At 41.0% G+C, this 72,089-nt stretch overlaps 1 protein-coding gene and 1 pseudogene across 3 annotated transcripts; one reads left to right on the top strand and one right to left on the bottom strand.

Annotated features, from left to right (window-relative positions):
- Nucleotides 1-23,444: 23,444 nt before the first annotated feature.
- LOC111153537 (zinc finger AN1-type containing 5) lies at nucleotides 23,445-35,163 on the top strand. 2 transcript variants are annotated; one of them, XM_022512601.1, is made up of 6 exons: nucleotides 23,445-24,543; nucleotides 28,811-28,970; nucleotides 29,379-29,490; nucleotides 30,126-30,229; nucleotides 32,673-32,798; nucleotides 33,518-35,163. In XM_022512601.1, the coding sequence occupies exons 2-6, from the start codon at nucleotides 28,820-28,822 to the stop codon at nucleotides 33,664-33,666; spliced, it is 642 nt and encodes a 213-aa protein (XP_022368309.1). In that variant the 5' UTR covers nucleotides 23,445-24,543; nucleotides 28,811-28,819; the 3' UTR covers nucleotides 33,667-35,163. The 2 variants fall into 2 exon arrangements, with proteins under 2 accessions (XP_022368309.1, XP_022368310.1); XM_022512602.1 differs by lacking the exon at nucleotides 23,445-24,543 and having other exon boundaries at nucleotides 27,060-28,970; nucleotides 33,518-33,747.
- Nucleotides 35,164-66,450: 31,287 nt separating this feature from the next.
- Nucleotides 66,451-68,210, bottom strand: LOC111153658 (annotated as a pseudogene). Its single transcript, XR_002641024.1, has one exon. The product of XR_002641024.1 is annotated as a thiamine transporter 2 pseudogene (transcript).
- Between the last annotated feature and the right edge of the window lie 3,879 nt (nucleotides 68,211-72,089).

Below are 72,089 nucleotides of genomic sequence, written 5' to 3'. Positions count from 1 at the left end.
GACGATTATCAAGGTGCTAGCTGGGCTCGAAAAAAGCATGGAAGATACTAGACAATCCCTTTCTGGAGAAATAAAATCCCTTTTTGTAGAAATAAAAGAAGTAAAATCTAACCAAATTGAAATTAAAAAAGCTATTAATGAGGTACAATTAAAAATGGAGGCTCCTACTGCTAGGATACATGAGACAGAAGAGAGAATTAGTGATATAGAAGACCAAATAATTGTGAACAAAGAAGCTGAAAAAAAAAAAAGATACTGGACCACGAGGGGAGAATTCAAAAGATAAGTAATACCATAAGATGAAACAATATTAGAATAAGTGGGATTCTAGAAGAATAGGAGGGGGGGGGGGGCAGAAGGTATATTGGAGCAAATTATACCAGGAGATTTCCTTAATTTGGCAAAGGGAACACGCAACAAAATCCAGGAGGCACAGAGAACCCCCCTCAAAATCAATAAAAATAGGGCACCTGGGTGGCTCAGTGGGTTAAAGCCTCTGCCTTCGGCTCAGGTCATGATCCCAGGGTCCTGGGATCGAGCCCCACATCGGGCTCTCTGCTCAGTGGGGGCCTGCTTCCTCCTCTCTCTCTCTCTCTCTGCCTGCCTCTCTGCCTACTTGTGATCTCTGTCTGTAAAATAAATAAATAAAATCTTTAAAAAAAATCAATAAAAATAGGTCTACACACCATCACCTAATAGTAATACTTACGAGTCTTAATGACAAAGAGAAAATCCTGAAAGCAGCTTGGGACAAGAGGTCTGTAACATACAACAGCAGAAATATTAGATTGGCAGCACTCCTATCCACAGAGACCTGGCAGGCCAGAAAGGACTATCATGATATATTCAGAGCACTAAGTGAGAAAATTATGCAGCCAAGAATATTATATCCAGCTAGGCTGCCATTGAAAATAGAAGGAGAGATAAAAAGCTTCCAGGACAAAAACTAAAAGAATTTGCAAACACCAAACCATCCCTACAGGAAGTATCAAAAGGGGTCCTCTAAGCAAAGAGAGAGCCTAAAAGTAACAGACCAGAAAGGAACAGAGACAACATACAGTAACAGTTCCCTTAAAGGCAATACAATGGCATTAAATTCCCCTTAAAGGCAATACAACAGGGTAATACATTCAGTAGTTACCCTGAATGTAAATGGGCTAAATGCCCCCAAACAAAAGACACACAGTGTCAGAATGGATTTTTAAAAAACAAGACCCATTGATATGCTGTCTGCAAGAAACTCACTTTAGACCCAAAGATACCTCCAGACTTAAAGTGAGGTGGTGGAAAACAATTTACCATGCTAATGGACATCAAAAGAAAGCTGGGGTGGCAATCCTTATATCAGATAAATTAGATTTTATGCCAAAGACTATAATATGAGATGAGGAAGGATGCTATATCATATTTAAAGGGTCTGTCCAACAAGAAAATCTAACAATTTTAAATATCTATGCCCCTAACATGGGAGCAGCCAATTATATAAACCAATTAATAACAAAATCAAAGAAACATATCGACAATAATACAATAATTGTAGAGGACTTTAAACACCCTCCTCACTGAAATGGACAGATCATTTTAGCAAAAGATCAACAAGGAAATAAAGACTTTAAATGACACACTGGATCAGACAGACATCACAGATATATTCAGAACATTCCATCCCAAAGCAACATTCTTCTCTAGTGCACATGGAACATTCTCTCTGGAGAATAGATCACATCCTGGGTCACAAATCAGGTCTCAACTGGTACCAAAACACATGGATCATTCCCTGCATATTTTCAGACCACAATGCTTTGAAACTAGAACTCAATCACAAGAGGAAAGATGGAAAGAGCTCAGACATATGGAGGCTAAAGAGCATCCTACTAAAGAATGAATGGGTCAACCAGGAAATTAAAGAAGAATTGAAGAAATTCATGGAAACAAATGAAAATGAAAACACAACTCTTCAAAATCTCTGGGACACAATAAAGGCAGTCCCTAGAGGTAAGTATATAGCAATTCAAGCTTTTCTCAAGAAACAAGAAAGGTCTCAAGTATACAACCTAACACTACACCTAAAGGAGCTAGAGAAAGAATAGCAAAGAAAGCCAAACCCTAGCCGGAGAAGAGAAATAATAAAGATTAGTGCAGAAATCAATGAGATAGAAACCAAAAGAACAGTAGAACAAATCAACGAAACTAGGAGCTGGTTCTTTGAAAGAATTAGTAAGATTGATAAACCCCTGGCCAGACTTATCAAAAAGAAAAGAGAAAGGACCTAAATTAATAATCATGAAGGAAAGAGGAGAGATCACAACCAATACCAAAGAAATACAAACAATTATAAGAACATAATTATGAGCAATTCTACACCAGCAAATTTGATAATCTGGAAGAAATGGATGCATTCCTAGAGACAAAAACCTACCAAAACTGAACAGAACCATAACCAGTAAGGAGACTGAAACAGTAATCAAAAATCTCCCAACAAACAAGAGCCCAGGGCTAGACAGCTTCCCAGGCGAATTCTACCAAACATTTAAAGAAGAATTAATACCTACTGTCTTGAAGCTGTTCCAAAAAATAGAAATGGAAGGGAAACTTCCAAACTCATTTTAGGAGGCCAGCATCACCTTGATCCCAAAACCAGATGAAGACCCCATCAAAAAGGAGAATTACAGACCAATATCCTTGATGAACACAGATGCAAAAATTCTCACCAAAATACTAGCCAATAGGATCCAACAGTACATTAAAAGGATTATTCAGCACGGCCAAGTGGGATTTATTCCTGGGCTGCAAGTTTGGTTTAACATCCGCAAATCAATCAATGTGATATAATACATTAATAAACGAAAGAACAAGAACCATATGATACTCTCAATAGATGCTGAAAAAGCATTTGACAAAGTACAGCATCCTTTCTTGATCAAAACTCTTCACAGTGTAGGCATAGAGGGTACATTCCTCAATATCATAAAAGTCACCTGTGAAAAACCCACAGCGAGTATCGTCCTCAATGAGGAAAAACGGTAAGCTTTTCCCCTAAGGTCAGGAACATGGCAGGGCTGTCTACTATCACCACTGCTATTCAACATAGCACTAGAAGTCCTAGCCTCAGCAATCAGACAACAAAAAGATATAAAAGGCATCCAAATCAGCAAAGTAGTCAAACTCTTGCTGTTTGCAGGTGATATGATACTTTAAGTGGAAAACCGAAAAGACTGTACTCCAAAACTGCTAGCTCTCACAGAGGAATTCACTAAATGTCAGGATATAAAAATCAATGCACAGAAATCAGTTGCATTTCTATACACCAACAACAAGACAGAAGAAAGAAAAATCAAGGAGTCAATCCCATTTACAACTGCACCCAAAACCGTAAGATACCTAGGAATAAATATAACCAAAGAGGCAAAGAATCTGTACTCAGAACACTATGAAGTATTCATGAAAGAAATTGAGGAAGACACAAAGAAATGGAAAAACGTTCCATGCTCATGGATTGGAAGAACAAATATTGTGAAAAAGTCTATGCTACCTAAAGCAATCTACACATTTTACGCAACCTCTATCAAAATACCATCAATTTTTTTCAAAGAAATGGAACAAATAATCATAAAATTTATATGGAACCAGAAAAGACCCCAAATAGTCAGAGGAATGTTGACAAAGAAAATCAAAGTTGGTGGCATCACAATTCCAGACTTTAAGCTCTATTACAAAGCTATAATCATCAAGACAGTATGGTACTGGCACAAAAATGGACACATAGATCAATGGAATAGAACAGAGAGCCCAGAAATGGACACTCAATTCTATGGTCAACTAATCTTCGACAAAGCAGGAAAGAATGTCCAATGGAAAAAAGACAGTCTCTTCAACAAATGGTGTTGGGAAAATTGGACAGCCACATGCAGAAGAACTGGACCATTTCCTTACACCACGCACAAAAATAGACTCAAAATGGATGAAAGAAATGACTCAATATGAAAGAAAAATCTATCAAAATCCTTGAGAAGAACACAGGCAGCAACCTCTTCAACCTCAGCTGCAGCAACTTCTTCCTAGAAACATCACCAAAAGCAAGGGAAGCAAGGGCAAAAATAAACTATTGGGACTTCATCAAGATAAAAAGCTTTTGTGGGTACCTGGGTGGCTCAGTGGGTTAAGGCCTCTGCCTTTGGCTCAGGTCATGATCCCAGGGTCCTGGGATCGAGCCCTACATTGGGCTCTCTGCTTGGCAGGGAGCCTGCTTCCCCCTCTCTCTCTCTGCCTGCCTCTCTGCTTACTTGTGCTCTCTGTCAAATAAATAAATAAAATCTTAAAAAAAAAAGATAAAAACTTGTGCACAGGAAACAGTCAACAAATCAACAAAACCAAAGACAACTGACAGAATGGGAAAAAATATTTGCAAATGACATATCAGATAAAGGGAAAAGTATCCAAAAATCTACAAAGAACTTATCAAACTCAACACCCAAAGAACAAATAGTACAATCAAGAAATGGGCAGAAGACATGAACAGACATTTCTGCAAAGAAGACATCCAGATGGCCAACAGACACATGAAAAAGTGCTCCACATCACTCACCATCAGGGAAATACAAATCGAAACCACAGTGAGATACCACCTCGCACCAGTCAGAATGGCTAAAAATAGCAAGTCAAGAAACGACAGATGTTGGTGAGGATGAGGAGAAAGGGGAACCCTCAAACACTGTTGGTGGGAATGCAAGTTGGTGCAGCCACCCTGGAAAACAGTATGGGCGTTTCTCAAAAAGTTGAAAATAGAGCTACCCTGTGACCTAGCAATTGCACTACTGGTTATTCACCCTAAAGATACAAATGTAGTGATCCAAAGGGGCATGTGCACCCGAATGTTTATAGCAGCAATGTCCACAACAGCCAAACTATGGAAAGAACCTAGATGTCCATCAACAGATGAATGGATAAAGAAGATGTGGTATATATACGTAATGGAATACTATGCAGCCATCAAAAATGAAATCTTGCCATATGCAATGTGTTGGATAGAAGCAAAGGGTATTATGCTGAGCAAAATAAGTCAATCAGAGAACGACAATTATCATATGATCTCTCTGATATGAGGAATTTAAGAGGCAGGGCAGAGGGTCGTCGGGGGAAGGGAGGGGAAAATGAAATAAGATGGGTCTGGGGATGGAGACAAACCATAAGGGACTCTCAATATCAGGAAACAAACTGAGGGTTGCTGGGTGTTGAGGGGAGGAATAGAGTGACTGGGAGACGGACATTGAGGAAGATACGTGCTATGGTAGGCACTGCGAATTGTGTAACTCTGATGATTGACAGACCTGTACCCCTGAAACAAATAATACATTATATGTTAATAAAAGAAAAACCTTTTTTAAAAAGCTTCATAATGCTGGGTTTTTGTAGGGGGTCAGATATTTTCCTTTGGTTGGTTTTCTGGGGGGTGATGGTGGTGGTCGCTATGTATGAGCATTGCTATTTCTTTTTTTTTTTTTTTAAGATTTTATTTATGTATTTGACACAGAGAGAGAGATCACGAGTAGGCAGAGAGAGGGGGAAGCAGGCTCCCTGCTGAGCAGGGAGCCCGATGCGGGACTGGATCCCAAGACCCTGAGATCATGACCTGAGCCGAAGGCAGAGTCTTAACTCACTGAGCCACCCAGGTGCCACGAGCATTGCTATTTTTTAATACAAAAACCTTTAAAATGCAATGAAGTCAGGAAAGATAAAAGGCCAACTTACGACTACAAACTTTCCTTGTGGTCACAGTCCTCAATAACTGTAAAAAAAGATGTTGTTACTGAAACAAAAAACCCTTTACTCTTTATTTCTATCCTATTCAAAGTTCTCAAAAGTTGCCTGGAAAGTTACACAGAAAAAAGAAAGGATTTTGACATTATTATTGAATGCATAAAAGAATTTTCATAAATATATAGGGTAATGCAAAATGACTCATTCCAAAATTAGAACTCTTCAAACTAAGTTCATTCAGCCAACAAATTTATTTGTTTATAATCTGGGTATCCACTCATATAGATGTTTTGAAATACAAAAATGTAAATACAGTGTGATGGTTTTTCTTGGTTATGAAATGAATAAGTATGCATTATTTAACCAAGAAAAATACAATACTTTCACAGTTTACTTTGTTTGGTTCTTATTTCTAAATAATATGTTTATCATTTGGAGATTTTCTTATTGACTCCCTGTGACTGCAGAAGTTATCTAGAATTAGTGCATAAAATACATCACATGTCAGAAAGGACATAAAGCATAGATATCTGAAACAAACATCCCTGGATAGGCGACTCAGAGCAAATAGATCAGTGCCAGCCCGCAGAAGTTCCCTACAGCCTTTCTGAGTCAAATCACATCCTTTCCTTAACTGTAACTCTTGGCTTTTCTTTATACTTTTTGCCATCCAAGAATGCATCACTCAACCTTACAGTTTTGCCTGTTTTTGAATTTTATGTAAATGGAATCATGCAGTATATAGTCTTCTGTATCAGCTTTTTCTAGCTCAATATTATATTTATAAGATTCATTCATATTATAGCATTCGGTTGTAGCTCATATCCATAGCTACGCAGTATTCCACAGTGTAACTATACCTACATTTACTAATCCATTCTCCTGTAGATGGACATTTAGATTATTGCTATGCTTAGACTTATAAATAAAGCATACTCTATAAGCTTTCTTATACATGTCTCCTGTTACACATGGGCACAGATTTCCGTTGGATATATGCCTAAGAGAGAAATTGCTAGGTCATGAGGTACAGTATCTTTAATTTTAGTAAATAAAGCCAACTGCTTTCCAAATTGGTTTGAAACTAGTTTCCATTCCCACCAGCAGTTGGATGAGAGTTCCAGGTGCTCCATATCCCTGGAAATCCTTGCTATTTTGTCTAAAGTTTTAATTTCAGCCATTTGGATGGATGTATAGCAGCATCTCCTTAAACTTTTAATTTGCATTTCTCTGAGGACCAATGAGATTGAACACCTTCTGTTATATGTATTGACCAATTACCTATATCCTGTTTTAAAGTGGCTTTTCAGTCTATTTGCCCACTGTTCTGTTCAATTAGACTGCATTTTCTTATTGAGTCATAGTTCTTCACATATTCTGGATATAGACACTTTGGTAATTATGTGTGCTCCTAATAGCTCTGTATCTGCGACCTGCCTTTTTGCTATTTTAATTATTTTTAATATTCTTAATTTTACTGTGGTCAAGTTCATCAATTCTTACCTCGAACATTGGTGCATCTTCATGTTCAATATGTTTAAAAATCATTCCTTCCTATTGAGATCATGAATTTTTTCTCCTATATTATCTTCTACAGCCTTATTGTTTAGCCTTTCATAGTAAAGCATCTACAATTTACCTAGAATTGGTATTTTTGTTGATGATGTGAGTGGGTTGAGTTGTTGAACTTTTCCAGGTAGCACATTCTCTAACCCAATGCTCTGCTCTGTCACTTTTGTCATCGCTGTCATTTTTCATTAATTTTCAGCAGATTCTCTTGATGCCTCACTTTGTAAAATGAGGGTGTTTGTACCCTTACCACTGCCTCCTCCTCTCCTGCCCACCTTTCATCTCCCAACATCTGTCACCTAGAGCTCTACTTGAACATCATCAAAGCGAGAGGGTTCCTGTCTGTTCTTAATCATGATTAATTCGTCTATGCTTTGTGCACAGGTTTATTTTAAAAGCTGGTAACTGGGGTGCCTGGGTGGCTCAGTGAGTTAAGACTCTGCCTTTGGCTTAGGTCATGATCTCAGGGTCCTGGGATCAGCCCTGCATTTGGCTCTCTGCTCAGCAGGGAGCCTGCTTCCCCCCTCTCTCTGCCTGCTGCTCTGCCTACTTGTGATCTCTCTCTGTCAAATAAATAAATAAAATCTTTAAAAAACTAAATAAAATAAAATAAAAGCTGATAACCAATAAGCAAATTTTACACTACTATGACTATTCATCACATTATTCGTCAAAATCAGAAAATGTTAATAATTACATTTCTTGCACACATTTCTGATGTCACAGTCCTTTCACCACTCAGAGAAAAATGTACTAGCACCAAGGTGAAATGTAGTCTCCTCCTGTACATCTTACCAATCACTGAAAAATAACTACGTGTTAAATTGTTTTGTATTTGGAACATGACATCCTGGTAAAGTGTTTCAATCTACTGAGATTTTTCTGGTTATTCTTTTTTACCTTGTTAAGATAAGATTCACAGATTTTCCCACCGTGCAATTCTTTGAAACTTCTTATTAACAGCAGCTATTACCTGAAATAAATTTCATTCTTTTCCTTGGAACTATTTTTCTACAAGCCTGCCTATCTCTGTTGTAAATTACATTGATTTCCTCCTTTGGCCTACTTCATAACTGGCATCCTTGGATCTGTTTCATTATTCCCCTAAACAAGTCCTGTTTGTGTACCCCTGGGAAGAGGCAGAACAGCTGCAAGGATAGAGGGAACACAGCCCAACTAAGTCCACCATCACTTGTGACATCAATTGCAAGTTTGAGGGGTTCTACATACCAGGCCCAGGTTTGATAATTCACTAGAAGACCTCACAGAACTCAACTGAAAGCTATTATACTCATGGTTAAGAGTTAGGGCTAAGAAAGAATAGAGATCACAGCCAGCCAAGGGAAGAAGTATGTGGGGCAGAGACTAGGGAAGTACCCAATGCAGAACTTCTTTGGCCTCTTCTATAGAGTCAGAACACATTACTTTTCTAACACTGACTAGCCATAATAAGCAGAGACAGATCAGGGAAGCCCAGCAGAGCCTTGATACTCAGAATTTTTATGGAGGCTCCATTACATAGATATGACTGATTGTCCCCATGCTTAATTTTAGTTTCCAGTCTCTAGTGACCCAAAGCCCCTCAGGCAAAGACACTCCTAAGAGGTATGATACTGCAGAAGCTTATAGCTCATCTCCCAGAAACTAAAGGCCAATGTCAGAACTCTTGTGGGGCAAGGTTAAATTCTTTACCACACAATCCCACATCTTCCTTTTTCTTGATTTTTACCCTCTTTTTACTGGAGACATCCTCAAGATGTGTGGGTGTAAATTCCCACTTTAAATCTTAGTGATCTGATATTTCACGAAACCCATAAATATGGGCCTTTTTTCATTTACCTGACTTGGTTCTAATGGACCCTTTGAATTGGAAAATCTCCCTTTAGCTCTGGAGATGTTATTTCTTTAACAATGTCTTTCCCTCTACTGTGACTGCTTTGTCTTTCTAGAACACCTACTCCTTGGCTGTTGGACATCTTGGACTAATGCTCCAGTTCTGAGTCCAAAGCTTCTCAAGGCAACTTGGTGACGTCTATCCTTCCAGTTCCCTTCTCTGATAGTCTAGAATGCAGTTTCCTCCTCTTTGCTCCACTTATAAACCTCTTAGAGCATCTGTTTCCCCTCTTCTCATCTGCTCATGACTACCTACAATTCTCTCCATTTGTGGACTCTGCATATTTTTTATTCTTCTAATATTATTTTAAGTTAGTCCTATGAAGGAGAAAGAAATAAGTGGGGTTGCCTTGATATCTTGAACTTGAAGCTACCTTTATGAATTTGAAAGGTTTAAAGGCAGGTGGCTTTATTGTCACAGTATGTTTCCCATCACTACATCAGTGGCACGAGAAACAGCAATACATGCATTTCCTGACCCTCGATTACATAAATTGGGACAAGAGCATCTTAGGAGAATTACAGACATAGAGCCTTCTATGACACTCCTTCCTTTGCCAAATGACATACACAAGGTATCAAGTTATGACATAGTAAAAACAAAAAAAATTACTTCAGTGACTTTATTTTTAAAATGTATTTTCAAAGCTCTTCTTTTCAGAAGAGAAACAATAGAAATAAAGTACAAACTCTTGCCAGATTCCAGATGGCAGCGGTGGTATAGAAGAAAGAACACTGGCTTTGGCACCAGAAGACCTGGGTTTGATGCTGGCTCTGCTTTTGTTGTCCCCCTAACTTGACTGAGTTACTAAACTTGTCTGAGTCATAAGTCTCTCATCTATAAGCAGAAAGAAAACACGTGTCTCACCACTGTCATGAGACTGAAAAGAAAGAACAGTCATGAAAGAATATTCTAGATTGCAAAGTAAATAGAAAATAAAATACTTTCTCCAAATGATGACATTCTCCAGGAGAGGCTTGTGAATTCTTGAGGGGGGGTTGGGGGGAAGCTTACATCTCGTGACCATCTTTTTTTCAGACAAGGATAAGGGGAAAAAAAAAAAAAATCACACGAAATCACCTGAATTTCCCAAGGCTTCCACCAGGTAGAGAAACATAATCATGAAACTTCAAAAAAGGTAGGTAAGACAAGTTCCTAATTCTGAGTTTATTCACTTATCCTCACCTTCAGCAAATACACATTCAATGCTGATGATATTCAAAGCACCTTAAAGGATTAAAAAACATCAATTAGATCTAGTCCTTTCACTCGGAAGGCACCTGTTTGGAGATCATACAGCTACCCATATAACCACAATATGCTATTGGCTATAACCAGGGACAAGCCTGATGCCAACTAATGAGAAACAGTACTCAGTTGAGTCTTGAAAAATGAGTAGGGTTTCAGCGGCCTAAGATAAGTGGAAGGGCATTCCTAGAAAAGGCAACTGCCTTCAAGAAGGTTACAGATATGCAAATTAAGGCTTTGTTCCAGGAATTGTGAATAGGCTGGGTTGCCTGAAAAGAGGTTCTACATGGCAGACATGGGGAAAGGCCACATAAGAGATGGCCTCTTACAAGAGACTGAATGCTGTGGGCTTTATTCCATAGGCAAGAGGTAGTCTTTAAAGGTTTTCATTATTGAAAACCTATTTAATTATTGAGAGGGGTGCATAATAAAATAGGTAAAATAAGAAAATTTGATCCCCACCACAATTCTATGGCAGAAGCGTTAGCATTATTTGTCAGTAGAATAAACTCTAAACCAGACCTCAAGTCCAGTCCAGTCAGCTGGAAATCTATTTCTATTGTAGGAAGAGTAGGTTGATGGTGTGCACAAAATACACTAAAGAGAGGGGCACCTGGGTGGCTCAGTCGGTTAAGCGACTGATTTCAACTCAGGTCATCATCTCAGGGTTGTGAGACTGAGCTCTGCCCTTAGCAGGGAGTCTGCATGAGATTCTCTCTCTCCCCGTCTCTCTTCCCTCCTTCCCATCTCAAATAAATGAATCAAAATAAAAATCATAAAAAAAAAAAATACACTAAAGGAATGCCTGGGTGGCTCATAGGCATCTGCCTTTGGCTCAGGTCATGATCCTGGGGTCCTGGGATTGAGCCCTGTATCAGGCTCCCTGCTCAGTGGAGAGTCTGCTTCTCCCTCTCCCTTTGCCCCTCCCCCTGCTAGTGCGCGCTCTCTCTCTCTCTCTCTCTCTCTCTCTTATAAATAAAAAAAAACTTTTAAAAATACACTAAAAAGAGATTCTGAAGGAGTAGAGCAGCTCCTAGAGAAAACCGATCTACTGAGACAGAGTTGGAGTTCAGGAGTCAGTGTTTAGCAAAGTAATTAAAAACAAATGAACAGGCCTCTCTTCTAACAAGTTTGATTCTGCCATGAAGGCAACAGCTACAGGATTCTTCAAAGTCCCCCCAGAGTACTGAGCCCACAGTGCTAGGCACACGGTGTTGCCAAATAGGTGGTGGAGACATTCACTCCCCTTCAGCCAGTTATGGACACTACTTGCCAAAGACAGTGAGAATCTCCATCCCTCAGTGTCTGAACTGTATTAAGTACTCCCAATGGCCTAGCACAAACCCAAGATCACATCACTCCAACAGAATGAAATTAGATCCCTCTCTCAACACGACAAAGATATGTTTGTTTAAATGACAACTGTAGAAATCCCCCCAAGGACCTGTAAGCCATGTGAAAACTCTGAGCACGGAGCTCACAGCTGTCCATTTCAACAGTCAACAGTGGACAACTGGTAAGAATCCAAACAATTTTTTATTGTTTACTGTTGTTTTTCTAACAGCTTCCCTGAGAACGATGCAAATCCTTCTCTCAAAATAGGGATTCTTCAGGAAAGACCTTGCCTGTGTTAACAAAGACTTGCATTTGATTTAACTTCTCTAACCCTGAAATATAAAGTGATGAAGAGAAAAAATTACCTAACATCATACTGCCTTTCAAGGTTATTTTCTAAAATAGTTAAAACATGAAACTCCATCTTTCTTTTAGGGCCTTCTCCAGGTTGTCTTGGGGTAAGTGGAACCTCCGTAAGACTCCAGCTGACTCACTCACCAAGATCCTAGACCCTTCTTCCGGGTTCCCAAGGAATACAGACAGAAGTATAGAGGCAGAGAATGAACATCCCCCACCCTAATTCCCTCAAGTGGCCGTTTTCTTTTTTGTTGCTGTTGTTTTCTGGTGTTTGCTATTTTTTCACTTAGGAGACCCTATTTTTACAAGAAAAATTTGTGAAAGCTCACTATCTAAAACTGCTCAATGCAGGTTCGTAATTGAAGGAGACAGGAGAAGGGGTGGGGGAGACACAGAGGCCTCATCATTTGCCCTCCCTCCTGCACTCAGTCTTTTGCTGGACACGGAATAAAACTATTGACCTTGAAGATTTCTGAGGTAACTTAGAATGTGATTCATGATCTTCAGGATATCAAAGCATAAGAAAACCACTGAGTTAGACCAGGCTCCTGGGTGTGAATAATAGAGCAGCCTATTTGACTACCTCACTCAATCATCAGTCCACAATTATTCACTGCATATCTAGGAGATGCCAGATGCTGGGGGAAGTGCCAGGGCTATAGGAGTAAACAAAAGAGACTAATTTCTGCTTTCACAGAGCTTCTCTGATAACAAGAGAAGACACTTAATAAAGACATAAAGAAACAAAAATATGTATAGTTTTGATAGGAAAAGAAAAGGGTCTGAGGAAAAATAAGATACGATAAGGAAATAGTAAAAGGGTATACATATATGTGTGTGTGTGCACACATGCTCTCTCATGTGCTGGGTCACAGAGAGCCTCCCTCATGAGGATGACTTTTTTTTTTTTTTTTTTTTTTTTTATTTATTTGACACAGAGAGATCACAAGTAGACAGAGAGGCAGGCAGAGAGAGAGAGAGAGGGAAGCAGGCTCCCTGCTGAGCAGAGAGCCCGACGCGGGACTCGATCCCAGGACCCCGAGATCATGACCTGAGCCGAAGGCAGCGGCTTAACCCACTGAGCCACCCAGGCGCCCCCATGAGGATGACTTTTAATCAGGGAGTAAATAAAGCGAGATGTCTGGGACAAGAGCTGTTCAGACAGAAGAAGCCGTAGGTAGGAAGGTGCTGAGGCAAGTGAGTGCTCAGCATGCTTGAGGAAGCGCAAGGAAGCCAGAGTAGCAGGAACAGTAATGAGAGCGAGAGCAGGAGAAGACGAGGCCAGGGAGATGCCCACTCCTCTGGGGACAAGACCAGCTCACCTTTCACTTTGTTCCGTGGGGGCCAGCTGCCTGTTGGGGATGAGATAGAGGTTCAATAAATATATGTGGGAGAGGATCAGAAAGTCCATTGTTTTAGTAAAAAGAATATATTAAAGGGTCCGATTTCTTCGTTCTCCCATCAGAAATTCTGAGGTGGCAAATTTTGTAATGTTTTTGTTTGATAAGAGTTCAGAACATCCTGCCTTTATGCAGAGCATCGTTTCCCACCCTAGTGACCCTGGCCTTGGGGACAAAGTGTCCCCAGTGTTTTCAGGGCCACATCTCTCACCACATCCCCCAAAGTCTGTTTCTGATGTTCTCGTAACTCAGATTACATAGTTTGGCATTTTCAAAGGAAAGTGGTGACTGGCAAAGGAGAAATGTTGTTAATAGGTTAGGATCCTTGATGCATAAAAACCACTTTTTGTTTTAAATCAGGAAAGAAACAAATTGTTGCAAAATTGATGGCCTCCCACCGTACCTGTGAGTTTGTGTCAGGTACAGTTTTTTGGTCAATGATGTCACTTACCCAGTCACTTGGTGCTGTGTTAAGCACAATTCCAGAGCTAAACTGGTGTTAAGAGGGTGAAAATTGGCTGACTCTTTTATTTGTATTCTGTTTGTATCTCATTTTTAGCATAATTTCTTAGGTAAAGCAATTTTTAAATGAGGTGGTTTTTATGGCAGACTTTATAAAATCTTACCAAATAGGCCTATGTCTTGTGTTTCTTTTTGTAAGAATGGCCAGAGTCCCATCATTCCTTCTCTTGGCACCCACCATCTGCCAAGAAACATGACTGATTCCTGGTTTTCTGATCCCCTTTGCAATTTGTGACTGAGTTAACAACAAAAAAAGTCATTCTGTTTGCAACTCTAAATATATCAAGATTGTCAGACTGTTCAAGGGGGAAAATGCAATCTTTGCTTTGAAAATTTTTTCTTAAAGGGATATTTAATCTTTGTTATGATGAGGTTAATTCCAGGTCTCACACACACACACACGCGCGCCCTAAATCTTTGCAACATAGGTAATGCCATAGCTAAGACTGCTGATTGCAGTTGAAACAAGGAAGAATAAGATATTGTAGGCCTAGTCTGGGTAGAGACAGGATATTGCATTTATATCACCTGTTATTAAAAGTCAAAAAGAGGGGCACCTGGGTGGCTCAGTGGGTTGGGCCTCTGCCTTCGGCTCAGGTCGTGATCTCCAGGTCCTGGGATCAAGTCCTGCATTGGGCTCTCTTCTGGGCAGGGAGCCTGCTTCCCTCCTCTCTCTCTGCCTACCTCTCCACCTACTTGTGATCTCTGTCTGTCAAATAAATAAATAAAATCTTTAAAAAGAAAAGAAAGTCAAAAAGAGGAGGGAGTTCTGCTAGTTGTTACTTTGTTTTTGTTTTTGTTTTGCTCTTGGGGAGTTTGTGTAGTTTGGTCCCTCTTCAGCATCCTTTGTGCTCTCATATATTAGAATGCAACACAGGTAGTAAGCCTCTTCCTTTTTTTTTTTATCCTTTTGTTTGAGACCCAGGAGGGACCATATGGAGAGAGAAACTTAGCAAGCTTCTTGACTCTTCCATTTACACACCTGGGTTTATAAAAAGATGTTCGCTGTCCGTGGTTTACAGTAGAAGTCCTGTCACACTCCTTGATGACGAAGAGACTAGGCTATTCCAGTACTGGCTACTCTACCTGCTCCAGGTATACTCTCTTCAGCTTTTCCTCAAAACAGACACTACTCAGACTAGGGTGACTAAACCATCTAGGTTTGCCCAGGGCACTGAGGGGTTGACTGGGACATAGAACTTTCATGCTAAAATGGGGAAAGTGTCAGGCAAAGTAGAAGAATGGATCACCCTAACTTGGACCCCCAGAGAGTATGGAGCAGCTCTTGACTGTGGGCTGTGGTCACTGGGCCTACAGGAACTGCACCGCTGTCTTTTATCACCAGGGATAAGATCTCCCTGTCCAGGCCTTGGAAGTGACCATGTGGATGTTCTCTCATTTGTCTGGTACCAGGATAACCTCTGACAGTGTCCACATTAGCAAAACAGGCATAATTGTGCCTACTTCTTACTTCCTCTACGAGAACCAGATAAGTTAATATTAATGTGTATAAAGTGCCTACAACAAAACCTGGTACTTTATCAGTGCCTAAGAAATGTTACCTATTATCATTATGATAGTTAGCTAATGCTTGAGGGGAAATGATGCAGAACTTCACATCATAGTTGCTCTCCCGGTGAATCTTAACACCTTACACATATCTTTCCCAAAGTTAGAAAAAAAGGAAAGAGAAAGGGAGGGAGGGTGGGAGGGAGGGAGAAAAAGAGAAAGAAAGGACACATGATCATCAGTTAATAAGACTTATCTACTTTCTTAAAAATTAATTCTACCCACAAGAACTGACATTTGAGCATAGTCAAAGTTCATATAAAAATGTTTTCAAAATGCAAGTAATTAGTATTAATACACTGCATTTGCAGAATAAGTTACTGCTCTTACATTATTTATCGTAGTTAAGAAATGAGATAATGATTAACATACTTGTGTTACACTCCTACTCAGCAATTTGTTAAAATGAATAAGGTAGATTCTTATGCACTGACATGAAAAGATCACCAAGGCATACTATAAATATATATAGCATAATTCCATGTATGTAAACAAATCACAGATATGTCTCTATATAGGCATAAGGACATACATGCATTAAAAACAAGGTTTTTAGGGGTAAATGCATAAGTACCCAAGGATTATCTCTGGAAAGCAGAGAACAGTTTTGGGTGGCTTGAATAGGAGACTCACTTTTAGATTAAAATCATATGTTTCTTAAACTTTATACAAAGAGAATATATCTATATATTATTAATACTTATAAATTTTTTTAAATAGCATAATGAACAACTGTAGGAAAAAACTCCACCCCCAAATTATTTTGCTACTGTTTTGTCGCTCCTCCTCCTCCCTCATCAACAACATCCTTCCAAAACAGGAAAACAAATTTGTTGCATATGGCAAAGTACCCAGATTACTGTACGTGAGGTGTATGGCAATAATTCAATAGCTGATAATGAGAGTTGACTGTAGTAAAGAGTCCACAGGGTTGCACCCAAGGACAAATGAAAGAAATCGTCATACTGTTGAACATGATTTGTCAATAAGTTCTTAAAAAAAAAAAGTTGTTAGCTGTTTTTAACCACTTGGTCTTTAGCCACGTCATCTTAATAATCAGGGATTTTTTTTTTTTTTTTAGGGAATATGTTTTAATAGAACACTAAAGTTACATTTTTTTGAGGTCTTTGCAAACTAGATAATGGTAATAATCTGGATTAAATCCTGTATCAAGGTTCTAGGGAGGTTGGAATGGGTTACCTTGTTAGCACATATATAGAGACTTTTCTATTGTCAATATGATCACAGAACCTGAATGGTGAAAATGCTGTCTAGAATATGCTGGGTAGAGAGCTCAACAGGACCCTCTAGGTTTCATTCCAAGTAACTATGACTAGTTTAGGAAAGGCACTTGTGCACTGGAAAGAACTCAAGTTTTGGAATCAGACTGAGCAGACTTGACTTCACTCCTCAATAAAACATGTGATTTTAGATATATTACTTCCTTATTCCCCACTCTCTGTCCAAGAACATAATCATCACTACTTCAAAGGATTATCACAAGGATTAAATATAAGTTATAGAAACACATGACGTAAGTACAAAATAAATATTAAGTATTACCTGCCTGCAACTTATACAGTTCCTTTAAACCTTATGCAGTTACCTTGCTGTATTGGTTTTCATTTTTCTTTTAATTAATTTATTTTGAATTTCTGGCTTTTTACTCTCTTTAAAAATCCTACTTTAACTGTAAGGTCAAGTAATTACAAAAGAATAGAACTTTTAAAAACATTTAATGAACAGAAACCTATTCATTCAAATATGTACTCAGAGAAATCATGGGGTCTTTTCATTGCCAGGGGCTGTAGAAGTCATCTGGTTGAATCTAAACCCCTACTGTAGGAACTCATTTCATCTTCTCCTTCTGAAGACTGCTAAAAATGGAGCACGGTTCTTAACCTCTGAGCTAGAAAAGGACAAGGGCAGAGAAGTCTTTTTTGTTTAAGACTGATTAATTTATTTGGCGGGGAGGGGCAGAGGGAGAAGGAGAGAGAATCTCAGGCAGACTTCATACTAAGCAAGGAGCCTGATCAAAGACTCAAGATCATGACCTGAGCTGGAAGAAGAGTTGGACACTTCTGTGCCACCCAGGTGCCCCCAGAGAAGACTTTTAGAGAGGAAGGAACTGGACAAGAGGAGAAGCCACAAGTGCCCCTAGAGTAGGAGTACCTCTTCCCACCAGAACCATTGCCCCAGGCGATCTTTAGCTCTCTGCAGGCAGCTGCTTACAAAGCAATCTACTCCTTGATCTTCAGAAAGCTTAGGGAGACAGATCTAGGACATCGTTCTACAGTCAATGAAATGTGCAAGAAAGCACTGGATTTTAGGGGAATTGTTTTCCTGAGAGCTCAACCTCCTTAAAAAATGACAATAATAATGGGTGCTGAGTTTCTTCTGGAGTTCCTCTGTGTCATTGCTAACCAACTCCTGGTCCATAGTTGCAGTCTAGAATTTACTCTAAGACTAAACTTTTCTCCAATCTCTGAAACTTTCTGGGATGTCCACTGAACTCTATTCCTATTCTTTTGTCCCCTGGACTCCCTCTTCAATAGCCTTCTTGAGGTCTTCAAAGACATTACCTTCTGCTATATAATTAGGAAACTCAAAGCAGCATTTTATCCAGCATCAAAAGCTTCAGGAAATCTTCAATTTGTGTGTAGCCTTAGACACATTTCAGTGATAGTATGCTATTAAGAATTAACAATTTCAGATTCTTTTCTGATTTTATATGATTATATATAATTAACATATATAATTAAATATTATTATTTATATTATTATATTATGGACAAAAAAGCAATGTCTTTAAAATTTCTCTATCCTGCTTCAATTTGTTTCATCACTTTTAATTTTACAATAAAACAGAATATTTTTCTCCACATATGTTTCACATTTAAAGCTTTACTATGTTGTAAATTACAGTACAGAAAGGACTTAAATCAGACATATACCAATAACCAAAGCACCTGCTCTGGGATTCTAAGGGTCTAACTTTATCTTGGCCACTCTGGAAACAAGATCCACAGGGAATAAATATATACCCATCTCTATGCCTAGGTCCTCCCATTTATTCATTATTATTGAGTCAACAATAGTAGTGGCTAGCTATGAATTTCTCTTCCAATGACATAGCATATCTTTAGTCTGGAAAAAGAACTGTCCTCGGTTAAATTGAGAAGTGTTTACATATAAAATTTAAAAGTAGATATAAATATCTTTGTAAGTAAAAAATTCATAAATCAAGCATCTGTAAGCCAAGGAATGAGTACAGATATCATTTAAATCTATGGAAGTGAGTGAAACCACTCCGAGAGTATGTTCAACAGAGAAACAAAGAGTGCTCAAGAAGTAAGTAGACTTAAGGAATGTCACATTTAGAAGTTGGTTAGAGAAGATGGAACCAAACAGATTTGGAGGGAGTTGCCAATTAGGTAGGAAGACACCACCTAATAAGAGTTTCTATTAAGCTCATAATTCTGAGATGAGTGATGTACATGTAAAAGGGTGGTTCACATTATAAGGGGAAATATAATTATGACATAAATTAAAAGGGGAAATGCTCCTAGAGAGGCCACAGAACACTGAACCAGAAGACAGAGGCAAGGGTTAAATTCCCCAGCTCTGTTACTAGGTACATGACATTGAACAGGACACATGACTTTGGCCTAAACCTCAGTGAACTCCTTTGCAAAAGGAAAGACAAGAATACATAGATCAATGGACTGTTGTGAGAATTTATCGTACTAATACACTCAAACATACATTATAAATAAATGGAAAAACATAACACAAACATAAGACACTTGCCTTGGCTCTCTGCCTAGTACTTTAATTCCTCCAGGACAAGAGCCCACCCTACCCACATCTCTTGTTAGTCTTCTGCCTGAAAACTGACCTCTCTGATGATATCCACCTGCTTTCTGTGATCTCCTCCTGTTATGTGATATCTAGGACCTTAGCGCCAACTGCCCATTGCCAGAACTTTACACATCCCAGTTATGGGCTCTCTCCGAATTACCCACCCTGTTCCTGACTTTCTGGCCCACCTACCACCCATGAGCCCAAGTTATGATCTGCTTCAAAGTGTTGTTTCAAAGCCAATCCCAGAGTTTATTACTGAGATTCACAGTTAACATCCATCCCTAGTCTGTTCACTCACAAAGATTTCTTGAAATCTTGAGACCAAAGCACCTTGTGTGTATCTTAAAAGGTGGTATCTACAGCAAAATACATATATGTATTAATTCATCAATTTCCTTCACCTTCAGTTCTTGATTTACTTAAATAATAAAAACTTCTGTTTATTTAAATAGTCTTAAAATTGTTTGTGACTATGCTAACAGTATCTGGATTGTGTTTGAAAGTCTTCTCTAATCAGGTAAGATATCCATGCTACTGGGGCGCCTGGGTGGCTCAGTGGGTTAAGCCTCTGCCTTCAGCTCAGGTCATGATCCTAGGGTCTTGGGATCGGGCCCTGCGTCAGGCTCTCTGCTCGGCAGGGAGCCTGCTTCTTCCTGCCTCTCTGCCTACTTGTGATCTCTCTCCCTCTGTCAAATAAATAAATAAAATCTTTAAAAAAAAAAAAAAAAAAGATATCCATGCTACTTATTTGAAGATTCTTTGATCTAGTTGTTTTCACTGAAAATAAGTACGCTTTTAAAATTACCAAAAGTGCTTCACAATAATTAAATTACTACTTGCTTTATCCATTCCTTAAGGGAAAAAGTTAGCCAACCGTTTGTTGAGCTGGGTTAAAAACCCATCTATTACTGGATTCACTGATATTTTAATTATGATTTAATTATCAATGATTAAAGAGGAAAAAATCATAATTAAATAATGCGTTATACTCTGAATTTTTTAATTAGTTGATTTTCTCTAAATACTATATTGTAATCCTTTCCCCCAATCATTTTGAAAATAATAAAAATAAAATTGAGTCTCTTTGATCTTTGAGATTTTGGAAGGGGCTGCAGAAGGAAAGGGAGGAAGGTCACTATGGGAACATCAAATGATACGCACCAATTTTTAAAACCCTACCAAAGACTTTGTGCTTCACCAAGCTCCACTGAAGCACAGAGAGAAAACGAAGTTACCCATGACAGGGTATTACGATAATGCCATAGAAGCAATTCCTGTCTCCATAATGGGAAGTTACATGTCAAGCTAAAATATCCATGTCTTTTATATTTTAGGACTAATAACTTTTATTACTGTTTTTAAGGGATGTCATTTTCTACTTTTGAAGAAATTTAATTACATTTGCTCTTCTCCAACCATCATCAATCCCTTCTTTTGGTCCATGCCTAGAGTATAAAGAAAAATCTAAGCAAACCTGTAATGACTTTACCTGAATTCTTAAGCAGAATACTAAGTGTTCTAACTTTCTCACAGGACAAAGCAGTTTACTATAGTTAACTACTTTAAGGAAATAAGCCTGGCTCCACTGGCAATGGGGATGAGCAGTGATAAAATTCAGACCAGAGGAAGTTTCAGTATTCATTGTCATTGGTTATATGCTCCTATACCACTCTGTATCTTTCTTTCCCAATATTTACCAGTTCATAATTATGTATTTATATGATAATATTGTTAATGTCTTTCTCCCCAACATGACAGAAAGGTCCATAAGAACAAGAGTAAGATCAACTTTTCCGACCAGTGTATATTTCAGCACCCAGTCAGTGGATGTCTAAAATGCAGTAAGTGTACAAAACACTTTAATGGAAATAAATAAGTTAAATAAATAATTTTCAAAGAGTCCTTGGGAATGGATCAGTATCAGTCACTTGGTATGTCCTGTGTAACAAAATTCTACAAAAGGCATTTTGAACAATTAGCTGATTACACCACATTTTGAGCATGCCCACTTTCTCTGATATCTTGTTTCCAGAGGCTGGTTTCAGCCTTCTCTGATGACCACAGAGTGAAAGCCCTTTTGCATACTTATATTAAGAGCATTCTATTAAATATTTTGAGTTTTGTAGTTTGTCTTTAGAAGTCCACCTGAAAATTTAGAACAACAACAACAAAACTCCTTAGAAGCATATCCCCTAATCTGTTATACTAATAATATGAGAAGAAAAAAAAAAAACAGGTTTTTTTGAACCCTTTCTCTTCACGTGGTATGAGTATCTGAAAGACAGGTCATCTGATAGTACAGTAGGGATAAGTGGTTCTCAAACTTGAGTGTGCATCAGAATCACACAGAGGACTTAAAACACAGATCGCTAGACAAATCCACAGAGTTTCTCATTCCATAGGTCTGGTGTGGGGATCTGAGAATTTGTATTTCTCACGCCTACCCAGGTTTTGCTGATGCTGCTGGTCTGGAGATCACACTTCGAGAGCAACTAGAGTAGTTGCTGGAAGGGAACCTTGTTAAATTAGGTTCAATACCAGCCACATTCTTGGTTGAAACAGTTTCACAGAGAAAATTATAAACGCATGGATGGAGAGGATGAAATTAGCAGAAGGGGCTACATAACGTATATTAGGCAATACATTATTAATTAACCAGCTTGCCTTATTACTCTTTGGTTGGTTTTTTGTTGTTGTTGTTGTTTGTTTTTTTCCTAACTATGCTTCTTCAGTAATTATCTTGTTTCATTTTTTTAATAACTAAAATTCAGGGGGTGGAGGGTGGGAATCTTGAAGTTATTTTTGTTCTCTGTAAAAATCACCTCTCTTTGGCTTCCCTGTCCCTCAGCTCCTCAAGCAATTCACTTATTCCTTTAAATCATTATCTGTAAAAATGGATAAAATAGAACCTATCTCAGTGACTTGCTGCAAAGATTAAATGAGACCCTAAATGGAGAAAACTCAGCACCGAAAACAGTTTGTAAACGGTAGCAGCTATGTTTTTACCAGTTCCTTTACTCATTCAAGGAAATAAAGTCCAATGGTCACGGGAACTGTGACTGAAACCACCCCCTCTCTAACACAATAGCCCTAAATCGTAAAGGGAACGTTCAGTTACGTTCTAGGTATTGCGCTTACTGTAGCACAATGGTGTTTGGAAATTCTGGCACAGGGCACCAGGAGAGCATTCTCCAGAACTATACAAAATCACAAAGAAGAACCACCTGGAGAGCCACTTAAAAATACCGATTCCCGAGCTCCACCCCAGAAGAACGCAAAGCATCGCCAGGGGAGAGGCCTGGGAATCTTCGAAATCATCACCCCAGGTGATTTCTCTGACCAGGAAGTTTGGGAAATACTGAAAGGACCTCTCACTCCATTCTAAAGGTGGCTCATGTAAGCCCTAAACATCGTTTGTTTATTCGCTAGGCCACTGTTTACTACAAAATTTGTCTTAGTGTTTTGTTCTTTTGAATTGAACTTAAGTCACCTGGAGAGGTCAGCTCTAAGTAGGGTATTCTGGGGCTGGTGGTGCTTTGGAAAGGTTCTCAGTGTTTTGAGTTCACTCGCCGCCAGTTGCTAACTGGTCAGGCCCTGGGCCTCACTTCTCAATTGCCTCATACCTCCCTTCTGATGAACTTCCTCCTGCAACGTGTCCTCTTTCTGGTCTTTGCCTCAGGTCTAGCTTGTTTGTCCCGCAACTCCATGTCTTGAGCAGAACATTTGGTGCTTTCCTAGTTCAGGACGCTTTGCTGGAATAGTCGATTTCCAGGGATTTTACAGGCTGGCCAAAACAGTTTGTTCCGAACAGCGACTCCAGGGCCGCCGGGACTGGCAGCCAATCCGCCCAAGTTTCCTGACTCTGCACAACCACCCGTGACCTTGGGCGAGCGGGCGGGCGGGTGAGCCGGTGAGCGAGCGAGCGCCGCCTGCCCCGCTGCTTCTCGGCGGCGTCCGGGCGATGCTGACTGGACTTTAGAACGGAAAGGGGGTTCACGGAAACCGGGCAGGGGAGGCTTCTCAAGCAGGCGAGTAGTTATTTTCTTTTTCTCTAGGCGAATCCCTCTTACTAACCCCCGGGAGGGTTGAGGGGCGGAGGAGGGCGGCGGTTAGGGGAATACGGAGGAAAGGGAAATGTCTGCCAAGAGCTCGAGACAAAGCGTGAGAACTCAGATGGCGAGAAGCGGGCTTGAGCGAGAAAATCGGAAGGAGGAAGGCTGAGGGCGGACAATCGGGTTAAAAATAGAAACGCAGTCTCCACAGGACTTGCTCCTTCCAGCTCCACCCTGGTGCCGGCAGGCGGGCCAGTGACTCGGCTCCGCGCGACAGCAGCCGGGCCGAGCTCGACCCCGCCTCCCGGACCCGGGAACTGGGCCCGGGGGCGGGGCGCCGGGCTCGCGACGTCACCACGCTCCTCGTCGCCGCCGTCGGGGTTTTCGCTGACGCACAGACCCCGCCACCCCCCCCTCTTTCCCTCACTGCCCGAGTGCGGGGCGGATAGAGAGCGTCAGTCGGCGGGAGCGCGGACCTGTGTGCGCCTGGACTTGGGGCTCGCTCGCTAGCTCGCTCGCTCCCCGGAGCCAAGCAACTTCCGCGGCCGTAGCTGAGGCGACGGAGAACACCACCGGCGGGCCCTCGCGGTGCCCAGGCCTTCCCTGCGTGTGTTCCGGTCGCCCTCGGAGTCGGCCCAACCCGCCGCCGCTGGAGGCGTGAGGTGACGACGGGCGAGTGCCGCGAGCAGCGTTAGCCGCTCCGGCCTCCGGTCCTCCCTCCGCCTCCTCCTCTGCCCCCGCCCCGCTTCCCTCCTCCCACTTCCCGAGCTCCGGCGTGTCCCGGCCACGCTCGGTGCTACTGCAGGAACAAAGGAGGACCCCGCGGCGGCGGCAGCGCCACCTCCGCCACCGACGCGCTCCCGGCCCGCGGCGGCCGCTCCGGAGCGCCCGGCTCGCCCCTCCCGGAGGCCTGGGCCCGGCCCCACCGCGCCGGCGTCGCGCGCGAGCCCGGCTCCTGCACTCCTGCCCCCGCAGGGTGAGTGGTGCGGAGCTGGGGGAGGGCGCCCGGCGGCTCGTGCCCGGCCGGGGGATGGGAGTTGGGGGGGGGGGGGCGGGCCGCCGCGGGCCTCTGGCGGAGCCCGAGCGGTGGCCTCCGGGGGAGGGGAGCCCGCCCGCCTGCTCAGGAAGCACAAAGACGGAGGCGTCATCCTGTCGTCGTGGCCCGAGGTCCGGCACCCCGCGCCCCCGGCTCTCCTGCACCCGCACGGTCCGGAGAACAATGCCCGGCGTGTGGGCTCCGGGCCTCCCTCGGGTCCGTCCCGGCCGCCTTCGGCGCGGCGCCTGGCGTGGGCAGCCGGACCCGGAGAGACAAAGGGGCCGCCGTGGCGGCCGCGCCCCCAGCCCCTGCTTGCCGCACCCCCCCCCCCCCCCCTTCTCCAGTTAGCTGCCGCCTCGGAAGAGGAGCGGGTCAGGGCCGGGGGGTCGGCGCGGGGCCGGCCTGGCCTGCGGAGCTGCTGTTCTGCATGACTCAGTGGTTTTTGGAGAAGGCCCTGTTGGGCTCTCCTGAGCAAGGCCCCGGCGTAGGGGCATGGGGGGAGGGCTTGGGCGGGGGGGACCAGTGGGACCCGGACTTGCTCGGAAATCCGCTGGAACGTGGGGGAGGGGGGCTCTTCTGTCGTCGTGTTTTAGTTTTGCCAGCGTCGCCGCGTTATTCGCCCAAGATCCTTTTCATGAAGGAAATGGAGCACCTTCCCCTTTGTTTCGTGCATTTAGACTGGTGAACGAAATTCTTGCTCGCTTCCACGCACTCCGTGGAGCTGTGTTTTGAGAAAAGGCCCGTGTTTATTGATGCCTCCTAAGAATCTGGTCTAAGGACGTTAGGGTAAAGTAGTGTATGTAGGTCACAGAACTCCTGGTTTTGAAACCTGGCATTCAGGTAATTTACAGACTTTAAAAAAAAAAATACTAAAACAAATTTCATTTTATTCCTTAGCTTTTTAAAGTAGGATTTCAGAACTTAATGGGTGAAAATATTGCAGTTTCTATCTTACATGCTTTGTTTTCTGCTGTTTCCCAATAAAGAATTTATTGTAGTTTTCCCCTATTTTTTGTCTCAGGCCCGGTTTAAGCCTAGAAAGGAGACTTTAAAAATCAGAGTAGTCTCCCCCTCTTGGCAAACAGAGAAGGGAGATCTGGAAAGTAAGGACTTGCCCAAGGTCACTGGTTTTAGTTAGAAGTAAATTAGAGACTAGAACTCAGATCTCAAGTCCAGGTGAGTAGGCATTCTTAACATCTTCTAACATGTGCACCTGAAAACTAAATAAGGAAGGTGTAAAAGCCTTTTTTTTTTTCTTTTTTTTTAATTCATATTTGAGGCTGGTGAGTTTTTCTGTTACATGTCCAGGTTTTAGTTTTCTTTAAACTACAAGTTAGAGGAAGCCACAAACTGTAAAAATACACATTTCAGAAGCTATACAAAATATAAAAATAAACATTTCCTCTGTACCTGATAGAGCTGGCCCAGGAATGCACAAGTTTCTAACAACAAAACTTTAAAGTTACTGAATAGTAATGATACTGTATTTTTCTAAAATGGTGCCAAGCAGGAGGGAAACAGCACCTAATGGCAAACTACTCCGTCCCTCAAATTGCTGCTGAGCAGAAGGATTTAAACATGAGGATTCTTTCTGCCTGGTGCTCTCTCTACTGTGCTTGGTTTTTATAAACAAGCCTGACCATTTTGGCTTCATGAGTGATTAATGATGCATCTTAGTTGAAATTGAGATTGTTTGCTAGCTCTCCCTATGTTAAAAAACATTGCAGAGGCCTTACTGGCATCTTTTGTCTTGTTTCCTTATTATATTAGATATATGAACGCAGCATCCTTAGTTCTTGGGGTTGTGTAGGAGTTGGCAGGCTCTAAGATATAAATAGAAGCTGATTTCAGAGGCCCCTGTTGACTAGGCTTTATGTGAGAGCCTCCATCCAGCTCAGCCTGTCACATTGCAGCCTTGTGACAGGCTGAAGCGCCCGCCCATGTGATCTAAGCTTCTGAGAAATATTAAGGCAAGCTTTGCACATGTGATGGCGTTTAAAAGCTGGCTTTCTAGGGGGGAAAAATATACAAGATGGGAAGCTGTGTGAAAGACTAGTGTCCTGGTGTCTCTTGGGTTTCAGTTGCAGGCTATTTATAGTAAATTCAAAGTAGTTTTCTTAAGAAGAGAAGGTGGGATACTTTGCAAGTGGAAGTGGGTAAAATCATTGATGAGATTCCCCCCCTCTTTTTTTTATATAAAGGAAAAGATTTTAAGAATTGGAATCGCTAATGGTAACGTGGGTTGACTCAAATTTAGACCAGTTTGCTATTAAAAAGCCACTGTCAGATGACCCTGGAAGTTAGTATAGAAACTGAGCTAGCATAATTAAACTGGCTTCCAGAAATGAACTTTTTGCATAGGGCAGATAACCACACATTGTGTGGGGGGGGGGGCATGCAAATAAATACATAATTTATTATTTGAAGCATTTTTGCACATATTAAAAATTTTTAAAACCAAGCTAAAAATATTTATTAATAAACTTCATAAGTGATGTTGAAATGTTTACACTACCGTGCTCCAAAATGAGTCAGCTAAATTCCACTTACTATTTAAAGAGACCATGTCTACTAAATTAGTACTATTGTTCCAAGTAAGTTGTGGTTCTCCATCACCCTCCATATAAGCTTGATTGACTTGAAATATTTCTTTTTGCTAACAAAAGGGAAGATTATTATCATTTAGCTGTTGGAGAAATACTGGCAGGATTCTGGCCAGGTCAATATTGATTAGTCCTCCAACCCTTTTTTATAGTCTTGGTAAAAAGTGTTAAATACTTGTTAAAACTTATTTTTAGTACCTTACTAAAGAATGTATTCTAGTGTGTGTGATAGTTGGGCAAAGCCATATGAAATTCTAGGAGATGACAAGCTCCAGCTTGAATTACTTTCGTGCACTTATTTGAAATGTTTTTAGTTTAACAAATCATAAGTAACCTACACTGTAAGCATTAAGGCATATTTAAATGACAGTGATCACAAGTTACACAATCTCCCTTTGATAAAATGCTCTCAAATACACTTTTTGTACATAGATATTTTAAGGTGATATGGAAACTTCTCCACAGTTTTGTGTGTTTTCACTTGGGAAAATCTACTAAATTTAGCATGGCATTACTATATTTGTGCTAAAACTTCGGGAAAAGCAAGGTAGCTTGCTGTACAAAGTTCTTTTTGGTAACGTAGCAATGAATATTAATTACCAAGGGTTGTGTGTTCACATTGCTTTATTTTGCCATATTGAAACAGCTTTCAAAGGTTTCATTTCCTGATGTGAGGAAGACAAGCACTTGTGAAAAGTTCTAATAGAGCCTTTGGCTGGAGAAATCTGTAGCTGATAATTTGTGCATTTGCAGGTTTCTGGGCACTGACTTTAAAGTGTTCAGACCCAGATTTCACACCTCAAATGCAGAACTTAAAAGGAATTTCATAAGTGGCTGACCCCTAAATTCTTAAAGAGCTTTGCTTGTTGGAGCTAAGGTGACAGGAAAGGCTAGGTGACCTACCAGCTCTCTTTCCAGTGTTCTGTAAAGGTGTTGCAACATTTTTAAAAGTACAGTTGTTCTGCCCTATAGCAGAATTGTTGAATTATGGTGAGGCCCAAGTATGTTATAATAAGGTATTTTAAGAATGCTTTAGAGCTACATCCAGTATGTGACCAGTTTAAAGAATCACCAGTAGCTATCAAGAGTTGATATTTGTGATCTTTGTAGATTTTTTTCATTTGAAAGTTCCATTTTATATATTTTTAGCAAAAAACACCATTTGATATGGTCTGTCTATAGTACAGGAAAGCAGAAAGTGACTTTAAGAATGCCAATTGCCCAGACTGGTTTAAATGTAATTCCGAGATCTGGCAGAGTGACCTTTTCAGAAATTGAAACAAAGATCATGGTGATAGGTGAAGTAATACATTTTTAATGTTTTAATGCTAAAAAAAAATTTTGTTCTAAAGAATATGAAGTCCTTATAGTTCCTTCTTTATCATGTTAAAAGTTGATTTAATGCCCATTGTTCTTTAAAAACAATAAACAGTCATAATTTTCTTGGACTGCTTTTTAATGATTAACATAATTTTGGGCCTTTGTTAGAAATACACTTGGTGTTTAGAAGTAACAAAGGTGCACTGGTGGCTATCATGCTAATTTAGTGATTTTACTTTGGTAACATGCTAATGAATAAAATTTTGTTTTTGTTTTGTTTATAGCAGAAAAATATGGCTCAGGAGACTAACCAGACTCCAGGGCCCATGCTGTGTAGTACAGGATGTGGCTTTTATGGAAATCCTAGGACAAATGGAATGTGTTCCGTTTGCTACAAAGAACATCTTCAGAGGCAGCAGAATAGTGGCAGAATGAGCCCAATGGGTAAGTTTCCAAGGAAAAAACCCATTTGAAGAACCGGTGGACAGAAAATATAGAACCAAGAATTGGGGCCTAAGACTGAGAATCAGTGCTGAGAGCCCAAGGGGAGAAGACCTGAGAAAAGCTTGAAATTAAAGCAACAGCCCAAGTACTTGCCACGACTGCATCAGGAATGAATGACTATCTATCTGCAAGCATCTTCTAGCTTTTTTGTTTCATACTTAGGTTCACTGGATGTGACTTTTTCATATATGCTTTTGTTGGATATTCACTTAATTATAGGATTCTGCAGCACAGTGAAAGTGCTTAAGTCACTAATCTAATTAAATGCAAGTATTTGTTACTTATTAATAGTCTTGATACTGAATGTTTGTAGTCTTGCTCTTTCTTACAAATCCTTTTTTAAAATAGGAACAGCTAGTGGTTCCAACAGTCCTACCTCAGATTCTGCATCTGTACAGAGAGCAGACACTAGTTTAAACAACTGTGAAGGTGCTGCTGGCAGCACATCTGAAAAATCAAGGTAAGGTCGACCATTTCAGGCTTTTTATAATAATGCAAGGAGGAACTAAAGATCTCTCTGCTATCCATACTGTGCTAATTATGAGTGTTCTTGTATAAGGATGTTAATTTATCAGATGCCCTTGGTTTTGCTTGTGTTGCACAGTCTGGGATTCCAGGATCCTTTTAATACATGATCTTCTAGGTCATTGAATAAAGATGTATATTGTAACACACTCTAATACTCTTCCAGGATTCTGTGTTGAGAATGCTGTGCTTTTATCTTCTTGTAATTGAGGTTTAGAGATTGTAGAGAGTACAGCTCTGCAGACTCTATTCGAATGTGACATGTGACATTTTGACAAAGCTGCCCCTTTTGCCCTTAAATTACAGGCATAGCTAAAAGTTCCCAGTTGGCTATAGTAGAACATTGTAACCCATCCAAATGTGCAATCTTGAATCGATGAGCCATTTATCAAATTGTTTTCTTTATTCTCAACCATGTGTGCTGGGCATCCAACACTCTTTAAAATTTTTAGAGTATTTAGCTCCATTGGTCATGTTGGAAATAATACATAATTTAAAGTTGAACTGACAACTTATCTTGCAAAGAAGTACCCTTAACATCTTTAAAAATGTTTGCTTGAACTCAAATAGAAATGTGCCTGTGGCTGCCTTGCCTGTAACTCAGCAAATGACAGAAATGAGCATTTCGAGAGAGGACAAAATAACTACCCCGAAAACAGAGGTGTCAGAGCCAGGTATGCTTTTTGTTTAATACTAGTTCCATTCTGGATTTAGTAGTATGAGGAAGTATTGGTGGGGGGATTATTTCCTTCCCGTTGAAGGATTAAATTGGAGAGAAAGCTATAAAATACAAGCCAAGCAAGAACCAGTATCTTGGAAGTCCCTCAAGTGTAACAGGTCATTCTTTATTCTTCTTTCTTCTCTGCCCATGCCCCTTCCCTAACCCCACTCCACAGATCAGCAAAATTTATAATCTGGGGACTGGAACTATTAAGAATGTAATGAGCTTAAAAGGTAGTTTACCAATATATTTTAAAGATCTTTAAATCACTAAAGAAAGTATTATTAATAAGCGGGTAATTGTATAGATTAAATTTCAAAGCTATGAAGAAAATTTTATATCAAAAGCAGTATCAGTCTTGATATTGTCAATATTGAAGAAAATATTGAGGACAAAGAACATGTTGAACACTAAAAACTTTGAAACTGAAGAAGAGTAGGATCCCTGTCCGATTTTGTAGGAGTTGAAAACTCATTATGGAAGGGCATTTTGTTTCATTGAGCGGCTTCGCATCTCTGCTGCTGTGGCGCAGTGGGAAGTGCGCCGGCACTGCCAGAGGTCGGCTCGCTCTGACTTACCTGTACTGGGCCCTGAACAGGCAGCTCTGTGCTCTTCAGGGCACATGGCTCGTTTTTTCCTGTACACAGCGTGGTCAGAGCACATTATGAAACTTTATTGTGAGGGAATAGTATTTGTGAATTTGTAATCTGCTTTGGAGGCTGGCTTTTGCTAAGATCACATCACAAAGCTTATTGAATTATAGCAGTGTTAAATCTATAAAGTTAAGGTAAAAATTCTCAAGGTCAGGTGAATCCATATTTAATATTTTGAAATGAGTTCAATCCTTCTGAAAAAGCTGACCACATTAGTGTGTTTGTGAGGCTTTTCTTCGGTTTGGGTTTAACACAGAATTACTTTGACCTTGGAACAGTACGCACGGTTTGTATTTGCAGCTAGTCTCAGCTATTATTCTTAGTAAGCATTCTATAGTTTGTTCTTCTTTGCCTTTACTGAATCATTTTCCCCTTGTTAACTTCCCTTCTTCCATATATGTCCCAGGAATCACTCTTCAGTTTTCTGATGTAGCCATGGCTGTCACCCCCCGCCCCAACTAGTCCCATAGATTCTTTACCATTACACCATCAGGGAAAACTGTATGAAGGTTGTCTTAGAAGATTATTAGGATAAAGAGTAGGTAGAATATTATTCTTTTAGTCTAATATTAAGCTGTTAGTCTAACTGAGTATGTTACTAATGCAAATGAGTTATACATTCGGGGAGAATTTTAGAGTGAGCTGCCCTGAAACCTATCAGCTTGCTCTAGAGTTTGGATTTATGCTTATAGCATTAGTGCTGGCCTTTTGTTTAAGCAGTAATTTTAGCATTGCATACATTACTTTGCTATTCTTTGGGTTTGGATTAATACTAAAATTCAGTGCTTCTGGTATAGTTGAATTTTATAAAAGTAGAATTAAATTTGGTATTTTGTTTTAAATAACTAGTGGTAATGTGGTGAACTGTAATTTTATCTTCATATTGACAAGTTTTATTTATGTCTTGTATGAATTAAAATTTAAAGCCCTTTTAGGTGGAGAAACAGACTTTTTAAAAGTAGATTGTATTTCTCATTGTCTAAATTCCACACCGGGTTTAGATAAGTATTACAAAGTAAATAAAAGCTGTGCTTTAAAAATTCTTGTTTTGCCTGTGGACTCCTTAATGGTCAGAATTTCACAAGTACTTAACAGTCCTAAAAACTGTGTTTGCTGATCTTTCAAAAAGTTTTTTAAGAACTGTTCAGATCTTCTACCATATAAAGCATTTATTAAAATGGCAAAATGATTATTGTAAAATGTTGGGATCTGAAGTTAATTAAGGTTTAATGTTTTAGGTTTTACTTGTTGCAATTTGCTGGATTTATCTATATAGTTTGTCTTTGTATCAGTATAAAACTGACTTTATTATAGTCAAGTACCTTAGGAGTTGGCAACTTTATTTACTCAGTAATAATGAATGTGAACTGCCCTAATTAGGAAATTTGCCCTTAGGCAAGTGCAGTATGGAAAAACTGGGCATGTGACCAACATCTCCCAGGTCTTTAAAACTTAGGATTGTTCCCTAGTATTAGCTGTTAAGAGTGACTTAAAAGGAATTTGAATGTAGTAATCATTTTACAACATTTAGAGGAATGAGTATGTGTTGATCGGCAAGAATTTCTCAGATTGGAAAGAAGTTCTGATATTAAAGTAGAAGATTCTGTATAGAGCACATTTTTTAAAGAAAGGCTTCATAAATGTTTTCACTAAAAATCTAGCTGTCTCTCTTAAATATTTTTCTTAAATAATTGTCAGTGTGAACTCTTGACAGATACCTCATTTTTCACCCTTGTTTTTCAGTTGTCACTCAGCCCAGTCCATCAGTTTCTCAGCCCAGTACTTCTCAAGGTGAAGAAAAAGCTCCTGAGTTGCCCAAACCAAAGAAGAACAGATGTTTTATGTGCAGAAAGAAAGTTGGCCTTACAGGTACTACAGAACATAGAAGACAATGCGTATTTTATTGCTAGGATTTAACAGGGAGCTCCCTAAGAGACTAGTTGGTCTTAACACCTATAACAAAATGCCTGACTTTCAGGAACTGAAAGTTTCCAGAGTGGACTAGAAAGGGGGCAGGATAGTGGGGAGAAGTTGTGTTTGGTTTCCATTTTGTGTCTCTAATTCTCTAAAACCTGTTAGTAGCTTGAGGCCTTCTGAATCACTTTGCTTTATTGAACTGATAAAAATTCATCCTTTTTGATTCTTCCTTTGTTCTCCTGGGGGCAAGGTAGCTGAACTAAACAACAAGCATCATCTTCGAGCCAGCCAGAAAATGCTAAAATCCTTAACCATTCCCTTTAAATCTCAGAATTCCATGGTTCTCTTGCCCTGTTTTTCTCTTGAGGATGCCTTACCCAGTTTATATGTGGTAGGAGGAGGATTTGCATCCAGGTCAGTCTGTCTCCAGAGCCTGTGTGATTTCTACTCTGTGGTATCTACGGGAGTTTATGGAAGGGTAGTTACTTGAATTTCTCACTATGTCAAAAGAGGCTGAAAGCTCTTTCACAGTTTAAAGTGGCAGACGCTTTAATATTGCAGAGAGCCATGAAAATCTGGTTCCTTTTCTCTAGCGACTGAGGCTTTTTTTCCCCCTTTCCTTTTAATTACTGCAAATTCCCAAGTGACTCTCCTTCCTCTTGTGTGTACAGGGTTTGACTGCCGATGTGGAAATTTGTTTTGTGGACTTCACCGTTATTCTGACAAGCACAACTGTCCTTATGATTACAAAGCAGAAGCTGCAGCAAAAATCAGAAAAGAGAATCCAGTTGTTGTGGCTGAAAAAATCCAGAGAATATAAATTACTACTTGTGAAGAGACTGAAACTTTGTTTTTATTTTAATATATCGTAGGAAAACATTAAAGAGCAGATGCATGGCCATTTTCCTTTGATGTTCTCCAGAGTTTTACTTTACACTTGTCTGTCTTATAATTGAAATTTTAGGATGTTTGGGTGTTTGTTACAGGCAGAAATGGATAGATACAGCCCTACAAAATGTATATGCCCTCCTCCCCTGAATAAAATTGGATGGAAATCTGCACAGCAAATTGAAAATACACAGATAGGGACAAAATTTCGTTCCCATGTGCCAAACATAATACATGAAATCTCTGCATGTTTGCAGCATATCTGCCTTTTGGGAATGTAATCAAGGTATAATCTTTGGCTAGTGTTATGTGCCTGTATTTTTTTTTTAAATGGTACACCAGAAAAGGACTGGCAGTCTACTTCTACCATAGTTAAACTTCACCCTGTTAATTTCCACAACATGTTCTTTGGAAGCAGGAGGAAAACTATAAAGAGGATCAGATATTTCCATGAAACCAGTATTTGGTGCCATATGTAGACCTGGTTAATTTGTCTTCTAAAAGCTGTCAAATAAGACATTCTGTGAAAGGTAAACATCGCACCTGGTTATCATGAGTAAAGCCGTCAGGCCCACAGGGTCTTGAGTGATCTTTGACGCTTGCTGTGCTAGCCTGCACCAGAAGATGTCTGCATTACTCTCATTGCTAAAAATGTTGTGTAGCACAGAACTGCACTGGGATTAATTTGTTTACAAGAAGAAATTAAAACTACATTTGGTTTTTACATACAGCAGCTCTATTGAATAACATGCATCTGAATTTTAAGTTGCAAAGGTATCTGAAAAGTTAATTTTTCATGTGCATCTTTTGTTGAATGTTTTGGTTCAAGAAAGAATGTTTAAAGCTTTTTTAAAGACTTCAGTTCTTAATGTAACTGTACCCTTCTGCATGGAGAACCCTAACCAACACGGCTGCAGTAGACTTCTTAGTGGTATCCAGCACCACGTGCAGAGGGCCGCTTTATCATATTAATTGTACTTGGGTGTAGGACTCTAGTGTTCTTGGGTGTATTGCATGGGCTGCATTATCTACAGCATTGTACAATAACAACTAGAAGAGGCAGTATACTTCACTGATGCTTGTCTGGTAATATCACTTCTGTGTTATAATGGAAGGTTTTTGTGATGTATGAAACTTGTGTTTTTTATATATAAATGAGTATAGTTAGATTAGTATTGTGGTAATGCCTGTTTTCATCTGTAAATAGTTAAGTATGTACACGAGGCACTACTTCTGATTTATTGCAGTGTTCGGTCCTAGTTTTTACTTTAATTAAAGCATTCGGTTTTGCTTTCAATTTTATGTACCTTAGTTCTGAGTTAGATCTGCAGATGTGTACAGATAGTTCATATTTATGTATTGCACATAATCATGCTATTCAGCATTGATGCTATATTGTATTATGTAAATAATAAAAGCCATGTACAGAGGGAAGCTTCCACTTGTCCATTGGGTTTTTAAGCCATAGTTAGAAGTCATAAAGGGGAATAGTTAGAAATTGTTTCAGCCTTTGTAGTTGCATATGTAGACTTTGCATGGCTATATTGTGAATTTTTTGAATTGCTGTCCCTTAATAGGATATGTTCAAGTCAGAACCATACATTGAATTTTGTGAAACATCAAGTATGGTACACGGTGGGCAGTTTATTTTTGAAGAAATGAATAGGCACTTTCTAAGATCACAACCATCTTAGAACTTAAAAGAAAGGAATGGTATTTTGGTTACCATTGCCTGTCTCCCTTTTCCATTCTTTTGCTTTATAGGGGACACTTTAGACATGACAGTTGTGTACAAAAACAGGCATAGTTTTATTTCTGTTTTGGGTTTGGTTTCACTGTAGAGATGGGCCCATGGGGTAGCTGAAGCCAAAAGCAGAACCATGACTTTCAAGTGATGGACTTTGAAATGGAAATACCCTGGTTTGTGATCATCTGTACCAGTCCATTAGATGCTGGTACTTTTGCTTCAAGTGGGGGAAATCCATGAGATAATATCCAGAAATAAGAAGATACTGAAGAACCACAATTGAGGTGAAAATTACAGTATTAAGAAGGCCAGTAATTTTTTTTTTCAAAGTTTAACATTTATTTCCCCTCAGTGCTTCACTCTGTCAACATTTGCTTGATATATTTTAAATCTGCATCAAAGTGGTATCTGGGGGATAAAGAAGACTTAGTAAGATGATGGGTCCTTCATTGGACTGTAACTTTGTGTAGCATGAGATGGTGGTAATGTTTCCATAATTTTTTTAAGCAATATTTATAACAGATTGGGACTTGAGGATTTAATTTGTCAGGAGCATCAACTGATTGCGGAGAAAGTCTAAGGCAGCTGGGAAGATACAATGCTAACTAGACTTGATTCAGACCTGAGTGTTCTTTGGGCAAGATGGAGTGGACTTTGACTGGAATGTATATTGAGATCTTAAACATTTGAAGAAACAATTGTTTCTATACGGACTCATGTCTGCACACTCCCACTCCAAAAATGTTTTGTTGGGACAGATCATGGTAAGAATTAACTATGACCTTAGGCTAGTCCTTTCATCTAATCTATTCAGTGGGCCTTTTCTGTAAAACTAGAGCTTCCAATTTGAACTAAGGTGGACTTCTGCAAAATTTGCAGAATTTGTGAAGGAAAGAACTTTTTTGAGTAGTATGTCATAATGGTTAAGATCATGGACCCTGGAATCAGGTTCTGTGAATAAGAATGGTAAAAGTGGCCAGCACATAGTGAGTATGCCCTATTAAACTTTAAAGGCTATCTTTTTATAGTGGCTTTTAGATGGACAGAAAATTCGAAAGTACAGAGATAACCCCACATACCGTCTCCTCTGTCCCCAACCTGTGCATAGCCGCCTCTGCTGGCATCTGTCACCAGCGTGGTCTATTTGTTAAAACTGTTGAACCTACATTAACACATGATTAGTAGGTGACAGTTCACCCTGGGCATTGCACACTTTATGAGCCTGGACAAATGTATGGTCAACTGTATCCATCGTTACAGTATACGGAGTATTTTCACTGCCCTAAAAATCTGCCTATTCTTCAGCCTCCCCCTAAGCCCTGGCAACTACTGATCTTTACTCTTAATTTTGCCTTTTCCAGAATGTCCTATGGTTGGAATCATGCAGTATGTAACCTTTCAGATTGGCTTCTTTCACTCCTTAGGAATACATGTGTAAGTCCCCTCCATGCCTTTCATGGTTTAGTAGCTCATTTCTTTTTAGGGCTGAGTAATAACAGGTTGCCTGGAAGTGCCACAGTTTATCCATTCACTTACTGAAGGATATCTTGGTTGCTTCTAAGTTTTGGCAATTATGAATAAATCTGCTTTACAGTGTGCAAGTTTTGTGTGAATAAATTTTCAACTCTTCTGGGTAAATACCAAGTGTGATTGCTGGGTTGTGTGGTAAGAATATTTAGTTCTGTAATTCCAAAGTGGTGCACCATTTTGCATTCCCACGAGCAGTGTGAATGAACCACATCTTCACCGATACTTGGTGTTGGTCCATGTTCTAACGAGTGCAGTAGTATCTCATTTTAATTTGTATTTCTCTGATGATGTATGATGTGGATCGTCTTTCTGTATTTTTGACATCTGTATATCTTCTTTGAGGTCTTTGGCCAATTTTTAATCCGTTTTACTGTTAAATTTTGTTCTTTCTCTGTTTTAAACAATAGTCCTTTATCAGACATGTCTTCTGCAAATATTTTCTCCCAGTCTATAACTTGTCATCTCATTTTTCTTGAACTATTATTAGTTTTAATGCCCTAGAATAATGACTTCCAAAACCTGGAAAGTCAATTGAATTGAAATTCTTTGCAAGTAACTAAAAATGGGTAGAGGTCTACTAAGTAATGTAATGGCAACATGTTAAGCATTGTGAAAATACAGTGTTACAATTGTATTTTTTGGAGTTAGTAACATAGTTCAGAACCTGATTTATCAATACTGCAAGGCCTTACACATCTTGTCCCATACTGGCCACTTCAAAGACACATGTACATTTTAGGTAACTGTCAAAACTTGGAAAGGCTGTTTTATCTCTTCTACATCATGTAAACATTGTGCACAGAGACTTAATTTAACTCCTGTTTGCTTAATTGTTTGCAAAGTTCTTACAGTGATTTTTGTCCATTAATATTAGCTTATAATTTTGGAGATACTGATGGGTGTGGTTGCTGGTTGTTAACAGTAAGATTGTGTAGTCTTAAACTGCATAGAAGGGTGTCCGTGGGGGAAGCAGTTGGTATGGAAAGTAACTTGAAATTTGACAAGACAGTTTCTTGTGTTTGTAGTCTTCTTTAAAACAAGCATACATGAACAACATTACAAAACTGCCACTTGATACCCATAGCTATTTCCATATACAAACTTCTTAAATTCATACAAAACCAAAGAGCACTGTTAGTGTGTTTGCCCGCAGAGCACATTTCTGTTCTTACCCTAGAAGTGAAAGCTAGACCATTTTGTGACATAAATGTAGGACTCCATTTTGTCCGCAACAAAGTACTACTTTATTAGCTTAGATACAGACGTTATAAAGTCAGACCTCATGTTATATTTAAATTAACAGCAAGATGACAGAACTTAGAGGTTGCTTTCCGGTTGGTTAATCTGTCGTGAATAAATTTTTTTCCTGATGGTTTTGACTTAAATGATCACAGAACCTCAGGTTGCATATATCTGAAATGATTGATAATGTAACCTTGGCTGTTCAGGAATTAGGGTAATGGATTAGTTTACCCAAAAGTTAACAGGAAACCTAACACATTCTTAAACTTTAGTTGAGTAGATCTGTTCACTAAATAGCGTTAGAGCTCAAGAGTCAGCTAGAAAAAAATATAAACTAACCCAGATGAGCTCAATTCAGACACTAGTGTTTGAGTAAATTTCTCAGATTGACCCTTTGTATAATCCATGGCAAATTAAGAAAAGGTAGTTGATCCTTGCTACGTAGTATGTGTCTGCCCTCTCTCCTCCCTGTCACTAAAAATTTGTTCAAGCATGCAAGTTAGAATACCATGCAAATTAAATATAATTTAGATTTTCTGTTGTGTGGCACTACATCTGCTCTTTTATAGAAATGCAAGGACTGATAATACTTAAAAAAAAAAAAAAGAAAGAAAGAAAAGCATTTCTTTGCAGAAGACTAGCCCTAGTGTTATGGTTCTACATCCACTATTAGGAGAAAAGTATTTCCTTACTTGGGTGCTGTTTCTTAAGGTACCCTTCCTCTAGACGTACCCCATGTGCTTAGCAATATCACCCACATATTAAAATATTTGGTCTCTAATGTTGTCTTGTACTAATAATTGCCATTGTAAAAGTGATTCTGCTATAAATATAATACTTAAAAACAAATAGTTAATCTGCCACCCCACCCATTAGCCTTTACCATCTGTGTTATATTTAAATGTCTGCTAAAATTACACATGCTTAAACAAGTTTCATTTTCAGCTATTCTGCAGTTTATTTATTTGGTTGGCATGAAAATTAGATTGGTTTGAATATCTGGACCAGCATAACCCAGTTTTTTCAGGGGCTAGATTATAGCAGGTGACAAAAATAATAGGAGACTTCAGAGATTTCATAAATAATGACTCTTGTTAGAAAAAGTGCAATATCGGGGTACGTGGGTGGCTCAGTGGGTTAAGCCTCTGCCTTCAGCTCAGGTCATGATCTCAGGGTCCTGGGATCGAGCCCCCAATCAGGCTCTCTGCTTGGCGGGGAGCCTGCTTCTCCCTCTCTCTCTGCCTGCCTCTCTGCCTACTTGTGACCTCTCTCTGTCAAATAAAATAAAATAAAATCTTAAAAAAAAAAATGCAATTGATAAGTATCAAAATATGTGTTTATATTCAGGTATTGCCCTTCAGTATTCAAGCGCTAGGCATGTTTATTTGGGTCTTTGATGAAAAGAAACTGAGGCTTTTAAAAAAGCTAACAGTTTTTTACTTGGTTAATTGGGACCAAGAATTTTTTAACTAAAAGAGGCATCTTTGAGGACCCTAGTCAATTGTCCTAGCTAACCAGTGATCAAATCTTCCCGGTGATGTACAGCCCTCACACAGAAAGCCAAACTGGACTGAATGTAGCACTGAATTACAGCATTTCAGACTTCATACTGAAGTTACTTGCTCAGTGGCATGCATTTGTAGAGCTAAGGATCAATGGCTGCTTTTTAAAATGAGCTGGATGGATAACGTGTAAGGGAAACCAGATTAAACAGGCCTATTAAAGTTGATACAAGAGGCTTCTCATGGTTTGCGTCTATGAGGTTATGTTATCCTCCATTGAGAATTGAGAGGAGTGAACAGATTTGTCTATTTGACCCTGAGCTTCCCCCATGGCCTGGGCATGCTGAGTGTAAGCCCAAAAAGTGAGGCAGACATGATTCTGGTTTTCAAGGAGATCATGAACTAGTGCAATGATCTTCTGAATTGCTTAAGTGGCCATGTGGATTCTAGAATTGAGAAAGTAAATTCCTTTTATTTGATTTTTGGGAGGATATGTGGTCAGAATTAGTGTTGGACATCACCAGATATAGTTACTTGAAGCCTCTTCTCCCAAGAATAATACACCTTACAAAATTTGCCACCATTGCAGGAGGAGAGTAAATTTTTCATTTCAAGTTGGGAAAGCAATGGAGTAAATATTATAATATTACCAATGCAGCTAATAACCCCTGCCAGAGACCATGCTCACAGATGTTTAAGCAGCCAGATTCTGATCTGTGCAGTATAACCATCCGTCACTTTGCAATCAATTAAAATTAATTTGGTGGAGTGCAAACGAAATCCCACTGCTGGTTCCTCTCTGCAAAGCCAACAATGCTTAAGCCAGGATCCATAAGTTCCTGAAATTGCATGCAAAACTTGGTGTCTGTGTTTCTCGGTAGAATTTTCAAACAGCTCCATGACTCAAGATTCTGGATCTAAATGGCCTTCCTGGGAAGATACTTGAGTATTTGAAGACGGACCTGGCTGTTTACAAGCCAGGGACACTAAGTCTGCTTGGTTCACCCGCTGCTTCTCTGAGACTATATTTCAAGGAAAAGTAGTACCTTTTCTCCTACTGTTAGAAGCATCGACGATGTTTCCATCAACTGAGAGAGGAAATGAGTTGGTGAGTCACAAATACAGTCCTCCGGTCCTTGTAAAAATAATCTTGCCTTGCCATTTTAGTTTGCTTTTCTCTGATGTCCCTCTCAAAGTGAGACCAGGGTCTCAAGACATCATGCTTTGCATGCTAAACATGCTTGCAAGCCAAGAAATGTGAGTTTCAAGTGTGTTGTCTTACATAATGATTGTCTTAATCCCCGAAGTCCAAATATCCTCTCACAGCACTGCCTGAATTGTCCGGGTACTGTTCTGTGTCGTGAAGAGAAACACAACCATGTCTATGGTGTTATTTCCAAGGCTAAAATAGTACAGTGCTTGAAATTTTACTCTAAGTCAGTTCAGCACATCACTTTATTACGATGCAAACTTTCTCCCTGAACTTGTAGTCCAGTATGCTATTCCTGGAGGGATATCTTGGAATCCATTTTGAATCTCTTCCAGTGCTTACAGTCCTTACCAGTGCATTGATCCTGACACTGAAAATGGATGAGATTTGCCTAATTCATGCCTAAGAGTGGCAACGTGGCCTTAATCTTTTAGCAGAATCATTCCCAAACCTGTAGACCACCAAAATCAACTGGAAAGTTAAAAAATATATATTTACACATTCTTGAGTCTCATTTCATTTCCACTGAGACTATCTGAGAGAATCTGTATTTTTTGACAGATTTTGTCAACCAGATGGAAAACACTGTTCAGAATATACATCTCCTCTCCTGCAAACTAGCCCCATACAGTATATGGGTGAACTTGGGCAGTCCAGGGCCTCACTTGTTTGAATTATTGTAAATGTAGTTTTCTATATCTATGCATTATCTCCATTTTAAAGTGCTGGTATACATGGTCTCTTGTTAGAACTCTTTTATGTATTGTTTTGTATCCATGTCTTCTAATACCATGCAAGAGTATTTGCAGAATGCTAACATAAGAGCAATGCCATTTTGGTTGTAATCTAATGGTATCTCAACATATAGCTCAGACATTTCACCTGGAAAATCCTTCCAAAAAGTAACCACTTACATTGTTCTTTAGAATTCAGTGGAACTCGACAATAAAACTCAAACAGTAAATAACTGTTCCTTTAAGCTTCAGAGCTTATTCCAACCTCGCTTTCAAATTCATTCATGGCACTTGCTCACTTTTCTGCAGCTTCTCTGCCTGGATGCTCTACCCATTTTACTTACTTATGCATTGATACCTTTATATTTACCAGCCTTGAAAAGAAGCTATTTAAATCTGTAGTCACACTTCCCCAGCTCTGGAGGAGGGTTAAGGAAAGGTGGTGGGAATAAAGGATCTTTTTTCCCTCTTCATTATCTAAAAAAGGTGAGCAAGAATCCAGGACTAGAAAATCAGACAGCAAACAGCATACCCACTGTCAGTTTTCTGCAACAAAGTCAGAATCTCGTTCAAAAGCATTTTCAGAACAGTAGACGCCCATTTATTTAAAAGTAAGTATATAACGAAAAGATAGATGTGAATATGCAGTTGTCACCGAGTCTCGGTTTCATCTCTGCCAAAGCGACCCAGGGCTGCATGAACCATGCTGTGGAATGTGTAAGAATTATTGGAACGGCTTTTTGATCCCCAAACAGATGGGACTGAGTCATTCAGAGAAGTGGGCCTCAACATCTTCCCAGGAACAGAGGAAGGGAACCATGGCCCAAGGGAGACGGAGGTGACCTTAAATGAAAAGCTTGGCATCCTTAAGTAACTGTGTCTCAAAAAGGAATATAGTAGAAAAAATGGAGAACCTTGAGAATGGATAGATGTGGGCTCAAGTCTTTGCTTCAGTTCTTCCTAGCCATGTGGTTTGAGGCAAGTTATTTAATCCCTCTGTTTTCTCAAGTGGATCTAACAAGATGACTTTACAGGATTCCTGTCCCAATTAAATGAAACAACATCCAAAGAACTGATTATAGCATTTAACACAGAGTTGGTGCTGATGTTTAAAAATACTTGCACACACTCTCTGCCATCTCACCTCACTTCTCCCACCTGCCTCACACACACACACACACACACACACACACACACACACACACACACACACAGTGGCCAAGTTAAGGAAGATCTGAGCTAGATGGAAGAGGAGACATCGATGTTGAACTCTCAGTAATTATCGAATAAATAGGATGGTTCATCTCCCTCCTGTGGAAGGGAAAGGGCTATAATCATGAACTCTAGCAGTGAAGACCCTCAGATTAATATTTATCTAAGCCAGATTACCTGGTTGCAAGAAGGTCATCAGCTATAGCTCCAGATGGGTGGAGTTGGGGGTCCAGGGGAGATGCAGACCTCTGGTAGGTATTTAGAAGGATCCATGAGGTCCCTGCTATGGAGAGCAGCAGACTTTGGGAAGTGGTGCACATAGTGGCAAATGCAGAGTAGGCTGAATGACCACACGCAAGGCAATAGAGTTCTCCTTGAAATGGGAAATGTAATGATTTGGGGGACCATCTTAGTGAGGTGGGGATGAGCTATGTACAGCTGACATGGCCGCCTTCAGATTGTAGCCTATTATCTGAGTTACAGTTTTCTCTTCTTGTGCCTTTTGACCTGAGTATTTGCTATGTGCTGGGCCATCTTGTAATTTGGCCACAGCCCCTCCATAGTGACCAATGATTCAACTTCAGAGAAACCTGTTGTTGTAAATTACCCGTAGATGATTCCCACACTCCCGTGAATGGGACTGAACTAGATTTGACTTTATGTGCCAAACCAGGACCAATTTGTTAAAAAAAATTCCTCTTCATCTTTTCTCTCTTAGGGAAATGTATCACAGTGCATAAATATTTGAACATGACAAATTTAATGTGGCATATTCCACCAGTACTGCAAAAATTGAGTGAATGAGCTTCACTGAATTTGTCCATTATGAGAATCCTATGATTGGAAATCAGCAGTTAGTCATTTGCTTAACAAAGTTGGGTCAATAATGAAACCTTAAAAAGCCATGAGTTACACAGTCATGGAGTATCACCATGGTTCTTCTGGAATAAGCTGACAGTGATCTGGTCTCATACTTAGCAGATGTAACCAAAGGGACAATTCCACAAACAGGCAATTATCGGTATTCTTTATCTGACTGTATTTTCCTGCATCTACCCAGCTGCTGACAGTTGCTGTTCCTCATGAAATGGCTTCTAGTTAGTGGCATTCCAAGTTGGACATCCCAGCTCCAGCACAAAATAACCCTTTTATTTCAAAATCCAATTTGCATCATGAAGAACTGGTTTTTGACTTGCCCATGTTTCCCTGGTATCTAGTGGTTTCCAAGAATTGGGGGCTGTTGAATGCTTTTGAGCCTGTAGCAACATTCTAAAGCAATTAGATCTTAACAGTGCTCGCTTCGGCAGCACATATACAATTAGATCTTAACAAATACGAATACATCGATGATCTTTTCCTTGAGAGTTTGGGGAAAACAAATGGGATGTCTCCTGCACCATAATGTTATATAATATCAATGATATCTTAATGTCTTGAAAGATCATTGTTGAGCCTATTTGTTGAAATGAACTGATTATTAGAGGAAGAATAAGAAGTGATAATATAAAACATAATTTTTGATGTAATATTTGTTTTCTTTTTGAGTTGGGGAGTCAAAGGACAGAATGCCCCCTCAGTTGAATTCAAATATATCTATTTACATGTCTTTCACCTCCATTCATTTGCAAGCCTCTTGTGGCCTCCTTTGTATCACTCATGTCTAGTGGTGCCTTGCACACAGTAGAGGCCTAAAGATGGTATCGTCTCTTAAAGTCCGGGTTCTCTAAGTCAAGTGTATCAGTTTCCTAGGGCTGCTGTAACAAATCATCACAAACTCACTGCCTTAAAACAATAGAAGTGTATTCTCCCACTGTTCTTGAGGAATCTGAGATCAAGGTATCAGCAGGACTGACTCCTTTTGGAGGCTCTGAAGGAAAATCCATTCCATGCTTCTCTTCTAGCTTCTGATAGTTGCCAAAAATCCTTGATACTCCTTGGCTTGTAGTTGCATCGCTCCAGTCTCTGCCTCAGACTCCACATGGCTTTTTCCCTTCTATGCGTCTATGTGTCTCTATATCCACACTGCCCTCTCCTTTCTCTTAAGATGACAGGCATTGAATTTAGAGCCCATCCTAATCCAGTATGGCCTCATCTTAACTGATTACATCTGCAAAGGCCCTGTTTCTAAATAAGGTCACATTCACAGGCACAAGGGATTAGGACTTGAATGCATCTTTTCGGAAGACATAATTCAACTCACTACATAAAGGATATAATGAAGACTGAATCATGTGCCCAAGGAGTCTTGCTTTAACTTTTATAATATGATGTAGAAAAACCAGTTATGTTGATTACAATCCAGATATGTTTTTACATGAATAGTTACCAAGACTTTATTAGCAGTCTTTCCACAGATAAAAGTTATGTCGATGCGTGCTATTTCCTTGATAAAACAGATTCAGTAAAGAAACAAATAGCGCTGAGAAGTACCATGATGATTGTAAAAACATTTATTTTCTTATGACTCTAAGAAATGTGGGCATTTATTTTCATGTTGTTGTGTGTTTTGAAAAAATTCAGAGGAAAGTGATTTCTGGCTATGGGGCAGAAACAATGCTGAGGACTCACCCACCACCCCGCCCAGATACTCCTGCCCACCACCCACCCCACCCAGAAGGACAACTATTCCCAGGGTTCCTTGTACTCAGCCAGGTGCCAGACTCTGAACAATGAACTGTGGGTGGAACTGATGTAAACCACGTCTAAGTTTGACCCTTGGAAACATTCTGTTTACGTCTCTTCCACCCGCTTCCCTACTAGTGTGACTCTGACACCACGTTTTCCTGTGGCATAATTACCAAATGGAGAAGGGCTACCTGGCCATCCTGAAGGTGACCTGAGGGAGGAATGAAGGTGCTCTGTGTTACTGAGCAGCCCAGCGCACTCAAACAAGCTCTGTGTCGTGCAAGTTTAAAACATCACCCAACTGGAAGGAAAAAGAGTTATGTGTATTTAAAGTCCCTAGAATACAAAGACTGGCTGTGATGCATTGATCTTTGTCCCTGAACCCTGATTCCCGGTGTCTGGTTCCTCGTGATGTTTTTCTTTACATCAGGAACTGAGTTCCTTCTAAAATCAGTATCCACATTTTTTTTTCAGCTGTCATGCTACTCATAATGAAAACTCACTATTTTGCCTCTTATTTTTTAACTAAATAAAAGAGAAAGATAAGCAACAGTAAAAACAGTGAGAGTCTCCCATATATCAAGTTCTCTGCTGTTAAGCCGGTAGAAAGTATTGGCTTTAGAGGAAAAGAGAATGATCGTACCCTCCAGATTTGGGGAAATAGCCAACAAAGACATCAAACCATCCTGCGATATCTACCAATCGGTTACTTATTTTATTCATAAAAAGTTTATGAACATATAGAAAAAGTCACCTACGAAACCTCAGCAATTCATAAAATATTCTTAAAAGGGAAAGGCTTCAGTTGCCCTCTCCCCACCGGAGAGCAGCGGCTGTTCCAGGACCAGCCAGGCCCAGAATGAAGCAGGAGAGTTTACAATCTGACATCTTCACAAATACCGAATCCAGTTGCGACACTCGGGACAACTTGGGGAGGAGGTTTGGTGGGCTGTGCAGACCGAGGAATTTTAACCAAAATGACTAAAAAAGTAGGAAGAACAATTACAACAGACAGATCTGAACAGCCTGCTCCGATAAGCTAAAAATGAGTCAGACCTTCAGTCTGATGATAACTTCGACAAGAATTCTGGAAGTGACAATGAAAGGAAAGCTTTTGGCATCCAGATCAACACAACTGTTGATGGGACCCCGAGGGCTTGATGCATTTAGCAAATTATTGTTTTATGTAGGTTTTACCTTTCAAACACTTCAATAAATTGACGATAAAAATAAAACTTCATGTTCATATTCTTGAAGATGCTTAGAGTTCGGTAAATCCCAAGTGTCAATCCAGAGTTGGTGGAGGTGAGAATGGTTTGTTTGCTAAGTGTGTGGCAAAGGTTTTAGAGACTGCTCCCTCTGCAAACAAATTCTGCAAATTCCTTTGGAAATATACAAAAGAACTCCTATGCTGATTATGGCTCATTTTTTAAAAAATTTTTTATTTCAATTCAATTAACATAAAGTGTTAATTGTTAGTTTCAGAGGTAGAATCAGTGATTTATCAGTTGCATACAACACCCAGTGCTCATTACATCACGTGTCCTCTTTAACGTCCATCACCCAGTTACCCCATCCCCCCACCCACCTCCCCTCCAGTAACCCTCAGTTTGTTCCCTTTAGTTAAGAGTCTTTTATGGTTTGCCTCCCCCTCTGTTTTCCTCTTATTTTATTGTTCCTTCCCTTCCCCTATGTTCATCTATTTTGTTTCTTAAATTCCACATATGAGTGAAGTCATATGGTATTTGTCTTACTCTGCCTGACTTACTTCACTTAGCATAATACCCTCTAGTTCCATCCACATCATTGCAAATGGTAAGATTTCATTCTTTTTGATGGCTGAGTAATAGTCCATTGTATATATATCACATCTTCTTTATCCATTCACCTATCCATTCAGTGGACATCTAGGCTCTTTCCATAGTTTGGCTATTGAGGACATTGCTGCTATAAACATTGGGGTGCAGGTGTCCCTCTGAATCACTATGTTTATATCCTCTGGATAAATACCTGGCAGTGCAGTTGCTGGGTCATAGGATAGCTCTACTTTTAGCTTTCTGAGGAACTTCCACACTTTTCCAGAGTAACTGCATAAGTTTGCATTCTCACTAACAGATTATAGCTCATTCTTACCCAGCTCCCCAACATCTTATTTTTATCTTAAATTGAGTATTTTTTTTTACTTTAGTAAACTGCTATTAAGTCAACTTCTTTCAAAATATTCGTAACTTAGATTTGCCTTTGTTCCTATTTAAACAAATTGATGAGGTTTTAAAAATTTGGGCTTTAATAATATTTCACTAAATGTGTAAATTTTTAAAAATTAATGTGCACATCCCTGGCACTGAAAAATAATATTACCAGAATTGGGAAATTTCAATGGTAACTGGGAGTGGATCACGGGAGTGGGAGCAGCATCTAAAGGTTTAGGTACCATGTTGGTCCATTTCTAGAAATAAGAGGATTTTCTTAAAAAGAAGGAAACCTTTCAGTCAATAATCAGGATTTTTTTTTTTTAAGGAATCTAAAATCTTCATTTTAGTTAAGGATTTTAGTCCTCTTTCCCCCCTGCTTATAATAATATGAACAAAGAGTGGAGAATCCTTATTTTGTCCCCCTTTATGATTAGAAAATAAGTGCCCTCCCAGACCACTATTAAGGAAGAAAGTATTTGCAACACCTGTTCAAGAATGGAAGGGCAGACTTTATTCAGAACCATCATAAGTGTAAGGACCAGCACAACGTACCTAACTCAAAAAGCAAGAAGTGGGAATTTAAAGCCAAGAACCAGGGAAAGGGTCAGTGGGTAGAAAATTACTAAGAAGGTGGACGCCTGGGTGGGTCAGTCACTCAAGTGTCCAACTCCTGATCTCAACTTAGATCTTGATCTCAGGGCCGTGAGTTCAAGTCCTGTGTTGAGTTCTACCCTGGGCATAGAGCCTACTTTAAAAGAAAAAAAAAAAAAATTACTAAGCAAAAACCTCCCTAAGAGGGGTCATGAAGGATACTAGCAAAACCGACCTGACAAGAGTCTTGCTGAAGACAGGTAGGCCAGGTTGACCAGCCGGCACCTGCAGGTGATCTGACCAGGTATCAAGGGCAATCAGATATCGAGAGTGGGGGAGTCTGTGTAAACCAACTTAGCAGGATTTCTCACTAAAACTGGACATGCAGAAACAAACATGGGAGCCCAAAAGTCAAGATCTACTTGAGAACAGAGGTCAGAGGAGCCTGAGTAAAGTTTGGTCAAGGAAAGAATCTTTGTCACTAGACAGAAGCGATGTGGGTGTCGGGAGAATCTCAGGCTGCTTCCGTCTCTGTCCTAATGCAGCTCTGTGACTGCAGGCAAGTCACTGTACCGCTGCGATCTTCCGTGTTCCTGACCCGGAAAATGAAAGGGCTGCTTTAGACAGGATTCAGGTTCTTATCTGCTTTAATATTTTGAGATTCCAGAAGAGGATTCTTTTTTTTTTTTTTTTAATTTTATTTTTCATAAACATATAATATCTTTTTATCCCCAGGGGTACAGGTCTGTGAATCGCCAGGTCCACACACTTCACAGCACTCACCATAGCACACACCCTCCCCATGTCCATAATCCCACCCCCCCCAACCCCCCTCCCCCCATTAACCCTCAGTTTGTTTTGTGAGATTAAGAGTCACTTATGGTTTGTCTCCCTCCCAATCCCATCTTGTTTCATTTCCTCTTCTCCTACCCCCTTAACCCCCCATGTTGCATCTCCTCTCCCTCATATCAGGGAGATCATATGATAGTTGTCTTTCTCCGATTGACTTATTTCGCTAAGCATGATACCCTCTAGTTCCATCCATGTCGTCGCAAAAGGCAAGATTTCATTTCAGAAGAGGATTCTTATTCAGAGCCTCATTTCATCTTAAATAGGAGGACAGAATTAGAACTCAAAGTTAGAGGCTCAGTCAGTGGCTCTCTCCAGTGAAGCGCTCCTCATTTTGTCTGAATGTATGCTGTTCTTCCAAAGTGTCCCCACAAGGCGTTCTTCCTGGCCACAGACATCTCTGTTTAGACTTCTCCAGCACTATCCACCAACAAGAGACTTTCATGTTCCTTCAAGCTTAACTGTGGGTCAGTTCAAATTCAAGTACAGAATCTGACAACATCTATACTCTTGTTTCTGGAACGAATTGGTAGACTCTGAGGGAGGAGGCTAAGAGAAGGGAGTGATAAAAGCATGTGAGTGGAATTAATATCTTCATCGGCCGTGTGTGTAGTCTATGAATTGAAAAGCCAAAAAAATCTCCATAATCCTCACTTCTCGATTGAAACTCGACAGAAAGGCCTGAATTCGTTGAGGCTAGGAAAATATGTCCACGAAACGAACTTCTGGCAAACGATGATGACCGAACCAGAGGAATCACGTTTTGAACACTCAGTCTCTTCACAAAGGCCATGACTTCCTCACACAGTTTGTTTCACTGACAAATGTTCTCTCTCCTCAGACAGAGCTGAGCTAAAATGTGAGAAGCAACTGGCACCACTTGGCTACTCAAGAGCACCACTTGGCTACTCCACATTTTTGAAGAGACTGCCTGCACTTTCCCGGATGGACGCAGGATGCAGCCTCCATGAGGAGATGGAAACCATTGTTCTCCTTCCCCCACAGCAGCTTCTTGAGCTTTTAGCTTAAATCATGTCTCTTTGAGGGCCTGGAGTTCCCTCTTCATTTCCCCATCAGCCCCCCTAGCAGAGCACATCCCCTTTCCAAATAGCTCCCACCTTTGATCACTAATCTTCCCACCGGTTGTCAGTGAGCGGTCCATTCAACATTCCAATCTTGAAATCCTGATGAAGACAAATGAGAAATAAGCTCATTGTGAAACAGCGCCTGGTGCATTAAAGTCTCTCGATTCCCTTTGCTTCCCCTCTGCTCTGAGGCCTGGATATGGAACGGAGACTGGGTTTCAGTGACAGATGGCAGAGGATAATCTTCCATTTTGACATAAAGTTAACCCTCAGAGGGGCTGGAAAAAGCTTTCTCTTGGAAAATCGGTGGTTTCATATTTCCATGCTTTTAACTAGAAAAAGCATCTTTCTGATTTTCAAGACAGAGAACATGCCTTTCCTTTTAAGTGAGCCCACCCTGCAAAATGCTAAGAGCCTCTCCATTTCATTTTATTTACGCTTCTGGGAGTGCGTTGCGTGTTTTAATCAATGCCGATTTGACTGCATTTGAGGCTTAGTGATATATAAGAAGACGGGTCTATAAGGACATTCCAATAAACAAATTCCAGAAAAGCTGTCTTCCCGTATTATTTGTTGACATTTTTATAGAGGACGGAAGACTAAAGGAAATACATTACTGAAATTAATTGTCTAAAGTTGATAAATAGGGACTACACATGTGACTAAAAACATGTCTTTAGATCTTACACTGGCTAAGAAAGCACAGGTTGGTATCCAGACAAAGCATTTGTTTTATCCCGTGACCAAGTTCAGCCAGAGGGGGTTATGATTCTGTGTGTGAAGAGAGCTTGTACTAAGTGTTAGAGCAAAACAGGGAGAGTATCACTGAGACCAATAGCTTCCAACCTTAATCAACAGACGACAAAGAAGTCAAAAGACAAATTACCAGTAAGGCAAAAAACCCTGGGTGTTTTATGATCATTTAAGAAAAATAAGAGTGAAAAAAAAAAAGAAAAGAAAAATGAGAGTGAAGATGATTCCAGGTATGGCGGGAGAGAGAGGTCTAGCTCAGAAGGAAGAAAACACCTTGCCTGGGCGGGTGTCTGAGCTAGGTCACAACACACTCAGGTATAAGCACTCACACTTGAATTTGGGGAAAAGCTGTAAAAGGAGAGTAATTCTTCATGTGGCTTTCAATAATAGTGATGCCCATGCTCCTTCGTATGGCTCTGCAGAATGGTTATGATGGAGAACATACATACACGGAGCAGGGTGGGGAAACCTGGATTCCATTAGAATCCTGAACAGGGGCAAGCCATGTCTGCATAAGTTAATAATCTCTCTCTCTCTCTCTCTCTCACTCTTTCTCTCCCTCCCTCGAATTGCTCTCCTACACTGAGCATCTGACCCTAGAGACCTTGAGGAGCAAGAATAATCCTTTCATAAAGAATGAGGGTGTGCAGTAGGTGGAGGGAGAGGTGCCCAAGGTTGAAACTTGGTTCTCCTGCCTCACACGCCATTGCTCTGACAAAGTAATTGCTGCTTCTGCTCCAAAGGAAGAGACTCTTCCTGGGCCTGAGGGATATTGCAATCATTATTAAAGGGGAAAAGCAACTGAGGTAGCAAAGAATAACAAAAAAGGATTAGCCGGGAAATAGAGGAGCTCTAAGACCCATAGCATGGCATTTTTCTCCAACATACTGACCATCATCACATCCCTGAAGATTTTCTTGAGTGCTCCCTTTTTCCGGGTAGTGACCCAAGACTGGAGACAATCCAACCTCCCTCCTAAGTTTTCATTATGTAGTTCCCCATTAAGAAAGGAGCTTGTCCTTGAAGCTCAGAAGATTGTGTTTACCTCTAGGCAGAAAAGTGATGAAGGACAACATCTTAACATGAAAAATAAACTCCATCCACTCATCCACACATTTCTCAAGTTTTTGTAAATGAATGTTTCTCACAGAGAAACTCCTAAGTGGTGTTTGGGACTTATAATATCATGGATACATTTTATTATGAAAATTATCTTTTGAGTGCCATTTCAAGGACCGGACCACCATTTCCCACAATTTCAGCCCCCAAAGTAGAAACAAAACAAAACAAAACCCTCCAAATAACTAAGTCACAAATTTTGGATCCCACGAAAGTAGGAACTATCTGCACTCAGATTTAACAACCTTTAGGTGCTGGTGACAAAGGGAACAGTGCAGCGTAACTCAGAAGTGGCACATATATCTTCCCATTTGCCCAAAACTAAGTTAACTAAATCAGTGACCTTGAAGATACAATGGTCAGTAGAGTGGTTGAGGTTGGAATCAGGTTTCAGCTGCCTAAGAATGAAGAAGGCAGGAAGGGAAGCTTTTCAGGAAGGAGAAAGGACAAGGCAGATCCAGGTAAAGTTCTTTAGGATGGGGCAGAATTCAGCAGACTTGGGAAACACAGTTACTGTGGTATCGAACACTGGGTGGAAGGGTGAAGGCATATGGCTCTACCACTATCTCAAAAACGCACAAACTTGGGACTTCTGAGGACTACAGACCTAGCCTCTGGATTTACAGCTCTGCCATGAATTCACTATGCTAGGTTATCAGTTAAGACTTGACCTTGGGACTCACTCCATCAACAAATAATACCACATATAAAGAGGGTACAATATTATATCCCATAACAGTTGCCACAAGAAATACATGTGTAGGGCGCCTGGGTGGCTCAGTTGATTAAGCAACTGCCTTTGGCTTAGGTCATAATCCCGGAGTCCCGGGCTCGAGTCTCACATCGGGTCCCAGCTCCGCAGGGAGTCTGCTGCTCCCTCTGACGTTCTCCCTCTCATGCTCTCTCTCGCTCTCTCAAATAATAATAATAAAAAATGTGTATAGCAATTCATACATGCATAACCTATATCAAGAAGATGCTTTGAAAGTAAATGATATGAAGTCAGCAGTCAGGAAATGCTGAGTGTTATTAGCGAAATGAGTGTTGCGTCTACTGCTACTACGTGCCACTGCCTACTAATGACATTATCCATTCTGGTCTTCAGAGTTCAAATGCTGGGGCTATGGGACCTGGTGTATGCAGGCATAGGGGGAACACAGTACTCTTACCAGCATGTCATCTTGGAAGCAAAGGAGTGATTTTAGGAAAGAAGAGGTCACAGGGGAAGCAGTGGAATAATAATGTCTCAATAATCGGTGATTATCTCGAGATAATGAATGCTTCTATGAGGCAGCAAGCATGGGGGAGGAGAGGAATGAAGTGATGAAAATGGCCCTAATTAGGTTTTCCTGTAATGGAGTTATGCAACAGTCTGAATTGGTCAGGTTAGAACACTGGGTAAAGATCCCTATGTCAGTAATGTGAGACCTCTCCTCTCTGAAAACATCTTTTATTTTGTAATTACTTTTTAAAGGTGGGTTTGTGTGAGCTTTGGAAATTCTCATTTTTATTTCTTTCCAACTTATTTTTGGCCTTCAGATAGCTACTCAAAGTTAATGAAATGGCAAAGTTATTCCTAGTAACCAAGAAATCGTTGAGAGAGGGGTGGGAGGTGGAAGGAACAGCAGCAAGTTAAGATAGCCTTCAGTCCTTCAAGCCTTGAATATAAACAACTTAAAAGCTAACACTTTGATCATGCTGAGCGCTAACATATGCCAGTGTTTTACATAAATAATCCTATGAAGTAGGTACTATCCTCCAGGTTAACTGGCCCAGGACCCAGATAGGACGTGGCAAAGCCAGCATATTCGAACCTAGACCCAGTGTATTCACACTCCTAATATTGTGCTGTCTGGCTTCCTGGTGGGCCCTAACTGTGGGTGGCTTTGTATGACCAGCATTTGGTCCATGGAGCCTTCCCCTATGGAGGGGTCCCAATGGCAACCGGACACTTTGTTCTCCATGACTCACCCACCAACAGGCCATGTTTCTATTGCTGACATCTTCCCACTGCTGCCTGGAGTTGCAATTCTTATTATTTTCCTTAATGGAGATTAGAAGCTAAGGTCATTGTATGTATTCAAATTAGAGCTGCTCAGGGGTACCTAGATGGCTCAGTTGGTCAAGCATCTGCATTCTGCTCAGGTCATGATGTCTGGGTCCTGGGATCAAGCTCCATGTTGGGTTCTCTGATCAGCAGGGAGTTGGCTTCTTTCTGTCCCTCTGTGCCCATGCTCTCTTTCAAACAAATTTTTTAAAAATTAAATAAATAAAATCTTTTAAAAATATTAGGGCTGCTCAGAGAAATGGACTTCCGTGAAGGCTTAAAAAGCAATCAGAAACCTTTTCTTTCTTTTTTTTCTGATAAAGGAGAGAGAGATTCTATTGTCTTGATCTGAGCAGCAAACTATTCTACCCTTGCTCAGCAAGAATAGGTTGCTAGAAATATTGCAAATTTTTTTCTTAAGATTTGGTGGGTGAATTTTTTTCTTGAAATTCAGTGGATAAACATGTCTTTAATTTTTAATACTCTTAACAAGAAAAAAAATTTTTTGTGAAAGTTAGAATATATATTTTATTTTCGTGGAAGTGTCTGGTATTTCTTATCACAAGTGAGATGATAAATTATTTAATGCAGGCAAAAAAGGGAGACAAGAAAGAAGGGCTGTCAGAATAGTAGGAATCCAATTCGAGGAATTTCAGCCCCCAGAGATGGAAGTCATAGCCCAACATTTCCCCCATCTTTTTTAGGGCATGTAAAATGCCAGATGAATAACGAAGAAGACTCTGAACAGGTAACATTGACTAAAAGGAGGGGACTCTTCCGTCCGATCACCTGGCTTCAATTCTGCTTCCATCACTTACTAGTGGATTGAATCTTTGTGCAGTTTACTCAGTTCCTCTGAGTGTCAGTTTCCCCGTCCGAATGAGGGATAAGCATGGTTCCAAATTCATAAGATTGTTGTGAAAATTTAATACAATCATCTATGTAAAGCTGCACAAGATAAATGCTAAATAAATATCAGCTATTACTTTATTAATATTTAACTTACAGAGAGGTTTCTTAGCCTTGACACAGCAGTTAGCACACACCAAATGTTCCAAAACAATAGAAAGGGATTTTCTCACGGTTCTGGAGTCAGAAATCCCAAGTCAAGGTGTTAGCAGGGCTTTACTTCCTCTGAAGGCTCTAAGGTAGACTCCTTGCTTATCTCTTCCAGCTTCTGGCTGCGTCACTCCAACTCTGGGTGGTCCTCAATGGCCCACTACTCTGCGTGTCCTCTTCTCTGTCTCTTATAAAGACCCATGTCATTGGTCTTAAGGCCCATGTGGGAAATCCAGAATGATCTCAAGATCTTTTTTTTTTTTTTAAAGATTTTATTTATTTGACAGAGAGAGACCACAAGTAGACGGAGAGGCAGGCAAAGAGAGAGAGAGGGAAGCAGGCTCCCTGCTGGGCAGAGAGCCCGATGCAGGACTTGATCCCAGGACCTTGAGATCATGACCTGAGCCGAAGGCAGCGGCTTAACCCACTGAGCCACCCAGGCGCCCTCCTCTCAAGATCTTTAACTTAATTCCACCTGCAAAGACTCTTTTTCCAAGTAAGTTCCCATTCACAAGGCCAGGGTATTAGAAGGTGGACACACCTTTTCAGGGGCCACCATTCAATTGGCTACAGGTGTCAGGCATGTCCTTCCAGGTCTCTTTCAGTTTTATTCTTATTCTGATCTTATACTGTTTCCTAAATGCTGAAGGGCCGGTCTTGACCCAAGAAGCACTTAGGCCAATGCAAATCAGAAACAATGGCAGCTGTGAGAGAGGTGCAGATGGAGACAATGGAGGAGGAGAGGCCATTTTGGAAGGGAGACGGTAACTGAACCAGGCGGTGAGCACCATGTGAAGGTACAGGGATGGGAAAATAAACATTCCACGTAGAAGAAACAGCAGAACAGACACAGAGAAGTGGAAGAGCATGGGGTATATATTTAAAATAGCAAAGGGCTTTTGCTTTAGAACAAGGGTCTGCAAACTATGACCTGTCCATCCCTCTGGTTTTGGCTGGCTCTGAACGAATGATGTTTTTCATATTTTTTTTTTTTAGATTTTATTTTTTTATTTGACAGAGAGAGATCACAAGTAGACAGAGAGGCAGGCAGAGAGAGAGGGAGGGAAGCAGGCTCCCTGCTGAGCAGAGAGCCCGATGCAGGACTCGATCCCAGGACCCCGAGATCATGACCTGAGCCGAAGGCAGCAGCTTAACCCACTAAGCCACTCAGGCGCCCCTGTTTTTCATATTTTTTAATGGTTGGAAAATACCCGTAGGATAACGAGAAGTTTGGAACATGTGAAAGTTATACAAAACTCAAATTTCAGGGACCACACCTAAAGGTTTATTGCAATCCAACTACCCTCATTCATTTACGTATCCTCTATGGCTGCTTTTGTATGACAATGGCCGAGCTGAGCCAAAGAGCCTGACCATTTACCATGGGACTCCTCACAGAAAAAGTGTGCTGACTCTTTCTTCAGAAGAAGTGTAAGGTGCATAAAGGCAAATACGGGAAAAGACAAGGTGCTGGTTCCCTTTACTCACTCAGCCTTTTGTAATAGTCTCTGTTCTCAAATTTGCCTCATTTTTTCCTGCTCATCTAAATATACTATTCTAACTCTCTCAAGGCTTTCTTTGGTTGTTTGCTAAATTACCTCATGGCTGATTTTGCAATCTTCTTTAAGCTGTGGTTGAATCACAGCAGTTTAATGTATAACTTATTATACCCTCTAGGTAATGTATTTGGAATTTAGGAGACTCCAAAATGCAGAACTGTCCCCCACCCCCGCATCTACCCTCCCTGGGGAGATTGGTGGGACAGAGAGGATTTATTTGCAAACATGAGTCTTTCTTGACCCTTCATGATGCACCACACAGGCAGCCAATTCTTCTACCAACCAAAAACAAATTTAGTTGACTGTTTTGTTATTTTCTTTTCGATTGGTTAAGGTAATAGCCATTTGCTGTTTAAATGCCCCTTGTGGGAAGCAAAAATGGCAGGAATTACCATGCAATAATTGTCAACCATTGAGAGTGTTGCGTCTCTGTGCCCTCTTTAGTTAATAAGGCAGCCCTGGTAGTGATCATTAAGATGGTGATTTTTCCATGAAGGAGAAAGCAGCTCCCTGATGAACCGGAGCTGAGATTAGAAATGGTAGAAGCAGTATTCTCAAACTTCAGCATGGGGAAGAATTGTCAGGGGAGCCTGTTAAAATGCGTTTTCTCTGGTGTCTTCCCCAGGGAATCTGTGGGGCTTCGGTGGAACTCAGGACTCTGCAGCAATGAGTTAAAAAGGAGGAGGAAATGGAGGATACAAACTGCATCCCACAAACGAATCTTGGATATTTTGTTCTTCACCTGGTCCGAGAATCCCTCAGTCATTATAGTTACAGATATACTTGGGCATAACACAAGAATATAGACAGGGACATCGCTCTGAAAACTTTCCTATTCTCATGTTCTGTTTAACTACCTTTATTGGTCCCTAATCTAAGTAAGTTATCTAAATAATCTAAGTAAGTTATCTACCTAATCTAAGTAACTAGGTTTGGGAAAAGGGCTGGTCTTTGAAGGCTGGTCTTTATACACACAATGGAGTATTACTCAGCCTTAAAAGGAGGGAATTTCTGCCATATGTGACAGCGGAGATGAACCCTACAAAACATTACGCTGAGTGGGGGCACCTGGACAGTGCAGTCTCAGCTGAGTGACCGACTCTCGGTTTCAGCTTGGGTGGTGATCTCAGGACCATGAGATTGAGCCCCACGTCGGCCTCGGCACTCAGCAGGGAATCTCCTTGAGTTTCTCTCTCCCTTGGCCCCCTCACCACCACCCACACCCTCACTCTCTCTAAAATAAATAAATAAATCTTTAAAAACACAAACAAAACATTACACTGAGTGAAAAAGCCAGTCACAGGAGACAAATTCTTCAAGACTCCACTTCTGGGGACGCCTGGGTGGCTCAGTTGGTTGGACAACTGCCTTCGGCTCAGGTCGTGATCCCGGGGTCCCGGGATCGAGTCCCACATCAGGCTCCCAGCTCCATGGGGAGTCTGCTTCTCCCTCTGACCTTCTCCTAGCTCATGCTCTCTCTCACTGTCTCTCTCTCAAATAAATAAATAAAATCTTTAAAAAAAAAAAAAAAAGACTCCACTTCTGTAATATCTAACATAGTCAAACGCATAGAAATCCAAAAGTAGAACGGTGGTGGTTGAGGGGAGCGAGGGGGAGAGATGGGGAGTTGCTGTTCAGTGTGTAAAGTTTCAGTCATGGAAGATGGAAAAGCTCTAGAGATGTGCTTATAGTTAACCATAATGCATTGTTCACGTAAACATTTATTAAGAGGATGGATCTTGTGTGTGTGTGTATATGTGTGCATGTGTTTACCACAATTAACACACACACACACACACACACACACACACAGGCAGTATAAACAGAGATTCAAACGGGAACTCTGGACAGAGGCTGCTTGACTGAAGCTCACCTCTCTCAGTAACACAGTAAACTTGGACGGGATCCTAATCTCTCCGCAGCCTAGTTTCTTCATCTGTAAAATGGGAATAATACCATTACCTATGTCTTGGAGTAGTTGTGAGCATTAAATAACCAAAATAGAGACTGGCCTGCAGCACATTTCAATAAATATAAGCACTTGTTGGAGAAATTCTATGTGCCCTCGTGTACCACTTAAGAATGATCTGAGCATTAGGAAATGTCATATTTAAATGAGTTATACTGTTTAAAGATTTTATTTATTTGAGAGAGAATATGAGTAGAGTGAGGGGCAGGAGGAGAAGCAAACTCCCCACTGAGCAGGGAGCCCAATGAGGGGCTCAGTCCCAGCACTTCAGGATCATGACCTGAGCCAAAGCAGACACTTAACCGACTGAGCCTCCCAAGCACCCCAAATGAGTTATAATTATGCCAACACATTCCAAATTACCCAGGGACGTGTTCCTTAGAGACAACCCTCATTCTCTCTGTGTGTTCATGAAAATGACCCTCGTATTTATAAATCTCAGGTTGAAACTTACTTTTGCTTTTAATAACTAATGTGTAGTGAGCACCATATGCCCAAAACTTTGATAACTGCTTTATGGGATTCAGTTTTTGTCTTAATAAACTTGTGGGTTAAGTACTACTACAGGCCCCATTTACAGATGAGGAGACAATGCAACATAGCTGGTAGGTAGGGAGGACCTGGGACTCAAATCAGTCATATGACCCTATTCTTTTGGAGAAGTAGTTCTCAACAGAGAACGATTTGGCTCCTCTGGTAGGCTGAATAATGGGCCCCCAAATACATCTATGTCCTAAGCCCCAGAACTTACAAACATTACCTTATGTGGTAAGAGAGACTTGGCAAATGAGATTAAGGATCCTGAGATGGGGAGATTAATTTACGTAATCCAGGTTGCCCAACGGATCCTTACAAGATCCTTTTAAGAGGGAGACAGGAGAGTCAGAGTGGAGGAGAAGGTCATGGGAAGGCAGAAGCCAAGATTGGAGCATTGTGTTTTGAAGCTGGAGGAAGGGGCCACTAGCCAAGGGATATAGATGGCCCCTAGAAGCCAAAAAAGGACAAAAAAACAGATTCTCTCCTCAGAGGCCCCAGAAGGAACTAGCCCTGCCAACAACTTGATTTTAGCCCTACAAGACTCATTTTGGACTTCTACGCTCCAGAATTGTATCAGAATAAATTTGAATTGTTTTAAGCCACTAATCTTCTTGTAATTTGTTACAGCGGCAATAGGGAACTAATATAGTCCTCCAGGGGACATATGGCAATGTCTGGATAAATGACATTTCTATCTGTCATATCTTAACTGGGTAGTATCTAGTGGGTAGAAGCCAGAGATGCTGCTAAATGCCATCCAATGCACAGGACAGCCCCCCCCCCCCCGCCAACACACACACAACAAGGAAGGAACTCTCCAGCCCAAATGTCACTAGCGCTGAGGCTGAGAATTCTTGCTTTAGCACTGGAACTAGTAGGTCTTCAGGGAACGGCAAACATTTCTGATTTTAAGTTTTCCATTCACCGAGCACAACTCAACCAGATATTGAGCACTTCCTGGATGTGGACGTTGTATCTGCCGGTTTATCGTTAACTCGCTCAAATCAGTCATGGTATCAAAGGACATTTTTTTATCTACAGAGTAGAGTTCAGGCTCCTCCCTCTGGGTTTGAAGGCTCACCACAGCTGACCCCAAACTACATTTTCAATATATATTTTTTAAGATTTTATTTATTTGACAGAGAAAGAGAGGGCACGTGTGCACATGAGCACAAGCAGGGAGAGAGGCAGGCAGAGGGAGAGGGAGAAGCACGCTCCTGGTGGAGCAGAGAACCTGATGTGGGGCTTGATCCAAGGACCCCAGGATCATGACCTGAGTTGAAGGCAAACGCTTATACGACTGAGCCACCCAGGCGTCCCTCAATATTATTTCTTATTAGTCTCCTTCACAAACCAAACAACCTTGAAAAGGGAGCACCCCATGTAGCCCCAGTGGCAGGAACAAATGAACTATCTTCTTGATGAAATAGCTCTATGCTCTGCCAGCCATGGTATTCCATTTTAGATTCAAATTCCACAGGAATAGTTTGCTTGTTCTAATGCGGTCACATGATTTCCCCCAGACTAATCACTCATGGCCAGGGTGATCTTTTCTCACGTGGCTTGGAGAGAAACATTGGTGACTTTGAAGACTTCTCCAGAGGACTCACTCTAGTCACTTGCACACAACCCATATGCAAATTTGCTTAAATGAAAGACTGAATGAAACACCAAGTCATTGGGACTTATTCTGACCTTTATCTCTGCTCCTTGTTTTGTAAGTATAGCATGGTAATTGTGTCAGGTTTAACCTAAGCATTATGTGGCAAAAAAAAATTTTTTTTAATTAAATTTCAGGGCACCTGGCTGGTTTAGTCAGGTAAGGGTCTGCCTTCAGCTCAAGTCATGATCCCAGGGTCCTGGAACTGAGCTCAGATCGGGAATCTGCTTCTCCTTGTTGAGTGCTTTCTCTTTCTCTCAAATAAATAAATAAAATCTTTAAAGAAAATTATATTTCAGGTTCAGAAATATGCTATTATTAAACTGATTTTCAAAGCTTTCTGCTTTATAATAAAATTGAACAAAGTGGGGGTGCCTGGGTGTCTCAGTGGGTTAATCCTCTGCCTTCGACTCAGGTCATGATCTCAGAGTCCTGGGATCGAGCCCCACATCAGGCTCTCTGCCTGCCTCTCTGCCTGCTTGTGATCTAATGAATAAATAAAATCTTTTTAAAAAAATGAACAAAGTGTGTTGAGCAAAAATCAGACTATGCTTCATACTCAGAAGTATGTAATTTTTTTTTAAGATTTATTTATTTATTTATTTATTTGACAGAGAGATAGAGAGCACCAGTAGGCAAAGCGACAGGGAGAGGGAGAAGCAGGCTCTCCACTGAGCAGGGAGCCCGATGAGGGCTCGATTCCAGGACCCTTGGATCATGACCTGAGCTGAAGGCAGCTGCTTAACTGACTGAGCCACCCAGGTGCCCCAGAGATATGTAATTTATTAAATAAATCAAGAAATAAATGTTTATAATTCATAGTCGATCATTCTGGGCTCACTACACACTTTTTGTTCAGCCTGGTAAACTACAACCCATAGATTAAAACTGGCCCACTGTTTATTTTATAAATAAAGTTTATTAGAACATGACAATGCTTTTTTTTTTTTAAATAATGTTTTTCTGTGGCTGCTTTGGTGCTACACGACAGAGTTGAGTATTCATAAGAGCAAATCCTATGGCCTGCAATGCTAAAATGTTTTCTATTGGGCTTTTTACTGAAATGGTTTCTGACTTCAGATCTAGACTCTACAAACCTCTTTACTGGTGATGTACTCTAACCTCATGAAAAAGCTCAGGATCCCACCCTCACCCTCTTTTCTCACTCCAAGAGGAGATATTTATGATCTGAATCAAAGACAGACAAAGGGCACATAGAAGCTGCAGTGACATTTTGTTGGGGGGAAGGGAGCCAAACTCTCTTCCTATTCATGATTTATTCTCTGCCTTCTCATGCTGTCTTTGGAGATAGATTGCAGGGGCAAAGTGGTACCACAATGGTACTCAGAAAAAGTCATGCAGTTATTAGAGCAGATTCAGTTTCCAAAGAGAAAAAGTCAGAGAAGAGTCTAATCAGTTCACATTCGGCCCAGCTGACCATGAAAGGCACTGAGACAGCGCTGGGGAAAAAATGAGCCTAAAACCAGCATAACCATGGTGTTCATTCTTTAGCTCTATTCCATTATGGAAAATGTTAAGATATTACAAACTAATCCTTCTCACGCTGAACAGAAATTCTATGCACTGGGGTTGCAGTCTTCTAGAACTTTCTTTTCCACGTGTTATGGGCTTAATTATGTCGTCCCCCCCCCCATTCAAATAATTGAAGTCTTAATTTCCTGTATCTCAGAATATAGTATCATTCTTTTTTTTTAAGCTTTTATTTATTTATTTGAGAGAGAGAGAGAGAGCATGAAAGGGGAGAAGGTCAGAGGGAGAAGCAGACTCCCCATGGTGCTGGGACCCCAATTCGGGATTGGATCCCAGGACTCCAGGATCATGACCTGAGCTGAAGGCAGTTGCTTAGCCAACTAAGACACCCAGGCACCCTCAGCGTACAGTACCATTCTTGAAGATAAAGTCTTTAAAGAGGTCTTTAAAAAGGTAATCGGGTTGGGGAACCTGGGTGGCTTAGTGGGTTAAAGCCTCTGCTTTCGGCTCAGGTCATGATCCCAGGGTCCTGGGATCGAGCCCCACATCAGGCTCTCTGCTCGGCAGGGAGCTTGCTTCCCTTCCTCTCTCTCTGCCTGCCTCTCTGCCTACTTGTGATCTCTCTGTGTCAAATAAATAAATAAAATCTTTAAAAAAATAAAATAAAATAAAAAGGTAATTGGGTTAAAATGTGGTCATTAGGATGGATCCTAATCCAAGCTGTCTGATGTCCTTAGAAGAAGAGGAAATTAGGACACAGACATACAGAGAAAAAAACACCCTATGAAGACACAGGAAGAAGGGCATCTACAAGTCAAGGAGCGCAGTCTCGAGAAGAACCAACCATGCTGACACCTTGATCTTGGACATCTAGCTTCTAGAATTATGAGAACATAAATTTTTGCTGTTTCAGCCACCTAGTCAGTGGTATTTTGCTATGGCAGTCCTAGGGAACTAGTATACAATGTATCAGCTTGCACATAGGAGTAGAAAACCATCATACCTTCTGCTCACCAGGTTAAATATCCGCTCTCCTCTCCTATGTTTCATTTTGGCTCACTGACTGGTCCAATACCATTTCCATTATTTTTTAATACACATATTTTCCAAATGTCTCTATCCACTGATTCAGCAACTCTACCTCCAAGAATCTTCCATACTAAGGAAATTATCCTAGAAAAGCACAAAGTTTTATGCACAAAGATTTATATCCCACTGAAGCATATTATTCTCTCCAACTTAAAAAAGGGTACATTATATATACTTTATTTTAAATAAATAAATAAATAAATAACCCAAAATACACGTCTGGTGACATTTTCAAATAATATGAAGATATGTAAGCAAAAGGTGAAAATCTCCTCTTATATTTACCCACAAATGCACACCCCAGAGAGAACCATGGGACTGTATCATTGGCGCATATGATTATAAATATATGCGCCTATGTATTTTTAAACAGAAAAGGGAAAATTATTATACATAGTATTAGAATTGTTTTCACTTACGATATCACGGATATCTTCCTACATCAATTCAATTTCTCAGCCTTCCCTGTCTTCACATTCATGCTCAATTTTAAAGATTCAGGTTGGGGGCGCCTGGGTGGCTCAGTGGGTTAAGCCTCTGCCTTCGGCTCAGGTCATGATCTCAGGGTCCTGGGATCGAGCCCCGCATCGGGCTCTCTGCTCAGCACTGAGCCTGCTTCCTCCTCTCTCTGCCTGCCTCTCTGCCTACTTGTGATCTCTCTCTCTCTGTCAAATAAATAAAATCTTAAAAAAAAATAAAAAAAAATAAAGAGTCAGGTTGTCATCCTCCTGTCCTTCCCTAACGCTCTGCTGAGTATCTTTCTCTATGCTGGGCATATTAACTAGCTCGCCTAGCACATATGACCATAGTTAAGAATAACAGCTCTGGAGTCCAGCTGCTTGGGTTTGAATCCTAGAATGTGGGTTTCCTACAGCTGCTGTAACATATTATCACAGATTTGGTGGCTTAAAACAACATAAATTTTTCTATCATACAGCTGCAGAAGTCAAAAGTCCTAAAATCAAGGTGTCTGCAGGGCTGTGTTCCTTCTGAAGGTTCCAGGAAAGAATCTATTTCCTTGCCTTTCCAGCTTCTGAAAGTCTCCTGCCTTCCTTGGTTCATGGCCCCTTCCTCATCTTCAGGATAGGTGGTGTAACCTCTTCCAGTCTGTCTCTCCCCCTTCATCCCTCCTTCTCTCTCACACACACACACACACTCCCACCTCTGGTTTCATTGTTACATCTCCTCTGACTCTGATATTGTCAGTCACCCTCTTACAAAGACCCTTGTGAGGACATCCAACCCACCCAGATAATCCAGGACGATCTTCCCCTCTCAAAATCCTTAACTTAATCACAGCGGCGGAAGTCCCTTTCACAATTAAGGTAATGTTACATTTCACTATTTTACCCTACGGGTAATTTCCATGTAGAGTAATAGTCACAAATTCTGGGGATCAGGAGGTGGACATCTTCGAGCACCCTCCACCTACCTCATCTGGAAGCGCCATCTTGTTAGCAAGATACGCCTCAGCCTTGACATCTGTCAAAAGAGCGGAGATCACCGAGATCATCCCTCCACATAAGGTTGCTGTGAACATCCAGTGAGTTCATTCATGTGAATGGGGCCTGCGGTGTGGTGTTCAGGGTTGTGAGCAATTATTACAACTATCCAGTTATCTATGTATCTTACTGGCCCTACAGCAGACTGCTAGTTCCTTGAAGAAAACAGCATTCCCAGGGACTAGCGTAGGGTCTGGGACATAATTACACGCTCAATAATGTTTGTTAAACTGAGTTGCTCTACCTAGGAGACCATTATTTAGCCTGCAAAAATGATAGAGAATTTGCAATGTTTAATTAAAGACATCATCGTGTTATGTTGTCATATTAAGTGACAAAAACGAAATAAAATATGCATAGATAATCGCAGCTGTTTTAAATGGGCAGAGCTAAAAATGATGCATAAAAATAGACTAGAAGGAAATATGCCCAAACAGGAACAGTTGGTGGTCTTCGAATGGTGGAATGATGGGCGATTTTGTCTTCCTATTTTTACCGTCAGATTCTATTTATTTATTTATTTAATTTATTATTTTTTTTTCTTGAATCAGCATTCTTTATTTCCATGGCAGACTGTTCCATGTGTCCTCTTTTGAAGTTTCAAAGGACACAAGCACAGGCGATTCTCAGCACAATTCATCAAAAATTTAGAAAGGCTCTTTAATATTTTTGCACACCTTATTTTATGTAGCACAATCTCTGCCATTTAAAAAGTAGGTGTTCCCCCTCATCAGTGTTTTCTTGCTTACAAATACTTTTAGAAACTCTGGAAATTTCTACTTAAGTTTTTCTATTTTAGAGATCACACCGACACGGCATTGAAACACCCATCTAGGGTCATAGTAGGGAGAAAACTCACTGCCACCCCTAAGGCCCCCAGCAATTGACTTGAATGTCATTCTCTGGGCACAGAGGAATGTCTGGGGCTATTCCTGAGGTCAAGTTTCAACAACAAAGCTCAGCAGAACACAAAGTAAAAAGTAATCATGACAGAATTAAATAGGTGATATAATCAAATAATAGCTTATGAATAATACCATGTTGTCAGGATTGAAGAAAGGTCCTTAGAAATGAGACCAGACTTTGAAATTCTCGCAGAGAACTGCAAGTAATATAGAAATACACTTAATGAAAGAGGGAGGCAAATGGTTATGTGATAAAAAAAAAAAAAAGGCCATCTCTTGCCTGTTTTGGTAAGATAAAATATCTAAAACAAGCAAAGGGGTCAGTCCAGTTAGTATTTCTGCTTACGAATGGGGAACATCAACTGCAGGTTGAAGTTTTCTCGTGGTTTGTTTCCATGCCATTGATATGTCCTAGGGAGTAACCAAAACCAGAACTTCCCAATCCTTGCTACTCGTTGGAGTACCCAACATCGGCTATTTGACTGAGGTGACGGGTCATGTCAACTGCATCCAGCTGGGCACGTAGTATCTGGTCTAAAACTAAGATTTTGTTGTGGTTTTGAAAAGGTTCATTGAAATCCAGGCTTTGGAAGTGTGTCAGTTTATGGCGCTCAGTGACTTTGTGACCAAGAAGGTCCTTGTTCAGTGGATGCAGTGGCTACCGTAAGGTCAGAGCTTTGTTCCTGTAATGACATTCCTTGGTCCCTCTGGGTGGAGCTCATCTGGATTCTGACTTACTGGAGAGCTCTGTGCTTGCTTTTGGCATTTGGTTGAGTAGATGATATATGTGCTTCTCATTAGAAAAATGGCAGCAATAACTGCAAAATAACTCCCATAAACTAAAAACTGAATGCTGATTGGCAGGTTGAGTCCTTTCTGATCTACAACAATCACTGTCATAATGGTCTGAATTACCAGTGCCATGAAGGTGTTCATTCCAAACACCAGGGTGTAGCATTCCACACTCAGATTAACTGTGATCTGAAATACTGCTATGGTTATAAGCAGCATATAGCTGGACCTGAATATCAGATAGCCAGCATAGCATGCCCAGATGTCGGTCATGTAATGCATGAGAAACAGAGAGCCTGCGCTAATGATGGAGAAGATGGCTAGAGCCAGCTCCCCCGGAAGATCCCAGTTGACCTTCACATAGCCCATTGCAAAGGCAGCCACGGCCACTCCAAAGGTTGCAAGAGCTTCTACTGCCCCATTATAGACAAAAGAACTCTGGGACGGTGCCTTGTAATCCCACAGGATCTGAACATAGTTCAAAACCTGGTTAAAACCTGCTGTGGAGAAGGCCCACCATAGGGACCAATAAAATAGTCGCTTGGAAGAGTAGCACTCCTTCAGATCTTGGAACCACTGCACAAAAACATTCAACGTTACATTTTGCGGCATCGGCTGCTCAAAGGACCACCATCCAGGTTCCCTGAAATGGTGGGTATTTCTGAAGTGGGCTTCTCTTCACCGCCTGGTGTGTTAATTTTGTAAGGTGCATCTGACGCCTCATTTTTGTTCGGTTGCTTCCGTATTTCTTTGCTGGATTTTGCATGGAAAAATATGCTCTTCTTGGGCATTGGCAGGAAAAGGGACAAAACGAAGGCCACAGAGATGGAAGCCAAGGATATGACGTTGAGGTAAAAGTACGAGAGGCTGGCCAGGGACACCAGGAGCTGGGCCAGCACCGAGGCCGCTGTGTAGGCCACCAGCGTGATGCTCCTGCAGTAGCCGCTCACTTTCTGGTAGTGCTTGGGGCTGACCACGCTGTAAATGTAGGCATAGTATGCCACCTCGGTGGCGGTGACCATCCCACAGAAGAACTCCACCACCTGCATGGCCTTCACTCCCTGGCCGAACAAGAGCAGCAACCACGTGATGATGAAGCTGACTCCTTGCAGGATGATGACTGGCTTGTAGCAGACATAGTTGGTCAGGACGAACACGGGGAGCAGCAGCACCAGGTAAGAGTATGTCCAGATTGGGATGATCTCATTTGTGATTTCTGAGCTGGTCAGGTTTTTATCTGGTCCAGATAAATACGGTAGAAGGAAGGGCTCTGAGGGTCTCATCAGAAAAATTTATTTGGAGAAAAATCCAAATAAGCACAGAATCACCGTGGGATAAATCTAGGAATGACTTGGTGAAGTTCTGAAACAATCCATGGCTCACGAGGTTGTTCAGGAACTGCTCAGTCTCGCTCTAGGCACATAGCAGTTGCTCAATAAAGCTTCCTTCCCAACTGCTTCCTTGGGGCGCCTGGGTGGCTCGGTGGGTTAAAGCCTCTGCCTTCGGCTCAGGTCGTGATCCCAGGGTCCTCGGATGGAGCCCCGCGTCGGGCTCTCTGCTCGGCAAGGAGCCTGCTTCCTCCTCTCTCTCTGCCTGTCTCTGCCTACTTGTGATCTCTTTGCCTTAGGAGATACAAATGTGTTCCAGTCTTGATAGCAGCAAAGACAGTTCTGTATGAATATTTGTAGAGAACATTTTCTTTTCAAACTTTAAGTAATCCAAATCCTCACATCTATTGCACATTTATAGCGGCAATCCTGACTTGACAAATAATTAGGTATCCTTCCCAGAAATATTATTGTAAGATATGGTTGTATTTTCCTTTCATCTCAATTAACGTAGTCTCTAAATAGAGTCCCATGTCCCTTCATTTCCAAGTCCCATTTTTCTCACTGGGGCCTTTTTCTCCATTCTTGGGTTGGGATTTAGAATTCTGCGCTCAAGTTTCCTTTCAGTTAGAAGCTGTGCACGTGGGTATAACGATGGGGGATGCTGGCCCTTTACCGGGATCGTGGTCTCATTTAATTGGCTTGGCAGATGGCTGAAGTGAGATTCTCGCAGACCTACATGGGGAGCCTCAGCACCGGGCAGGCAGGAGAGCACAGGGGCCTCAGCGCGACGTCGCCCAGGGCATGTGATGGAATCCAGGCCGGTCCCAACCTGTCTACTGCCACGCAGGTACTCATCCCAACTGCGCCGCGGAAACTGGAAGACAGAGGAGTGCTACAGCCCAGGGGTGATGGTGTTTCTGCCAGAAATTCGCCTCCCACAGCTAGTCTTACCTAGAGGAGGGGGTGTCTGGTCGACAGATTGCTCACATCCCCAAAGAACAAGCCCCCAGGACAGGACCCCTCGGCCGACCCACCGGGTCAGATTCTATTTATTTTTAACGTATAAAAATAACATATAGCTGATTTACACACACACACACACACACACATATATCTTGCTCTAACATGAGAGGCGACATTATACATTGAGTAAGAACACGGGCTCTGAGCCCCCATCCGGGCGACTGTCTGTCCCGTCAGTCTCTTAGGAGCCGGGCACACTGCCCTGGTAGATGTTGTTGTTGTAGTTGTTGTGTCTCTGTTCCACTGTTTTCACCTGAACAGAGGAGAGTGACTGTCCAAAAACGGCTGCCTGGGGTCCATTAAAACCCAGCGCCTCGCACAGCACACAAAAGAACCTGAAAAACTGTTAGCCACCCCTCTCAGTTATTCCTGAGGGGACGAAGCCGATTCGAACACACACAGAAAGAGCTCTGAGGAGGCATTTGTTGAGAGAAGGGAAGCAGAGAACAGAGAGAATAAACCCGGCTTGCTACATCTCGGGATCTGGGAGACTTACTCCACATCAGCCCCTCTCAGGTAAGGAGAGGCCAAAGCTGCTATTTCAAGAGCATTTTGCGAGCATTCCGTTTTTAGTAACAGGACTAACTCCCTGCCCCGAAATCTCATTCAGATCCCCCAGATAGAAAATAGATCAAAACAGCTGTCCTGGTAAAATGGGGGTCAGGCCGTGCCTTCTGAGCTCCACGACACTCTTACTTGTCTGAGAACACTTTGGAAAGCACTCTTCCCACACAAACCTAACAGGTTCACAAACTGTCATTCTGCCAACGTCTTCTGGGAAAGGGGGCACCGTGTCATGGGCACCCTAGTGTGGTTTCAGGGGGCAGCTGGGGCCAAAGGGCGTCTGAGGAACAGCTGTACCAGGGCTTCTGAACCACTTGGCACAGCGTTTGTGCATGTCTCAAGACTGTTCCTTAGGAGCTGTGTCCTTATTTGAGCCAGAACTACACAAAGGCATTGTCCTCAAACACTGGTCCTCCTCTTTCTTGACTGGCCCTTTGTTTACCCACTCATCAGCAGGTGGTGGCTGACATGTTCCTCTTTGATTTTGTGGCCCAGGAGCAGCAGGCTAAGACCTGAGCTGAATAAACATCATATCATTTGGCACTGGCAGGGTTCCTGGTGGCCTGGGTCAGGCGAGGTTTAAGGAGGATTAGGTTAAGATTAGAAAGGGGGTTGAGTTTTTTTTTTTCCCCCTGTGGTCTCTTTTAAGTGCCTTAGGGTTTTGTAAGAGGAAAGTGGGCTGACAGCCTGGGCTCAGTTGCTCCAGAAATAAAAGTGGTGAGCTCGGTGTTCTTTTCTGGAAGATCAGAGTACGTGTTTCTCCCAACTGTGGTTTCTCCCGAGAGGGTCGCAGGCTCTTAGGAATTTGCTGAAAGCTCTAAACCTTTATTCCTAGAAAACTCTGTGCATGTGTGTACACATACACACACACCCATGCACACAATTGTACGTGGCTGGCATTCCAGGCCAGAGGGATTTTAAGAGACTGTACAGCTCGCTCCCGGGAGGCTGCTCTCTTCCCGGGCCGAGCTTGGGGGTGTCCTACCTGGCCGTCCTTCCCAGAGTCACTCCTCAGTGACCACTGGTCGTGCTGAATGGACCTTGTTGTCACAATGCCAGGTTTCCTTGGCAGTGTGGCCTTGGAGAGGCTAGCAGGGGGCTCTGGCAGTGGCTCTTGTTTATTACACAAAGTCTTGCTCCACTCCCTGGAGACAGCTTGCAAACCAAAACTATTTCATTTCCCAGTGACAAACAGGTTAGAATGGAGAAGGGAGAAAACCAAAAAAAAAAAAAAAAAAAAAGGCATCCAAGGTTCACACCGTTGAAAGCTTAACTTGTCCTTAGATTCTCTGAAAGGTTGTCTTTTCACCCCGGTGTCTGATTTTGTTTCTGGGGTAATTGTGGTTAGTTCTGCCCTCCGACAAAAGAGGTTGATGGCTGGAATTTTTGTCCTTGCTCCTCTCTTCTTCCCCACCACTATCATCTCTAAAAGGGGTGAGGTTAACCTTTTTTTTTTTTTTTCCTCAGATAAATGGATGTTCCCATTAATGTCAGACACTGGAGGGCCCAGGCTACTGTTTATTTACTGTGTGACAGTGGGAAAGTCATTAACGTCTCTGAGCTTCAGTTTTTTTTTCTAGAGACTAAAACAGTACCTGCGGCATAGAGTGGTCATGAGAAATCCAGGAGGGGCAGTTTGTTAGTAACACTCTCACTCCAAGTGACCATTTGGGAATGGCTTGTTATACATATTATAAACAGATTCGTATCTGTCAGTGGCATGATTTCCCTCTAGGAATCCTTCTGGGACCTTGAATACAAACATAAGCTCTCTCTGATCTTGTACAAGGAATTTCTACATGCTACATCTGGGAGCCACTATTTAGGTGGCATCATTTGGGGGCCTGGTTGAAAGTTCTAATCATAGATAATACTCTTATCATGAAGATAAGGGAACTGGTGTGCCCAACCTACGTTACTGTGTAATAAGTATATTTTAAAACGTTCAGACTCAGCTCTTTATTTTAATACCACTGTCCTATCGGGGGGCAGACCATATAGGTTTCCATAAAAGTTAACATTCATTGGAGCACTTTCCATGTGCTAGTAGATGTCCTATAAACAATTTACCTGGTCTAATCCTTCCAATAACCCTCCATATAGGTTACTATTATTATCCCTGCCAGTTTATAAATGAAAACAGAGGCTCAGAGAGGTTAGGTAAATGGCCTGGGGTCACAGAGCTTGTAAATATCAGAGTTGGTGGTAAATTTCGAGACTTCTGCATGATGCTGCTTTGATCTCTCCAAAATTTTATGAGACTGTGGGGCCGCTCTTTACACTCCTGAGAACAGTAATTTTCAGTTGAGAAGTTCATCCTTGCGCCCTTTGAAGGACCTGACAGTCTCTCCCTAGTAAAAATCTCAGATGGCTTAACAGTGTCCAGAGCAAACTCAGCTTGATTTATTTAAAGCAGTCTTCACATTGTTTGTA

The sequence above is a fragment of the Enhydra lutris genome, unplaced genomic scaffold (genome assembly GCF_002288905.1).
Source record: "Enhydra lutris kenyoni isolate GAN:26980312 unplaced genomic scaffold, ASM228890v2 scaffoldscaffold33, whole genome shotgun sequence".
In the NCBI taxonomy this organism is placed as follows: domain Eukaryota; kingdom Metazoa; phylum Chordata; class Mammalia; order Carnivora; family Mustelidae; genus Enhydra; species Enhydra lutris.
Note: the sequence above shows the minus strand (reverse complement) of the source record. Positions and strands in the feature narration are given on the sequence as shown.

What these genes read in the sequence shown, in the direction of transcription:
- LOC111153537 (XM_022512601.1), top strand. Translation starts at nt 28,820, where the DNA reads ATGGCTCAGGAGACTAACCAGACTCCAGGGCCCATGCTGTGTAGTACA. An exon ending in AGCACATCTGAAAAATCAAG is followed by an intron (nt 29,491 to 30,125) that starts GTAAGGTCGACC and finishes GAACTCAAATAG; the next exon opens with AAATGTGCCTGTGGCTGCCT. An exon ending in AAAGAAAGTTGGCCTTACAG is followed by an intron (nt 32,799 to 33,517) that starts GTACTACAGAAC and finishes TTGTGTGTACAG; the next exon opens with GGTTTGACTGCCGATGTGGA.